General features: G+C 41.0%; 2 protein-coding genes across 2 annotated transcripts; one reads left to right on the top strand and one right to left on the bottom strand.

Moving 5' to 3' along the window:
* Positions 1–21,254: 21,254 nt before the first annotated feature.
* GKN1 (gastrokine 1) lies at positions 21,255–27,329 on the bottom strand. The gene is made up of 6 exons (XM_032291884.1): positions 27,215–27,329; positions 24,562–24,615; positions 24,338–24,475; positions 23,257–23,367; positions 22,179–22,326; positions 21,255–21,516 (listed from the first exon to the last, which is right to left on the bottom strand). The coding sequence occupies exons 1-6, from the start codon at positions 27,224–27,226 to the stop codon at positions 21,422–21,424; spliced, it is 558 nt and encodes a 185-aa protein (XP_032147775.1). The 5' UTR covers positions 27,227–27,329; the 3' UTR covers positions 21,255–21,421.
* A 7,803-nt stretch (positions 27,330–35,132) lies between these two features.
* On the top strand, positions 35,133–42,208 carry GKN2 (gastrokine 2). The gene is made up of 5 exons (XM_032291701.1): positions 35,133–35,156; positions 37,566–37,703; positions 40,207–40,317; positions 40,996–41,152; positions 41,991–42,208. Exons 1-5 carry the CDS (start codon positions 35,133–35,135, stop codon positions 42,071–42,073), a joined length of 513 nt encoding a protein of 170 aa, XP_032147592.1. The 3' UTR covers positions 42,074–42,208.
* The last annotated feature ends 29,881 nt before the right edge of the window (positions 42,209–72,089 follow it).

The raw sequence follows: 72,089 nt of genomic DNA on the forward strand, positions 1-72,089 counted from the left end.
CAACAAAAGCCAAAATAGACAAATGGGACCTAATTAAACTTAACAGGTTCTGCACAGCAAAATAAACAATCATTAGAGTGAATCAGCAACCAACAGAATGGGAAAAAAACTTTTGCAATCTACCCATCAGACAAAGGGCCAATATCCAGAATCTTCAAATAACTAAAGAAGATTTACAGGAAACAAACAAAGAAACCCATTCAAAAGTGGGCAAAGGATATGAACAGACACTTTTCAAAAGAAGACAAATATGCAGCCAACAAATATATGAAAAAATGCTCATCATTGGTCATTAGAGAAATGTAAATCAAAACCACACTGAGATACCATCTCACACCAGTTAGAATGGAGATCATTAAAAAATCTGGAGACAACAGATGCTGGAGAGGATGTGGAGAAATAGGAACACTTTTGCACTGTTGGTGGGAGTGTAAATTAGTTCAACCATTGTGGAAGACAGTGTGGTGATTCCTCAAGGACTTAGAAATAGAAATTCCATTTGACCCAGCAATCCTATTACTGGGTATATACCCAAAGGATTATAAATCGTTCTATCATAAAGGCACATGAACACATATGTTCATTGTGGCACTGTTTACGACAGCAAAGACCTGGAACCAACCCAAATGCCCATCGATGATAGACTGGACAAAAAAAGTGTGGCACATATACACCATGGAATACTATGCAGCCACAAAAAATGATGAGTTCGTGTCCTTTGTAGAGACGCGGGTGAAACTAGAAACTATCATTCTCAGCAAACTGACACAAAAATAGAAAACCAAACACTGCATGTTTTCACTCATAGGCGGGTGATGAACAATGAGAACACATGGACACAGGGAAGAGAACAACACTCACAGGGCTTTGTGGGGAGGTAGAGGGGAGGGAAGCAGGGGACAGCTGGAGGCGGGAAGGAGGGGGAGGGATAACACTGGGAGAAATGCCTGATATTGGCAACGAGGGGGGATATGGAGACAGCAAACCACCATGGCCTGTATGTACTTATGCAACAATCCTGCAGGATGCAGGACGTGCACATGTACCCCAGAGCCCAAATACAATAAAAAAAAGAGCTTAAAAGTATATGTTACAAATCACATAGTGTTAAAAACAAACAATAACTTGAAGGGGAGGCAGTAGATACAATGAGTGTAAAAAGTTAACTGTGAAGTTACAGAATGGCCAATAGTTGGATAGAGTTGGAGGTAGGAAAGAAATAGGTTGAAGGAGCTTTTGTGTTTGCTTGTTTGTGTGATTTTTTTTTTAAGGTGGGGAGTGTTTAAGTAGATATCCTTGGCTGAAAAGGGAACCAAGGAAATGTAAAGGCTGGTGATGAGAAGAGAGAGAGAGAGAAAAAGAGAAAGAGAGAGAGACAGAGAGAGTTGGACTCAGAGTATAGAAGGAGGGGTTAGCGTTGACCAAAGAAATAAATTATTGTATGACAAGAATTCTGTTAAGTGCTCCCATGGATGCCATAGTTCCTTTAATACTCACAACTGTGATTTTGATATTATTATGCTCCTCATTCCATGAATGAAAATCTGACAGTAAATATCTTTGTTAAAAATCCATGTGCCGGTAAGGGATAGAGCTGGAATGCTCCTTTGTCCATGTCACCCATTGAGACAAAGGAAAGCATGTTGACAAGTCTGTAAATGGGAAGGTGAGGAGTTGAACAAGTTTGGAAAGTTTAGGTTTAAACCTGATAATCCTTTTTTTTTTTTTTTTTTTTTTGCAATTTTTTCCATGACTAGAACTTCTAGGAACTAGATTTTATGAATTCGATTCATAACACAGTGCTTGGCTTTGTTATTTCTTTATTCTACTGCAGGATGTTGATTTTTGTATCACCAACTTGCAATTTATCTAGTTCCTTTGAATCCTTTAAATTACTGTATAACCCTCAAGTTTAGGTAAGTGGACGATGGGGCGTCTCCCTTTGATTCATATAAGGGCTGAAGGTCCTTGAATTCAAACAAGGGTTTGCTGCTTTATTTACTGTAAAATTACTTTTGCAGAGTAGATGTATAAAGCAAGTAAACAGAAAAAAATCACTTGAATGAAAGTGTTGTAATTGCATTGGGTTTCCAAGAACATTGTTGGGCTCCTGTGGACATCCTCTATGCTCTGATAGGTGGGGGTGTCATGAAGAACTGAGCCCCACAAGATCCAACAGGGCCTTTTCAGTTGCTCTCAGGCATTCTGCAGAGCTTCATGTGTCTTCCTCAGAGCTTGTAAAATAGGACACATCAGTGCAGAATTCTGGGGAATCAGATTCTCAGATGCCTCTTGAATATGGCATTAAGAACATTTAGGGTCAAATGCAAACATCATCTACTAGTCAAAAGTCTGAGTCAATTCAATTCATCTTAAGTCTGAGTCATTCTGAGTCCCCTTGAATGCAGAGCATTAGGGAAATGAACATGCATCAGAACTCTGAACATCCATCCCCTTTTCAGCCCCTGGAAAGGCTTGAACTTGCATGTGTTCACTCTCAGTGAGTTGCTGCCAAACTAATTCTGTTTACCTCTCACACCATGGACACCTTCCCCACTTTGAAGTAAAAGGGGTTGGAGAGGGAGCTGAGCTAATGCCCAAAGCCTTTTTAAAGGGCTCTAACAGCCCTGAAAAGGGGAGACAGGACCGACACCAATAGGGAGCTCTGTGAGTTTGGGGATGAGAAGATTCTCTGGCCATCAGGGTTCTGCATGGCTTTGGTGGCCAGTGGAAATATTAGCATTGGCCAGCCTTCTGCCTATCTGCTGTTGCAAAATAAACTATCCTAAAACATGATGACTTAAAGCAATGATTTATTGTTTGCCATGGTTCTGAGGGCTGACTGGGGTTCAGCTGGGAAGCTCTTATTAAGGCTCTTCCATGTGACTGCAGTAAGATAGCAGCTGGACTCTGGTCATCTGAAGGATCAACTGGGCTGGATGTTTAAGTGGCCCACACGTATAGCTAACAGCTGATGCTGGCTGTTGGCTGGAAGCTCAGCTGGGGTTGTAAATTTTGACATGTATGTGTGGCCTTCCCATGTGGCTTGGGCTTCTTTCAGCTTGGCCACTGGGTTTTAAAGGAAGTGGTCCTAAAGTGAGCATTCCAATGACTCAGGAAGAGGTGACAAGTCTTCTTATGTCTTAACCTTAGGAGTCTCAGACTGTCAATTCTGCTTCTCTATCTTGGTCAAGGGAAGTCACAAAGTTTAGCTTAGATTTGAAGGAAGAGAATTATACTCTCCTTTTTTATTCATGGAAAAGCATGCCAATAGAGTAAGGGAAGAAATCGATGGAAGCTGTATTTGACTGTCTCCCACAGCCTGAATAGACTTCAGCCAGAGCACTATAGTAATGGGTCTGGAGTGTATGTAATGTAATGACATGAACGGTTATTAAATGCTTAATATGGATCACATATCATTGCATTTTATCTTTTCAACAACCCCATGCAGTAATGGGGCAGATTGAATTTTCAGCTCCAATTCTTTACCATCCCCTAGATCCATGCCCTTTGCCATCTAACTGTTGAGTGCCTTTCACATGAGAAATACCCAAAGGGGTTATTTGCACCTTGACTTTTAGCTTGATCATAAAACATACTTTGGCCCATGGGATAAAAGTAAATGTGATGCAAACAGGGATTTATGTGGTAGACCATGCTGTCTGGTACTTCTGCCTTCTCCACAAGAAGGGCTTCTCCCTCGAGGTACTGTTCCTTCCACCTGGAGCCAAGAATGAGGGACATAGGGCAGACTGGAGCCAGATGGACTTACAGCTTGAAGCAGAGATGCTTAGCCGAGTCCAGCCTCAGTCAGCTAGTTTCCAGCTAGCCGACCATAGATGGGTGCAAAATGCTTGTTATTGAATGCTACTAAGAATTTGTGGTTGATTGTAATAGTTGACAACAGTAGGCATTATCAGTTCCATTTCCCCCTCTGAGTTCCCTGAGCAGTTAATTAACTTAGCTAGAAACCAGTTTTTGAATCCATCTCTGACTAGTCCATCATCCCACACTGTCTGCCACACGGGTATCATAGGCAGGTGTGGTCAAGGCCTTAGGAAGTTCTTAGAGATTGCTGACAATTTTTATCTTGTGGAGGAGGGGTGCTGTATGTTGGGAAAGAGGCTGCTGTACTGAGTGTCACTGCTTCTTGAGTAATTTCCACTGAAGAGATGAACAGCTGAGTAGGGAGGACCCATCTCCATTGCTCAAGCATGAAAGAGAGCATTGTTGATTTGACCGCCTTGTACGATTAGCTAAAGAACTCAAAAGGCCTGGGAGGGCGTTGGTCTCACTGAGATTAGCTCTCGTGTGTTTGTGTGTGTGTGTGTGCGGGTGCCTCAAAGCTCTGGCATTTGATACCCTTGACAATGAGAACAAAGGACTTAGCATTCATCTAAGACTTAGCTTTTGATATTGATGCAAATTAAAGCTCTTTTTTTTCCATAAGTCATATTTGCTTTCCCACTGAATGATATTTGAATAAATGTCTGAGAGGAAAACACTGGAGTCAGAGAGCCAAATCCGAGGACTGGTCCTGGTTTGGCCTGGGTGGTTCTGAGCGAGTCCCTTTGGCTTGCTAAGGCTCAGTTTCTGCACGGCATTGTGGCATCTGCCTTTACCACCTCACGCCATGAGGGGCAGATGACACCCCCAAGGTGGAAAAATGTACACCTTTATCCAACAGGTGGTAGATGAGCAAATCTGCATATTTCTGGAAAATAAATTATTAATTCATATCTAAGACCTAGATAGATAATTTTTAAATTTTTTTTTTTTTGCCTTTCTAATAAAAGAAATGCATGAGGGTCTGCCTCTGTTAGAATCTGGCTGCAGTCTTTCCGGGTCACTGCTAAACATGGCCACTGTTCACTGCAGCCAAGACAGACCAAAGACAGAGATATCAGCAGCTCAACAACCATCCCTCCTGTTCCTCAGCTTTAGGGTCACCACTGCCCTGTCACAAGTGCCAGTCCTACTGGCCACCAGCCAGCCCCTCAAAGCCTCTTGACAAGGCCATGGGTGGGGTCTGCCATGGACTCATCTCCTTCATTAGCCCTTGGCCAAGGCAGCATTTTAAGCCTATATGTTAACTCCTCTCTCTTCCATATTCCCTTTGAATTGAACAAATAATACAAACATAGAGTAAAAATTTGTCCTAACAGTAGAATAGATGAAGGATGCTATTGAAAAGCCAAAATCTAAGAAGTTTTTGTTACATATAGTGTAATGAAGGACCAGTCTGGGGGAAATACCAATCAACTCATGATTCAATAAAACTATACCTGAACAGTACATTAATGGGACTTAGAGCTAAGCCCCAAGGGGGCTGGATGTAAAAGCAGGACAAGGAGAATCTAGATGCAGTCAAACCTCTGATCTGCAAATGATTCATGGTCCATGCCAGCAGGAGAGTAGGTGACTGAAGCAACAGCCCCAGCTTCCATTCGCTCCAGTAACTTGCAAGACTTCAGCAACAGGGTTGTGATGAGAATTGCCATTGTAGGCAAGAAAGGGGCCATTGCCCAAGCCTAACTTCAGCAGCACCACCAAGAACCTGGCAAAGAAAACATTTGGCAAAGTGGGAATGTTTCCAACATTGAGGGTGCCTCTGGCCAGAACTCTGCCACAACACAAATGTTCAGAGAAGGAGAAGACAGAACTGAAGACAGTTGCCCCTGGGCAAGGTCTGACTCTGCCCACAACATTAGGATTTTCAAGAGTAATAGGCATGCAGGCTTTGACGCTTGTTGCAAGCAAGTGAAGCATGCTGATGTAGGGAAGACAACACTGGTGTCAGCTGCTTTAATGGTCGCCTAACTAGATGATACTACTAGTTAGAAGACCAAGTTAACTGTAAGCAGTACAACAGAAAAAGAAAATCTTGTGCCCAGTTGGTACATACCCGCTATGTTAAAGGGCTCTGTCTTGGGGCTTTCTGCATATTACTCACACATAATATGTATTAAGCAAGGTAAAAAATTCAGAAAATTGCAGGGGAATTTTAGTTGTCAAAATTGATGGAGGCGGGAGACACACGACACACCTGAGTTGTTTGAAGGGATGTTCTGCTAACTTTGTTCTATTGTGTTTACAGCTGCACGCCATGAGAACTTAGCCTATGTTCCATCTGATTGTTTGTGATTTTCTGAGGCAAGATATGAACTTGCTTCAAACATAAAGAAATTCACTTTGTAACTTTTTAGTAGGTAAATTTTCAGAAATGCATGTAAGTTTAGGGAAAGCTGTATTTCCTTTGATGAGAACACTATCGGGAATTGTTTGCCGTTTCAGAAAAATCATGTCATCAATGCAACACAGCTCGGGACACTTAAGTTGTTTTTAAGCCAGTTTTTTCATTAATGCCCTCTCTCTGCTCCAGGATCCAAGACAGGATTCCACATTATATTCAGTCCTCAGGGCTCCCTAGTTTTCCCCAATTTGTGACAGATTCTTGGTCTCCTTGTCTTTCATGACCTTAGCAGATTGAATTGGGTTCTCCAATAAGACCTGTCCAAGCCCATCCTCTCATATCCTTGGAAGACCTAGGAAACAGGGTCTTTGTGGATGTAATTAAGTTAAAGATTTGAGGATGAGATCATCTTGGATTTAGAGTAGGCCTTAAATCCAGTGACTGGTGTCCTTATAAGAGAGAGGAGAAGAGGGTTTGAGACAGAGAGAAATGCAGGGGGAAAGGCTGTGCGAAGATGGAGACAGCAATTGGAGTGGTGCTGCCATAAACCAAGTAACACCAGACACCACCAGAAGCTGAAAGAAGCAAGGAGGGACTCCCCCACAATCTCCAGAGGGAGTACAATCTTGCTGATGCCTCAACTTCAGACTTCTGGCTTCCAGAACTAGGAGAAAAGAAATTTCTGTTATTTTAAGCCACGAGTTTGTAGTAATTAGATATGGCAGCCCCGACAAGCAAATACAATAACCTTGACACTTGAAGATTTCTATCAGATCTTTTGTAAAACGTCCCTTGGTTTGTATTGGTCTGAAGTTTTCTCATGATTATACTGGGGTTATGGGTTTGGGGGAAGAATATGAGCAAAGTGAAGGTCACATCACATAAGTGGTCACAAGATATCAACCTGATTTAATATTGATGATGTTCACCTTGATCACTTGCTTAAGGTGGTGTCAGCCAGGTTTCTCCTATTTTTTCCTTTCCATGTTCTGTTTGCTAGAAGCGTGTCACTGAGTCCAACCTATGCTCAAGGGGAGAATTAAACAATCTATTTTGAATCTTGGAGCTGACATATCTTCTTTTTAAATATCCTTGGAATGCTTTCAAAAATTGATCTAGACTTGAGAAAAGCTCTGTAAATTCCAATTGGAGATTCACATGCCACATTCATTAACTATAATGAAATAAAACTATAAAGTAACAATAAAAGAAAAAATGATATAAAAATTCAAAATATAGTCCTATCGTATTTTTTTTGTCATTGAAGAAATAAAACACATAGATATTGGCCTTTTTTTTCCCCATTTATTTATTTTATTGCATTTTAGGTTTTGGGGTACATGTGAAGAACATGCAAAATTGTTGCATAGGAACACATGTGGCAGTGTGATTTGCTGCCTTCCTCCCCATCACCTACATCTGGCATTTCTCCCCCTGCTATCCCTCCCCAGCACCCCACCCCCCACCGTCCCTCCCCTATTTCCCCCCAACTGACCCCAGTGTGTAGTGCTCCCCTCCCTGTGTCCATGTGCTCTCATCATTCAACACCCGCCTATGAGTGAGAACATGCGGTGTTTGATCTTCTGCTCCTCTGTCAGTTTGCTGAGAATGATGGTTTCCAGGTTCATCCATGTCCCTACAAAGGACCCAAACTCATCGTTTTTGATGGCTGCATAATATTCCATGGTGTATATGTGCCACATTTTCCCTATCCAGTCTATCGTCGATGGGCATTTGGGTTGGTTCCAGGTCCTTGCTATTGTAAACAGTGCTGCAATGAACATTCGTGTACACGTGTCCTTATAGTAGAACGATTTGTAATCCTTTGGATATATACCCAGTAATGGGATTGCTGGGTCAAATGGAATTTCTATTTCTAGGTCCTTGAGGAATCGCCACACTGTCTTCCACAATGGTTGCACTAATTTACACTCCCACCAACAGTGCAAAAGTGTTCCTATTTCTCCACATCCTCTCCAGCATCTGTTGTCTCCAGATTTTTTTAATGATCGCCATTCTAACCGGCGTGAGATGGTATCTCAGTGTAGTTTTGATTTGCATTTCTCTGATGACCAGTGATGATGAGCATTTTTTCATATGTTTGTTGGCCTCATGTATGTCTTCTTTTGTAAAGTGTCTGTTCATATCCTTTGCCCACTTTTGAATGGGCTTGTTAGTTTTTTTCTTGTAAATCTGCTTTAGTTCTTTGTAAATTTTGGATATCAGCCCTTTGTCAGATGGGTAAACTGCAAAAATTTTTTCCCAATCTGTTGGTTGCCGATTCACTCTAATGATTGTTTCTTTTGCTGTGCAGAAGCTGTGGAGTTTGATTAGGTCCCATTTGTCTATTCTGGATTTTGTTGTCAATGCTTTTGGTGTTTTGGTCATGAAGTCCTTGCCTACACCTACGTCCTGAATGGTTTTGCCTAGATTTTCTTCTAGGGTTTTTATGGTGTTAGGTCTTATGTTTAAGTCTTTAATCCATCTGGAGTTAATTTTAGTGTAAGGTGTCAGGAAGGGGTCCAGTTTCTGCTTTCTGCACATGGCTAGCCAGCTTTCCCAACACCATTTATTGAACAGGGAATCCTTTCCCCATTGCTTGTTTTTGTCTGGTTTGTCAAAGATCAGATGGTTGTAGATATGTTGTGTTGCCTCCGAGACCTCTGTTCTGTTCCATTGGTCTATATCTCTGTTTTGGTACCAGTACCATGCTGTTTGATTACTGTAGCCTTGTAGTATAGCTTGAAGTCTGGTAGTGTGATGCCCCCCGCTCTGTTCTTTTTGCTTAGAATTGACTTGGCTATGCGGGCTCTCTTTTGGTTCCATATGAAGTTTAAGGTGGTTTTTTCCAGTTCTGCGAAGAAGGTCATTGGTAGCTTGATGGGGATAGCATTGAATCTGTAAATTACTTTGGGCAGTATGGCCATTTTCACGATATTGATTCTTCCTAACCATGAACATGGAATGTTTCTCCAACTTTTTGTGTCCTCTCTTATTTCGTTGAGCAGTGGCTTGTAGTTCTCCTTGAAGAGGTCCTTTACATTCCTTGTTAGTTGTATTCCTAGGTATTTTATTCTCTTTGTGGCAATTGTGAATGGAAGTTTGTTCTTGATTTGGCTCTCTTTAAGTCTGCTATTGGTGTATAGGAATGCATGTGATTTTTGCACATTGATTTTGTATCCTGAGACTTTGCTGAACTTGCTTATCAGTTTCAGGAGGTTTGGGGCTGAGACGATGGGGTCTTCTAGATATACAATCATGTCGTCTGCAAATAGAGACAATTTGACTTCCTCCTTTCCTATTTGAATGCCCTTTATTTCTCTTTCTTGCCTGATTGCTCTGGCTAGAACTTCTAATACTATATTGAATAGCAGTGGTGAGAGTGGGCATCCTTGTCTGGTGCCACATTTCAAGGGGAATGCTTCCAGTTTTTGCCCATTCAGTATGATATTGGCTGTTGGTTTGTCATAAATAGCTTTTATTATTTTGAGATACGTTCCATTGATACCTAGCTTATTGAGTGTTTTTAGCATAAAGGGCTGTTGAATTTTGTCAAAGGCCTTCTCTGCGTCTATTGAGATAATCATGTGGTTTTTGTCTTTGGTTCTGTTTATGTGATGAATTACCTTTATAGATTTGTGTATGTTGTACCAGCCTTGCATCCCCAGGATGAAGCCTACTTGATCATGGTGGATAAGCTTTTTGATGTGCTGTTGCAATCGGCTTGTCAGTATTTTATTGAAGATTTTTGCATCTATGTTCATCATAGATATTGGCCTGTAGTTTTCTTTTCTTGTTGAGTCTCTGCCGGGTTTTGGAATCAGGATGATGTTGGTCTCATAAAATGATTTGGGAAGAATTCCCTCTTTTTGTATTGTTTGGAATAGTTTCAGAAGAAATGGTACCAGCTCCTCTTTGTATGTCTGGTAGAATTCAGCTGTGAACCCATCTGGACCTGGGCCTTTTTTGGGTGGTAAGCTCTTAATTGCTGCCTCAACTTCAGACCTTGTTATGGGTCTGTTCAGGGTTTCGGCTTCTTCCTGGTTTAGGCTTGGCAGGAGGCAAGTGTCCAGGAATTTATCCATTTCTTCCAGGTTTATTAGTTTGTGTGCATAGAGTTGTTTGTAATAATCTCTGATGATGGTTTGAATTTCTGTGGAATCTGTGGTGATATCCCCTTTATCGTTTTTTATTGCATCAATTTGGTTATTCTCTCTTTTCTTTTTTATTAATCTGGCTAGTGGTCTATTTTGTTGATCTTTTCAAAAAACCAGCTCCTGGATTTATTGATTTTTTGAAGGTTTTTTTTTGTCTCTATCTCCATCAGTTCTGCTGTGATCTTAGCTATTTCTTGTCTTCTGCTAGACTTTGAGTTTTTTTGATCTTGCTCCTCTAACTCTTTCAGTTTTGACGATAGGGTGTCAATTTTTGATCTCTCCTTGCTTCTCATGTGGGCACTTATTGCTATATATTTTCCTCTAGAGACTGCTTTAAATGTGTCCCAGAGATTCTGGTATGTTGTGTCTTCATTCTCGTTGGTTTCGAAGAACATCTTTATTTCTGCCTTCATTTCATTGTTTATCCAGTCAACATTCAAGAGCAAGTTGTTCAGTTTCCATGAAGCTGTGCGATTCTGAGTTAGTTTTTGAATTCTGAGTTCTAACTTGATTGCACTGTTGTCTGAGAGACTGTTTGTTACGATTTCCATTCTTTTGCATTTGCTGAGGAGTGATTTCCTCCCAATTATGTGGTCAATTTTAGAGTAGGTGTGATGTGGTGCTGAGAAGAATGTATATTCTGTGGCTTTGGGGTGGAGAGTTCTGTAAATGTCTATTAGGTTTGCTTGGTCCAGGTCTGAGTTCAAGTCCTGGATATCCTTGTTAATTTTCTGTCTGGTTGATCTGTCTAATGTTGACAATGGGGTGTTAAAGTCTCCCACTATTATTGTGTGGGAGTCTATGTCTCTTTGTAAGTCATTAAGAACTTGCCTTATGTATCTGGGTGCTCCTGTATTGGGTGCATATATATTTAGGATCGTTAGCTCTTCTTGTTGCATTGATCCTTTTACCATTATGTAATGTCCCTGTTTGTCTCTTATGATCTTTGTTGCTTTAAAGTCTAATTTATCAGAGATGAGAATTGCAACTCCTGCTTTTTTTTGCTCTCCATTTGCTTGGTAAATCTTCCTCCATCCCTTTATTTTGAGCCTTTGTGTATCCTTGCATGTGAGATGGGTTTCCTGGATACAGCACACCGATGGGTTTTGTCTTTTTATCCAATTTGCCAGTCTGTGTCTTTTGATTGGGGCATTTAGTCCATTTACATTTAGGGTTAATATTGTTATCTGTGAATTTGATACTGCCATTTTCGTGCTAGCTGGCTGTTTTGCCCTTTAGTTGAGCTGGTACTTGTTGTTCCTTTATATGTGTAGAGCCTCTTTCAGGAGCTGTTGTAGAGCTGGCCTGGTGGTGACGAAATCTCTGAGTACTTGCATGTTCCCAAAGGATTTTATTTTTCCTTCACTTATGAAGCTTAGTTTGGCTGGATAGGAGATTCTGGGTTGAAAGTTCTTTTCTTTAAGGATGTTGAATATTGGCCCCCATTCTCTTCTGGCTTGTAGGGTTTCTGCTGAGAGATCTGCTGTGAGTCTGATGGGCTTCCCTTTATGGGTAACCCGACCTTTCTCTCTGGCTGCCCTTAGTATTTTCTCCTTCATTTCGACCCTGGTGAATCTGACGATTATGTGCCTTGGGGTTGCTCTTCTTGACGAATATCTTTGTGGTGTTCTCTGTATTTCCTGGACTTGAATGTTTGCCTGCCTTGCTAGGTTGGGGAAGTTTTCCTGGATAATATCCTGAAGAGTATTTTCCAGCTTGGATTCATTCTCTTCGTCGCATTCGGGTACGCCTATCAAACGTAGATTAGGTCTTTTCACATAGTCCCACATTTCTTGGAGACTTTGTTCATTCCTTTTTACCCTTTTTTCTCCAGTCTTGCCTTCCCGTTTTATTTCATTGAGTTGATCTTCGACCTCTGATATCCTTTCTTCTGCTTGGTCCATTCGGCTGTTGATACTTGTGCATGCTTCACGAAGTTCTCGTGTTGCGTTTTTCAGCTCCATCAATTCACTTATATTCCTTTCTATTTTGTCCATTCTTGTTAGCATTTCGTCAAATCTTTTTTCAAGGTTCTTAGTTTCTTTGCATTTGGTTAGAACATGTTCTTTAAGTTCACAGAAGTTTCTTACTACCCACCTTCTGAAGTCTGATTCTGTCATTTCATCACACTCGTTCTCCATCCAACCTTGTTCCCTTGCTGGTGAGAAGTTGTGATCCCTTTTAGGAGGAGAGGTGTTCTGGTTTCGGGTGTTTTCATCCTTTTTGCGCTGGTTTCTTCCCATCTTTAACGATTTATCCACCTGTTGACTTTGTGGTGCTGGCTTTCAGATTGGGTCTCAAATCTTTCAGATTGACGTTCTGTTTGTTGATGATGAGGTTATTTCTGTTTCTTGGTTTTCCTTCTTACAGTCTGGCCCCCCTGCTGTAGGTCTGCTGAGGTTCACTCCAGGCCCTGCTTGCCTGGGGTTCACCTGCAGCAGCTGCTGAACAGCAAGGGTTGTTACCAGTTTTCTTCTTCTGCTGTCTTTGTCCCAGAAGGATACCCCCCTAGTGTCAATCTGATCTCTCTTTTATGAGGTGTCTTTTTGGATATATAGGGGTCAGGGAGCTGCTTGAGGAGACGGTCTCTTCTTTATAGGAGCTCAAATGGTGAGCTGTGAGCTCTGTTGTTGTTCACTCAGAGCTGCTGGGCAGGTACTTTTAGGTCTGCTGCAGCAGAACTCATAAACTGCTTTTTGTTCCCAGGTGCTCTGTCCCAGGGATTTAGGGCTTTATTTATGAGTTTCCATTATGCTGCCGCCTTCTTTTTTTTTTTTTTTTCCCTTCAGACCTGCCCAGCCCAGCAAGGAGGCAGCCTAGTCACTGTCGGCCTATAGCAGCTTTGCTGAGCTGCTGTGGGCTCCGCCCTGCTGCGAAGTGAACTTCCCTGCAGTCCTGTTTATATGGGTGTAGTTAGAACTGCTTTGGTTATGGTGGCCCGCCTCTGTTGGGGCGGAGTCTCTGCTGTGGCGGGTTGCCTTGGCAACGGTGGGCCGCCTCAGCAATGGCGGGTTGCCTTGGCAACGGTGGGCTGCCTTGGTAATGGCGGACACCCCTCCCCCACAGAGCTGGACCGTCCCGGGTTCAGCTGCGCTTGCTGTGAAACTCTCAGTCCAGAGTTTCTGGTTGCTGTTCTTTTGTGGGGGTGGGGCCAGCCGAGCCTGATCGCCTGGCTCCCTGCCTCAGAGCCTTTTTTAAGTTGGTGTTCTAGTCGCCTGTTGAAGAGGCGCCGGGGTCTGTTTGTTGTCCCCTGCGGCCACTCACTGCGCTGGCTTAAACAGCGGCACTGAGGTTTGTGGCCCTTTTTTTTCTTTTTTTTGCCCTGGAATCTACTGTCCTGGTTCTCTGCTCAATCCCCTTTTTGAACCAGCGTATGGGCGACTTCCCGTGGCTCCAATCGCCAGCCTAAAGGGCCCCCGGACCGGTGTATTTTGTAAGGAGAACCGCGGCTCTGGGGCGCCTACAAAGCAGCCGCGCGGGGCAAAGCAGCGGGGCTGGCCGGCACAGACGTGCTGGCCGAAACAGCCGCGCTGGCGACCGTGGAGCTCCTCTGCCTGGGAATTTCCTAGTCTGTGGGCAATAAAAACACGGCGTCCACTCACCCTCTGCGCTTTCACTGGGAGCTGCAATCCTGAGCTGTTCCTAAACGGCCATCTTGGATCGTCCCCCGATATTGGCCTTTTAAATAAATAATAATGATGTCAAGAATATATGTCAAAAATTAAGAAATGAAGTCAGTTGTACACAGATTAAATTAATGATGGTAAATGGTTTTATTATTTAATATAAAAAGCATGATAAATTAAGCTTAAGGAGAATAAGAATTTTAAAGATTTGTAAATAATATTTAAAAAACATACACTGATGAATTATAAAACAGAAAAATGAGAGAATCGATAAGCAAACCCTAGAACCACTTATTTGGTTTGGAGCAGATACCAGTGTTAAGATGACACACACTTGGTTGCAGAAGTCACCTGGCTGAACTATTGCAGCTTGGTCAGGAATCTGCATCAGAGCCAAACCTTGGCAATGCAGTGTTCAACTTTAACCTTGTGTCTGATAATCACAAGTTTCAGGAGGGGCAGCTTTGTTCTGATTCAATTGTGGGCTATAAGAGCAAGCAAACAGCTCTCTTTCAAGCATCCAGATTTCAGCATCAGAACCAGACCTTCTGTTTAGGGGATGGCAGCAGCTGCAATTCAGCTTGTTCTGGCAGCCATTGCGGAGTCTTCCAGGCTCAGTGAGACATGTGTTTTCACGTAGAACTGAGAGTGACCAGGAAGGCCCTTCAGACACAGATATACTCCAATATGGTCGGCAAAGCCCTGTGGAGTCTAGAATCTGGAAAATCTTGGCAAGTGAGTTTCGAGTGTATTACCAGGGAGCTATCATTTGCACCCCAACTGTAAGGCAGGATACTCCAGTTAACTAGAAATAATGTATTAGGAGCTGAAACCCATTTTCTGATTAAGTTAAATGTTTTATCTCGCATTATGAAACTGAACTTTTATTAATGCTGAAATCATAGGAAAGAACATTTTAAAAAAATGAGCAAAGTTCTAGCTTCCTAGTTCATTTAAAATAATCCATTTGAATATAAACATTTAAAAGTTTATCTTAATTTCTTTTTTTTCCAAGTTAAGGTAATCTAACAAATATTAGATAAGTTAGATAAAATAAGTCTTTCAATGTATCTATGACAAGCTGATTGTCAGAATTCTGTACAGAGGTGAAAAAAATGAAAATGTAAGTTGAGGGTATCTGCTGTCACTTTGTATTTTCTTTGTACTTAATGTTTTAGCCAATACAATTAGGCCAAAAAAAGTGAGAGAGAGAAAAAAGAAAGAAAGGAAAGAAGGAAGGAAGAAAGAAAGAGAGAGAGAAAGGGAGAGAGAGACAGAAAGGAAGAAAAAAAGAACATACCGTACATACTGTAAAAGGGAAGTACATGATCAAATTTGTAGACATTATTATCTCCACAAGAGTACCTTTACTTTGGAAACCAGTTGCATGTCCAAGAGTCACCAGACCACCCTACCCTCTGACCAGCTGGCTACAAATTCAGCCCAGCTTGAATATGTGGGTAGATATTATTTAAATGTAAGGTCTGGCATATTTTCTCTTATGCCTTAATTTTTTTTTTTTTTTTTGAGACAGAATCTTGCTCTGTCTCCCAAGTTGAAATTCAGTGGCTCGATCTCCATTCAATGCAACCTCCACCTCCTGGGTTCAAGCAATTCTTCTGCCTCAGCCTCCCAAGTAGCTGGGATTACAGGCACTTGCCACCACACCTGGCTAACTTTTGTATTTTTAGTAGAGACGGGTTTTCACCGTGTTCGTCGGTTTGGTCTTGAACTCCTGACCTCAAGTGGTCCACCTGCCTCAACCTCCCAAAGTGCTAGGATTACAGGCGGGAGCCACCGCACCTGGCCTCTTATGCCTTAATTTGATTGTGCTGATATTCTTGATAGGTCATTTCTAAACTTTTGAATATTTGGGAAATGTAACACTCAGTTAATGAATCTATATGTCTATCAATATAAAAGTTCTTTAGAAAAATTGACTTATAGATTAAAATTTATTAGTGAATGTTCTGGAAGGATCCAATTGCTGGATGTTTGTTTTAAATCATCTAGTTACGTCAGATAAGCTCTTAGATAAGGCTTTGCCCATTATTACAGTATCTACAATTGGGCAGAGACCAGAAAGACACTGTAATAATAGGCAAGGGCTTATCTAAAATATTTTTTGTTAACGTTGCTCTCTGAGAGTCAGGCCTCTAATAGGATATTATCTGCTCCTCTCTGGTGTCTCTTGGGGTCACAAAGTCAGGAACACTTCTGATGACCCTGCAAGCCAGCCAGCTCTGTGTATGCTCTGCATCTCCCGATCCCAATAGGCCAAGTGCAGAAGGTGAGCTGTGGCCTGGTGTTAGTTACTCAGGTCATCCTCAAGGCCAAACAAAACTGCAAATGAAAAGCTGTTGGAAAGCTGTGCACAGCAGGCTTCCCAGTAGTGATTTAGAATCTTGCGGAGAGCAGGGTTTGGCCCTGGCACAGCTCAGGAACAGTGACCTCTCTCTGTAGCTCTCTTGCACCCTGGTGCTGAATGAACTCATTTTCACTTACACCACCCTTCTGGGGATACGGGTCAAAGGCTGAACGTTTGGAACCACTAAACATTGAGTTGAGCCAGCAATGAGAGGCCTCTGCCTCATGTTGGAATGAAAAAGCAGTTTCTTTCCATCTGCACAGGTCTATTCTCTCATTGTGTTCATAACATGATCTTACTTGCCTTTTATATTTAGAGTTTTAATTTTTTAGTAAGGTGTGAGGTAGAGGTCTATTTCATTTTTTGGTTTGTTTTTATTCCATTTGGCTAATTGTTTTAATACCTTTGATTAAAAAGCCCATGTTTCACCCACTGAACCTAGAGTGCAACCTATGTCCTATTCCAGTCGTCTATAGATGTGAGAATTTATTTCTGGGCTTTCCATTTTGTTCCACTGATGAATTTGAATATCCTAATACACGTATCACATCATCTTAATTACCACGTCTCTATCATAATTATGATAGGTCAAGTTCATTCACTTCATTGTTCTGCAGCAGTAACTTGGCTATTTTTGGTCTTTTCAAGAAGAGTCTGAAATTTTATTCTACTTGAAACCTATCGTTTCATGGATGATGACAAAAGACAGGAGGCTTCTGGATCAGAGACAAAGGACTTTATCATGTCACAGCAAGCAGTATGAACATGAGCATGATTGTGTCAGTGCTCCTTGCATATGAGTCTCATAAAAGTGACTCATGTAGACCCAGATTGATGCTTGCATACATAGTGGATTAGATTACTGAGAGAAACCCTGAGCTTTGGGTACTCAAATCATTTATAATAGACAGCATGCTTGCTCTTTCCTCTAAAGAAAGACACTATCTCTATCTTCCAAAGCTATTTGCCATACAAAAAATCTTTGCAAAAATTAGTTGAGAAAAAAGGCCAGTCAGTGCTTCTACTCACAAGATAGGTAGAAGTACCAACAAATCATGAACTGTTTCCCAGCTGGCCTGTGATCTTCCATGTATATTCTAAATTTAGTTTGTTACTTACCACAAACACACACACACACACACACACACACACACACACACACACACAAACACATGCACACACACGCACACACATGCAATATGTTGAAAATATGTTTTCAATTTGCCTTGAATCTATAGATTGGAGAAGAGCTGACATTCTTGTAACATGAAATTAGTTCTTGTAATACATTCTTGTAATATTAAATCTTTTAATTCTTGGCTATGGTATATCTCTACATTTATTTAGTTTTACCTTAACATCTCAATAAAGTTGCCGTAGAAGTCTAGCACTTCTTTTGCTAGTTATTACTTAGCAAAATGATATCTTATCTCTGCTCAAATTCCTGCAATGTCTTTCTATTTTACTCAGAGTAACACCCAAGGGGGCTTTTCATGATCTAGTTTTCCATTACTCCTCTGCCCTCATCTCCTATTGCTCTCTGCTTTGCTCATTCTGCTTCAGCCTCATTGCCTTCCTTGCTGTATTTTTAATGTACCAGACACACTTCTGTCTTAGGCCTTAGCACTGGCTGTTTCCTCTACTCATGATTCTTTTCTCTCTGAAATATTGGCATGGCTAACAACTTCATCTCAGTCTTTGTTCAAATGTCACCCTCTCATGATGCATGTCCCAAACACCCTGTTAAAAATTGCAAACTGCCTCTTACCTCCTGTCACTCTTGATTCCTCTTACTCTGCTCAGTACTTTTTTTCTTAATATGTATTACTTTCTATGCTACTATGTTACAGTATAAATTACTATTCTACCAAATATCCTACTATTAATTAATTATATTTGTCATTATTTCTGTCTCCTCTAACTAAAATGTTAGCTGTAAGAGGCAGGGATCTTTGCATTTTTATATATTGATGGATTTCTATAGTGGAATAGTGCTAAGGATATAGCACTATTAAGGTGTTTAAGAAATATTATTAAATAGCTTTTCCTAGGTATGTCATATTTTTTGCAATTATAAATTTTAATTATGTTTTATTATTTAAAATATACTTTTATTTTAAAATAAATATATATTATTTAAATATACTTAAATAAACTTATTTGATTTTAAGTTTTAATTATAAAAAATTAAAATTTCTGTGTTTGCTGCTGATGCATAAAAGTATAATTCATATTTGGTAGTCATTTTGGTACTTAGGAATCTCTAAATTCTCTGACTCCCATAATTTAAATTTTTGCACAGAAAATCATGTCATGTGGGCAGAATGATGGCTTTTTTCCTCTTTCTAATCTTTATATCTTTTAATTTATTTTTCTTGCTTCACTAACTTTCAGTACAATGTTTCTAGAAATTGTGATGGCAGGCATCTTGTTTTTCATTTTTTTTAAATAGGAATGCTTTTATTGTTTTATGTGATACTTGCAGTAGATTTTTTGGAGGGGGTGATCTTTGTTTAATGAAGTTTCTTCTGATTCCTAATTTTCTAATAATTACTTCTTTTAAGAATGAATATTCAAATTTACTATGTATTTTTTTGTTACTATTGAGACATATCACAAACTTGTTGTCTTTGAATGCAGCAAATTACATTATTTCCTAAACCAAATCAACCTGAATTGCTTTGAAACATCCAGCCTAATCATGCTACCTTATCTTTTGTATTCATTGCCCAATTGATTTGCAATTATTTTGTTAAGAAATTTTGCATCTATATTTATGACAGAGATCACTCTTTAATTTCACTTTTTCATATAATCCATGTCAGGTTTTGAAATCAAGTTAATAATATTCTTATGAAACGGGTTGGGAGTACTCCTGGTTTTGTTTCCCCCCTACACATTCGAATAATTTGTATAAGCTTAGAATAATTTGTAGCTTCAATATTTGTTAGATTGCCTGTAAAAACCATCTTGGTCTGAAGTTTTCTCTTGTGAAGTTTATAAACTTTTGACCCTATTCTTTTTCTACTATTTTATATTGGTTTTCAATTTTATTAATTTCCGAATTGTCAGTATTATTTCTTTCCTCATATGTATTTTGTATACTTTATGCTTTTCTCCCATTTGTGAAATTGAAGGCCTAACTCAATGTTCAGCCTTTCTTCTTCTATAAAATAAAGATTTAAGGCTACCAGTTTTTCACTACACATTGCTATTGCTACTACTCATAAGGTTTTATATGCAATGCTTTAATTATTGCACAGTTCTAAATGTGTTTTACTTTTTTTCATGAATTTTTAAAGCCCTTGTGGTATTTAGAATTAGTATACCTTATTTCAAAACAAATGGGGTAATTTGGTTTTATTTAGAGAAAAATATTTATCTTAATTAAAATTAGGTCAGAAAAATTTCTTCTTTTATGAGACCAAACATTTGAAATTTTTTTGAGATTTTATTTATGTTTCAGCAAGTGACCAATATTTATAAATGTTTCATACATGCTTAATAGGATATATATTCTGCAGTGTTCTGCATATGTTCATTAACATAAGCTTGTTAATTGTGTGAAACATTTTTTATATCTGTAACTGCTTCATTTATAGGTTATTGAAAGATACGTATTAAAATCTTCAACTAAGATAATGGAATTGTTAAATTCTCCTGCAATTCTTATAATTTTTCTTTTTTATATTTTGGTAGGTATGCATAATATATAATTTTTATATATTCCTAGTGAATTTAATTTTTTATCCTGAAATAGGGGCTAGACAATTCTTCTGAGAAACATGGGATTTACCAGTTCCCAAAAGTCAGGTACATGACATTGTATCCAGTTTATGAGTCACAATTTTATTTCTTTCTTACTCACTGTAGGGAAGTATTTAAGACCATGAACTTTGATGAGTTTTTGACAAGTTTTTACCTTTCATGTCTTCAGAATATTTTGAAATTTCTACTAACCTCATAGCACACTTCATGTGAACAGTAATGAAATAACATCAGTATGAGGAAAAACATAACAGTTCCCTCCCAATAAAAAATGGTAAATATTAACATTTTTTTCAAATGGTGGGAATTGATGTCTTTAGTGTTATTTGTTAGGATTATTTGTGGCTATTTTACCTGAAGATATGGGAGTGGATCAGATATTCCTCATGGCATTGGGGATTTTAAAAAGATATGGGAGCAACTTTTAAAAATTAACAGTTTTGTATTATAATACACAATATTTGGAGTCTCTGTTTTCTCTGAGACTTTTCATTCTCCTGGCCATCAGTTAATGGAAGTTGTGAACTTTGAGCCAAACAGGATCAAGGAAAATGGAATAGAGATTCAACATGAGGTATTACCTCTTGAACTGGAAAGTCATGTAAACATGGGAGATGAGGCTGAAAATTTGGTTCAGCCATTCTCTACTATGAGCACAAAAAGAGCCATCTGCAAGATGCTAAAAAGAAGGAAGTAAATTTAGAGATGAAGAGAGAAGAGGTAATGTGTGGCTTCAGGGAGAGAAGCAGACTTGGGTCTTGGTGTCAGTAGAGTTCCTGGTTATAGTCTTTTTGATACCCAGCTGCTTTTCTTGCCCTCAGATTGTTTGAGATATGCTTATATCCTTGTAACAAACCACCCTTTCTGGCTTCTGAGACTCTGAGTGAATTTCTGTCCTTGCTGGTCTGAAACGCTACTGTGCACAACAACTATAGAGCAGCCTTCAGAGCAGTCGGAGAGTCTTGAAACCATTCCCAGAGTTGTGGTTAGTAGAGTCTGAAGCACCTGAAGGGGTTCTTTACAGGAGACAGGTCTTGAATATAGGCTAATACTGAGTCTAACGCACTTCAACAACTTGCCACCACCACATTGCACTTTTGATCCTGTGCATTCCAAGTCATAAGAAATCATAAGAAATGTGAGTATACACTGAATTCAGTGCTAAATGCTTTTATTGAAACTTAAAGAAACCAAACATACCTAGCAGAAACAATTTTCAGAATGACATGATAAAAACCACTAGAGCCCATATTTTTCTGCATAGCTTATTCAGATGACTAAATCCGTAGTGGATTTAAACAATTGTTTAGTTCTCCACCGTTTTTCCACAGAAGGAAATGTTCACAATCCATAGTACATTGGTTTCAAAGCACTTTCCTGAGTAAAAAAACAGGCTTTCCCCTAATAGAAAGAAAAGAAGAAGCCTATATTAATGTCTATTCAAGAACTGTTTTCTTGCAGGGGGTTGAGGGAGTAGGGGTTTCCAAACTAGCTATGCACTAATGTTAAGATTTATCTATCTGTTATGATGAAATCAATCAATTCGGAGACCTGGAAAATTGCTGTTAAGTTAGGTCACTAGGTAGACACTTGTTTTTGTGCAGCTGTTCTTTGAATGTCCAGAAATGGATTGTTTGAGCTATAGAAAGTTAATAGATTCTATTAGCATTTTCCTTTGATTTAGCCATTCATACATTCTTTTGAGTATGACTTGAGTTTACTCTTGATTCACACTTGAAAGGCAGCATTCCATAATATTTAAGAGTGCAGAATCCAGAGCCAAAATGTTTGGAATTGAACCAGGCAAGGACCTCTCTCTGTACCTCTTTGTTTCCTCATCCATAAGTAAGAATAAAATAGAACCTATAAGGTTTCTGTGAAGAAGCAATTGAGTTAACACACTTAAAGCACATAGAACACTGCCTGGCACAGAGCAAGCACTGCACAAATGTTGGCCTTGATGACCATCCCTGAATCACTGGTGTCCACTACAGACACATGCAAGAATAGTCTGACAATTCTACCGGCACTAACTTGGGGTGCACAGTAGGGATGCTACTGACCTTGCATCTCTTCAGCCATGTATGTTGGAATCCCACGGCACATGTTTGCAATGTTTTTTCCTAACTTCCTCAGGTCATCGACTTTGTCTGGGTTGATTGAGTACATCAGGCTCTTGGGAGGTGCTCCTCCTGGTCCCTTACCCTGAAGCTGAATGTGGGAAAGACAGGCAGAAAGGAAGAATGAGAGAGAATGAATGCCAAACCCAGTGGTTTGTTGACTTGAGGGGTATACAAGCCCAACAGTGAGTACTGCTCAGCTAAATTTTTCCATAAGATGAAGGAGAGCCATTTCTAGCTTATTCTATATATCTTAAAATTTCTAAGTGTTCTAAGAGATTTAGCTGGTTTGAAACCTCACCTTCTCATAAAAACAGAAGTCTTAGGCTAAATTTATTCTGAAACTTGGACCTCATTTGGTCATCATAGATTCCTTGGATTAGATGATGTAATAATCATCTTCTGAGAATGTAGTTTATTTATTTTCTCTACCTTGTCAATGAAAGGTACCCATTTATCAGTTATAGGAATATGAACTCAGGCAAACATTTTAAAGCATTTAAAGCATTATAGACTCCTTCTTTTCACTTACCTGGATTAGTATGGCCAGACAAAATATATAATACCCAGTCACATTTGAATTTCAGATAAACAATGGATCCTTTTTCTGTTCCAAACATTGCATAGGATATATTATAATAAAAAGGCCTGCTGCTTACCTGAAATTCAAACTTAACTGGATATCTTCTATTTTTATTTGCTAAATCTAATAACCCTAACTAACTCTGTAGAAAAATGTCCTTGGCAAAGTACTGAGGGCTCCTATTGGTGTGACCAGAGCTTTGCTCCTCTAACAGTCAAGGTTTCAAATGTTCTGCTCATCAGCTCTAGAGATAGGTGAGTCACAGCATTTGATGTGGCAGAAGCTGCCTTCCCTCAGGCAATCACCAATAACTTCCCCCTTCGTGCTGCACACTACAACATACTGTGGTCAGGAGGGAATGACTGTGATCTTCTCATTATTTTCTGACGATCATAAAACCTCTCCTCTCACCAAAAATCAAAAGCCTTTTATTTTTACCTTCTTTTCCTTGACCAGTGCATCAAGGGATTGAATGGAGGGCACGACCTCCTTGTTCATTTTGTGCACAATGCATGCCTTCTTGTGAAAGAGTCTGGTTGCAGCAAAGCCCTGTTAAAGAGATGGTAAATAGTGAGGCATGTGTTCTCCAAGGAGTTTTTCTTATCAGAAGTCAGTTCCACCAGCAGAGAGAAATGGAATTCCAAGATCATGATGAGCTGGGATAAGAGCACTGGTTGTAGACCTGCTTGGCAATCACATCTATTGCTGACATTTATGAGGACTGACTGCAAGTTCTCTGAGGGCAGAGACTGAACATCTAACTTGTTTGCTTTATTTTCAGGTTCTAGTGTGATAAGAACCCCTCTACATAAATCTGTTTTACTGAAATAGACTTTAAAAGCTATCACGTTTTAGTCTCCTTTGATCTTCACATTTCAAGGAGACAGCTAAGACAAAAATTAGTTTTCCAATTGACCAGATAAAATGGAAACAATAAGAGTTTGCTATTTAAAAGTATAATTTGTTAAATACATATCTGGTAATTGCGGAGTTGGGTCTTCTAACTAGTGCCAAGTATTTCTTTCTTTGCTTCTCATTTTCTTTATTCCTTTCTTTCCTTCCTCCCTTAATATTGTCATTTACATTTCCTTTGGTCCTTTTGAGTTTTGGATGAAATGTCAATTTCAATCTCTTTAGAAGGAGGTCCTAAAGCCTCCTTTGAAAACAAAATGAGATAGGCTAGGCTTTGGAAGCAGTAAAATTGTGCAAGTCTTTCAGCATTATTGAGGGTTTCTGCAAGCAGGCAAAAGGAGGTTCGTATTTGTTGTGTATACTCTCAATCCTTTGAACATAGTGTTTATTGGTTTGAAATTTAACTGATCATGCAACACTTATTAACAGTAGTTATCTCTAGGGAACAAAATTGGATGAGTAAAATAGGCATCTTTATTTATAACTGTATGCTTATGTGTAATTAGAATTTATTTTTAATTTTTTTATGGTCAGCATGCACATTTTTTGTTAAAAAAAGAAATCTAATTTAAAATAATAGGGTAAAACTTGCATATTGACTACCTACACTTTCATAATCCCACATGGAATTCCAGGAGTCCCAGCCGTTGTTGTTGTCAATGTTGGCCACGTTGTGTTCATTGTTGACACTCACTGACTGCTGCCCACTTCCAGCACTGTTGTTGTCATCACTGACGTTGATATTCTGAAGTTTATACGGGATCGAGAGTGATTTAATACCATGTTTCTTTGCAAGTGCATTTTGGTAGCAAACTTGAAAAAGTGACTTACGTAGTCAGCAAGGGCAGGAGCTAAGAAGACTCCGAGAAGTCCAGCGAAGACGATCTGAAATCACAAATAACACTGGTCTCCTGTTACATGGCAAAATGATGTCTTCTTTTGTCTTCCTCTGTCCAAGCTTATAATAAATAGTCACTAAGTTTTCTAATGTGTTGAGTTCTAGTTCAATGTGTTTTCTTCTTCTCTTGCCTTGCATTTTTTAACCATAAAAAGTTTTAATGATAATGTGAAATTGCTGATTAATTATAAGTAATTATATTAATGTGATATATAGTTTTAGAATTTTTAGCGAAGGTCTTATGAAAAACTGGAAACATTGATGAAGAAGGGAAGTTGAGAACCAGGAAAGCTGCTTTCATCTCACTGCCATCCAGTACTGAGGAAAAAAAATGTAATTTTCAAGTAGTGATAAATCAAATTATTAAATCCCCTTTTAAATAAAACCCAGAATGTACCATCTTGTTTCCTCTCAGTTTAATAAATGGCATCCTAAAGATGACTTTGCTAAGATAATACTTCTGGAAATGTCAGAATAGAGTTTAAAAATTTTTAAGATTCATCAAAATATTAACTTTATAATGAAACATTCACTTGGCAAATGAATTCCTATAAATTATCATTGGTAAGAATGCATTTTGTTGAATTTTTCATGATTTTTCTATTTCTGATAAACTCAGCTATATTTAATGCCAGAGTATCCTACCTTGAGTAGATATTTGGATTATTAAAATCTAGTAAAAGAAGAAAGTTATACTTCCTGCCAGTATTAAGAGATGGGAGTAGAGATACACTTTAAAGTTATTGAAAATATGTGCATTCTTCTAAATATTAACAAAAATGATTTGGGGTAACTGACACGGCTTGGTTATTCAGCTTAAATCTGTACTGCAGCCTGTGTTACACAGGTTGTTGATGCTCACCTGCCATTCGTTTCTAATCGTTTTATAAGGTTTCAAATTCTCTCTTTAGTGAAATTCAGAAATTTGCCTGGCACATATTTTGACTTCCTAAGAAGCATATATTTGTATCAGTGTTGAATTTTGGTCAGTGCCCCAATATAAGAAAGTTACTGTTTTAAAATAAAGCAAACTGTCTTTTTTTTCTTGAAAAAAAAAAAAAAAAAAGGAGTAAGTTTTACAATGAGTAGTATAGAATAAATGAATACTTTGGTTTGAAATGGCTGTAAGTTCTAAAAATCACATCTGAAAATGATTTCAGTTAATTTTCCTATTTAACATGAGATGCTTTCTTCCTAATAGAAATAATATTTTTATTTGAGAAAAAGCCAACTTTCTAAAGCAATGGATTAGTAGGCAGATTGGATGCCGATGATGGGAAAGCAAGGATAGAGTGTCTGGCTGGCAAGAGTGATCAGGAGAGACGGTGTCACTAGCAGTGTCCCAGGATACTTGTTTTAATCATGTATCACAGGCTCCATGATATTGGTTGTCAGAGCAGGAGCTTTATGCAGAGTGCCTCATTCTGGGTATCTAGTCTCATTTCCTTTGCCTGGGACAAAATAGTTTTGAGAACTGCTCTAGAGGTTCAAGGTAATTTAAAAAAATATTTTTAAATTTTTCTCCCAATAGCTTAAAAAGTAGTTAAAAATTAGTCTCCTAAAAAGTCAGAGGTAGAAGAAATTTTAGAGACCAACTAGTACAGTGCAATCATTTTACAGATAAGGTAACTGAGCTTTGGGGGTTAAGTGAATTGGCCAAACTTATACCTCTTGTTCACAGCAGAACTAGGAGAGAAATCAGATCTAACCTGTTTCTGGAGCTCCCTCTGACCCTTTTAAACTTTGCTGATATGAAGAAGACCTAGTTCTAGATAATTATCTTAAGATGCCCCACACTACTAGTTCCTTTGGCAGGGTTTCTCAGTCCACCTCCTCCTACGCTCTCAGGCTTCTGCCTAGAGCCACAGGAGAGATGCTGTGGTAGCTTCATGCGTTAGATGCTTTCTTAAATAAATGGCCACGCTAGAGCCCAAGGCAAATCTTTCTTCCTTGGAGACCCATTTTACTGTAACAAATGTGACAAGAAGTCTCATTCACCTGCTTACTTTGATAATAAGCTTTTTATCTTGCCTGAACATGTTGAATAATTTTGGTAAAAGGAGGAATTCAAGAATGAGGATTATCAGGCGCTTTCTTGGGCTCAGGGACTGCTTACCCTGCATGGAGACCTGAGTCAGGTGATGTGAAAAGTCATTTTGTTAAGTATAAGTCAGTGTAAGATGCTCAGACAGCTGTCTAGTCTCAGCACGATTATCTTTCTCTATAGAGATGCTTATGAAGGCCATGATTACATAAATAGAAAATATATTTTTTCTTTATTTCTTCTTAAATAAACCACAGAATATATGTGCAGAATGTGCAGGTTTGTTACATAGGTATACATGTGCAGTGGTGGTTTGCTGCACCTGTTGACCCATCCTCTAAGATCCCTCCCCTCACCTCCCACTCCCCAACAGGACCTGGTGTGTATTATTCATTCCCCTCTCTGTGTCCATGTGTTTGAAGACAGAATTTTGTTAAACAAATTTTCCATTACGGTGCCATAAGAAGCAGACCTCCTAAATCTCAGAATATTGACAGTCTCCAGTTATATGGCAATAAATTCAAAAGGAAAAATCTACTCACTGTGAACTTCATCTTGTCTTCACAAAAGCAGTGGAGCAGAGGAGAAGGTAAGTGTGGACCTGAATGAGAAGCTGTCTCATATTTGTACTTAACAAGCTTGACTCAAAGGTGTTATCAGGTGGGGTGTTACCAGGTGGGGTCAAAGGCTTATCTTCCTCCATTTCTCCTATCTGTGACATGTCTCAATGTACCAGGAAACCTTTCAGAATATCTGGCTGCTGAGCAAGCAACTTTTCATGTGGAGTTAACCTGAGTCATCCCTTGTTGAAGCTGAAGGTATTAAAACAAAATCAATATGATTTATGATAACTTCTCACCCAAGCGAAGCTGTGGGTGTATTTTACACATTAACATTCTCAGACTCAGAAAAAGAGTAATCCCTAAAACCAAACAAAACTACAGATGAAAAACCGTGTGTATACCAGGCCTTCCAGACAGCAGCTCCTGCAGGAATGTGGAAATGGTTTCCCCTTCTTAACTTTTATCTAAGCCACAGCAATGGTTTTGCTTAGGCTAAGCATGTTCTGTGAACAACCCCCACCAAACCGATCTCTTTTCTACAATGTTGAGCTCTCTTAATGATAGCACCATACATCTGATACAGCCCTTTCTTGTCAGCCTCACATCCAGTTAGTTACTGTCATTTTATCTCTGAAATGCCTCCCAACTCTGACCTTGCCCACAGCTCCCCTCATCTGGACTTTCACAACAGTTGTGAAATTGATCACTCTGGTCACCAGTTTCTTATATTCCAGTGCATTTTCTTCATTAACCCTAAAGTTGTCTTTCTGAAGTACATAGATAGACATGACTCCATCATGCTTGGAAATTTCACTGGCAGCCTACAGAAAGTTCAAATTCATTGGAATGGCAGCCAGGGTCTTTTGTCATAAGGTTTCCAAAAGCTGCCACTTCATGCCGTGTATCTATATTCCAGCTCCACCAGAATTCTCACCATTCCTGGAGAAGTCAAAGTGTGTATGCCTCCATGCCTTTGTACATGCTGTTGTTTTATTGCAGAGGGCCACCCCCTAGCCTTTCTCTTGGTAAACTCCTGTTCATCGTTCAAGGCTCAGCTCAGATATTGCTGCCTCCATCACATCTCCCCCATCTGCTAGATAGAACTTTCCTACTGTTTGTTTTTTTCTTCTGGAAACTATAAAAGAAATCTCTTTTTATTTGCTTCTAGATAATTTAGTTTTCAGAAGTTACATTAAAATAATAAAAAATATTTTCACCAAAAACAGAGAATAGAAACTGTCACTTGGATAAACAAGTAAATGCTCAAAACAGTTTTAGAGGTGAGTTAGTTTTAATTTTTTTCCTGCTACTTCCTATAAGATGAAGCTACTAAATCCAATTTGCTGAAGAGGAAAACTGTATTTCATTAACTACCAATCTATAAATTTTCCCTTTGGAAACTTCGTGCCTATAATTTTCCTCTTGTGTGTGGATTGAAACTACAAGATGGAGTCACATGATTATAAAGCTTGATTTGCTATCAACATCTTTTCAAAAATATTGGTAAGAGGGGATTAGAACAGCTGCAGTAAGATATTACTGGTGTTTTTTAATGTGTCCACTGATTTCTTTCAAATTCACTCTTTATCCACAAAAGGTAATAAGCCTGGGGTAAGGGGAAGACGTGCGAAGAGGTCTTCATCTGCTTTAGGAAACTTTATGTCACTGAGAAGTCGGTGAGTGGGCAGCATGGCCTCTATGTTTAAACTCAGCCACAGGTAGTCATCTTGGTATACAGGTGCAGTGCCCAGCACACATTTTTCACATCATACCAAGGACAAGGGCTTGAAGTTCTGCAGTGGACCTGTGAAATGATGGCCTGTAACATGTTCCATGACAGATAGACACATACATACACTTGCATAGATAGATACATACATACACATACATAGATACATAGGTAGAGTTCTGGGTCCAATAATCCACCACTTAGAGACTGACAACTCACATTCACACATCAAATGGGCTAAGAAATCTATAGGGGAGAAATATATATCATACTGTTTTATCCAGATTCTTCTCATCTTAGTTGACTACAAAACATGATTGCTTTTCCTTTTTTAAAAATTTGTTTGTCCTAACATCTAGTAACATCTCTGGGGACATCTGACTTAATGAAACAATTGTGCCACCTCTAAGGATGCACCCTGGATTTGAAAACCCATTTGGGAAGCTACTGGATGAAGCTAGGAGCCAAGAGGCCTAGTTTCTATTTTCCCTTCTTTCAATGAGTCATTTTTTTTTCCCTTTAGGCCTTAGGTTTCCTGTGAAGAGAAACCTAAAAGAGAAGAAATTCCTCCTTTATACAATATTGTTGCTTCAGTGGCTCTACAACCAGAGGAACCTCTTTTTCTGTACTTTGTGTGGTGTTGGGGGTTGGGGGAGAGGGAGTGTGGGGGTCGGGGTGGGGGTCAACCTTCACTTCAATCCTGGTCTCATCCAAGGCCAAAATGAAGCATGAGCAAGTCTCTTGCCCTGAGAACTTTTATGTTTCATTCTTCTCGTGGGAGGAAGACAGAACATGTCAATGTTTAGAATCTAAAATATGCAGACACATACATGGTGCTCAGTAGGCACCTTATAAAATTTGACTTGCATAAAGGAGATGTTAAGCTACAGGTTAAAAAGTACGTTATATTTATTCATTTCTGGTTTTGGTGCCAGCCTGAGAGAGGCAGCCCTACACTGGCTGTGATGACACACGAAGGGAGTCTCAGTTGATGGTGTGACCTCTGTGCCTTGGGGTTAGTGTAGAACAAACCAGCCCATGGGTAAATAGAGCCTGCCCTGCCTACAGAGATTGATGCTGGGCCGTGCCAAGAAAGAAGCCCCTATCGTCATTTTATCTCACAATGCACACACACCCAAGGCTTCATTCTACTCCACACCCTGTCGTGTCGTGCTCAGTGGAAACTCCCTCCGTGTGGAGCAGATGTTGATGCTTCCCATGTGCATTATGCTCATGTGTGCAACTGGAGGGCGGTCTGCAAAGGACTAAACTGCTCATTAAAACATGTCAATCAGATCCCAAATGGTTGGAACCAAAGTGCTTTGTCACAGAAATCAGAGTTTGTAAATTCCTTCTTGTTCTCTGACTGGAAGGAAATGTTTGCCTATAGAGCATATTTTGATCATTAAATATTCTAACTCAAGATTCTGTCTCTGTATGGACCTGTTAATGGGCTGATCTTGTGGTCATTAATACCTGTGAAGCCCTTAGTAACCTTGGCTTCCTTTTCATTCTTGCTCCATTTTCTGTTAGTTAGGACTCAACTGGCCTTAGTCCATTTGCCTGCAAATGATAATTTATTTATTTGAGTGTGGAAGTCCCTTGATGCAGAGACTCTATTTCAGTCTCCTTGCCTTTACTGTTGTCTTTCTGAGCAAACTGCACACTAGACTGATTGTCCTTTTGATGGCCCCAAATCAAGTGGTTCATTGTGGGGTCTGAATACACTTCACTCTGGAGAAATTTCTGCCACTCCCTGGCCTCGGTTTCCCAGCCCGCAGCAAAGACTTTCATGATGGTTCTGGTGACTACAGCCTTGGTGCTTGCAGCAGTGACACATTCTTATCAAAGCCTCCGTATGTACTTATGGCCAGGAATGACACATCTAAAACATAGCCATAGAAACATATAAAATAACATTTTAATAGTTATTGCCAGAGGAGCTTCTAGTTCCAGAAAATCCAAACTTAATACATAATTATTTTTATATAGGGAAGAAATTCTTTTCAAATTACAGCAGAGTGGAGGGAGCACTTTGCTAAGGCATCACTGAACAGATATTTTTGTTGTTTCCTCTGGGACTCTTGCCTTCCAAAATACATATAACTCTGACTTTCTGTGGCTGCTTGTATGTCTGTTCAATTGCATTTGCCAAACCTTCTGGATCTCCTCAGAGGCAGACAGTGATATATTATGCTTAAGATTAGTTGTTACCTGGAGTGGTAGAGTGATGTAAATAGGGTTTGGAAAAATTTTGCTAAAAGAAGATCTCCTGAGTAATTGCATCAAGAGTCTAAAACACATGAAAGTAAAGATAAAGAAAATGTTGACCAATAACTTCATTTTTATCATTGTGAAGAATAATCAAGCCTGGTTAAGCACATCTGTTCTGAAAAAGATTTAAAGTAAGCCCATATGAGGAATAGAAATCACAAAGTGATAGCAACGTGTTGCTTTATAATTACTTCTTGGCTAATCCAGAAATAATAACACTATACCTTGTTCAGTGTTCATATTGAAGTGGTTTAGAGATAATGGTGTAAAAGCACTCGTACTGATGGTGTGTTCATTAAATAACAGCAGTCAGCCCGGGAAAGGACTAAACTGCTCATTGAAAGATGAGAATCAGATCCAAAGTGGTTGGAACCAAAGCGCTAGTGCTGGCAGAGCCACGTCTAGAGTCGGGGCCTTGCGAGGACCCTGGGGCCACCACGCGGTGGCTTCCCTGGCAGAAGAGGCCAAAGGAAAGGACTTGCCCTAAGGCCAGTGAACAATGAAGCAGTTTTGTGAAGCATGGAGTTTTCTGTAGAGCGACTGGTCAGAATTGGTTTCCTTTTCTGCATCTTACATAGAACATAATACAAACATCTGCAATCTTTCCACTTCTGAAAGAAGACATCTTCAGATGGTGACATTGGATCCTCAGGGGTGCCTCAGGGAATTTTGAGTTTCCATGTTTATTCAATTATGCTCTCTCCCTACCTACATTCCCAGCGTCTAATTCCTGGAAATGCTTAATAAAGTGTATTTATCAGGATTCATTCTGGAGTGTGCTTTTGCTTCAGAGGTCCCACTGGATTTGAATAAAAGCCAACTCCTCTCATCCAGGCCAGGAAAGTTCATTTGCTTGCTCAGAAATGGGTCACTGGGCCAACAACCCCCTACTCATTTTCTCATGTTGCCCATTAAAAGCAATGCAGCATGCTGCAGCTAATGCCATGTCCCAATTAAACACAACTGCTACAGAAGATTTAAAGATGTAAAACAACCAATGCTCACACTCCAGGATCCTGATATCTATAGGAAAGGCAGGGCTGGCTTTGTCGATATGTGTACTAGTGCAGTCGCAGAGGGCCCACACTTGGAAGAGAGCCCTACACTTGGGTTTAGTGCTTCCCAGTTGCAATCTTGAAAATCCTAATATTTTTATTTTTGAATTTGTGTTTTCTAAATGGAGCTAATGGGACAATGGAGCATCTCTTTCATCCTTTGCGTTCTTCCTGCTTGGAGCCTTGGTTCACACGTGGTCCTGCTTGCCTACCTCCCTGGATGGGCTCTTGATCACCACTCCTCTACTTCTCTCTACTGGTGGTACACGGCTGCAAATATGGAAAGAGTTAAGGTCAGACACATACACCCAGATGCTGAGTTGCAGGGGCCACTTACTTTGCAAAAATCCCTATGCCAAAGGGAGTGTGTGACAATAAATAGCCAATAAAAACACCATCACAAGTTGAGAGAAAGAGAGAACCTATGGATCAAAGAAAAAGGCTTTTTTCCTCTGCTCTTTGAACAAGAGTTCCCACATTTTCATTTTGCATTGAGCATTCTAAATTGCATAGCTAGTCCTGATGGGAGGCAAGACACACACATAGTATAGACACACCAAAGGAAGATGAGAAGTGAGTGAGGTTCTGAGAGGCTTTGAGCTATCCAAGGTCACATGCAGGTAAGAATGGAGTGATGAATTCACATAACCCTAGAGCCTGCACTCTTTCCTTTATGCCAAATGAGCAGTAGAGACAGACATTCAAAAGAGTGTGCCATCTCTTAGCTGGAGTGGTTACAGAGGCTTCATGCAGCAGATAGGCCTTGGCTGAATCCTGTGGGATAGACTGACATAGACAGAGAGGATCAGACCACTCCAGCCTAGAGGAGCAGCAGAGCCAGGTGGTGTGAACTGGAGGTTCAGTAATTGTGAGGAGACTGTCTTATGGCATTCTTAACACTCTCGGCTTAACTTTTAAGGTTGCTAACTATCTCGTTCATTTACAATTAGATAGAGAAAAATTGACTCGGCATTATCCAACCACCAAAAACCTACAATTTGCTGCACACTGAGATCAAGATATTACAGGGATTTAATCTTCACCAATTGCCACTTGAAACTCCCCTTTCTCTTTGGCCCAATACTTCCCTGGATGTCTGAAGGTTCTTTTCTCTTTTCCACACCCACATGTTTCAACACCACTGAGCTCCTCCCAGTAAATTAATATTTTAAGTGGTGGCCATGGGTGTTTCTCTAAAAACATAGTCACTTAACCTTTTTTATAATTGATACACCTTTCAATTTGATTTACTATTTTCAGAAAGGCACATCAAGCACATATAAAGTGTAAATAAGTATATACATTTTAGAAATGTAAATACACTTTATTATTTAGAATTTCATGACTTACCTTGAAATAGAATGCACATAGAGATGATATATGATGGAATCTCTGGATATCTATTAGGCTGTGAGTTTCTTCCTTTCTTTTCACTCTTTCTTTCTTTCTTCCTATTTCTTTCTTCCTTTCTATTCCTTTCTTCCTATTTCTTTCTTTCTCTTTTTTCTCTCTCTTTCTTTTCTCTCTCTTTCTCTCTTTCCTTCTTTCTTTCTCCATTCTTTATTTTCTTTCTTTCTCTTTTTCTCTTTCTTTCCTTTCTTTCTTCTTTCCATCTTTCCTTCTTCATTCTTATTGCCCAGGCTGGAGTGCAATGACGTGATCTTGGCTCACTGCAACCTCTGCCTCCCGAGTTCAAGCAGTTCTCCTGCCTCAGCCTCCTGAGTAGCTGGGACTACAGGTGAGCACCACCACACCTAGCTATTTTTTTTGTATTTTTAGTAGAGTTGGGGTTTTATCATGTGGTCCAGGCTTGTCTCAAATTCCTGACCTCAGGTGATCTGCCTGTCTTGGCCTTCCAAAGTGCTGGGATTACAGGCATAAGCCACTGCACCTGGCTGCAATTTACTATTTTTTGTTTGTTTGTTTTTTTAATGTCCTCTCATGAGTTTTTGATTATACCCCGACACTAGCTAGCCATTTCTAATTGTCATGTTAAAAAATATTACACAAATGAAACTTTATTCTCTTTCTCTTTTTTTAGTCTGAAAATCTTAACACCCTGCAAGATAACTAGAGCTCTCTAACTTGCAGTTTTGTGCAGTTTTGGGTGAAACTTAATGTAAAAATTTGGTTAACCCTGGTAATTGGGGAGAGTGCTTTCTGAGCCTTGTTCCTCATGGATTTCTGGAAATTGACACTAATTTAAAGGGAAGAACAAAGAAAGTTCTAGGCTGTTTGTTCTCAAAGTAGGCCTCCCCAGCAGATATGACTGGATATGAACCCAGTCTCATATCTGTTTCCTCTGTGGAAGAATTTAGCCAGCAGAACAGTGATGAAAAGACATTGAGTGGGGGCCCAACTCAGGCCTTAAGGAAGCATTCTTGCTTTAGGAGGAGATGCTAGGAATTTGTCCTTATAGAGCTAGAAAATGTGTGCATAGAACAAGCATCTTGCAATATTTTTAAAGGGTGGAAATTAAAATCTCAAAGGCAGCATAGTGCAGATAGCAGGAAATATTTACAGAGTGACCAAGGGGTGAATTTTCATTACTGACTAATGAACTTCATTGATATCAGGTATGTGGTTGGATCTCAGTTCTGATAAAGGAGTTTGCTGGGGTGTGTCAGAGATATAGACATATGGTTTTTTTCCAAAGTGATCATTTGGAAAAGAGATGGCCACATCTTGAAGCCTATATAAAGAATAGCAGCTGGACGGGGCAGCTTTACACACTTCAGCACCATCTTCCTTCAGGCAGAATGAAAATCCTTGTGAGTATTTGTTTCTGCTTCTTGATACTCTTGTGGTGACTACAGGAAATGTTTGTATCTAATATGACATGGATTTCGGAGGTCTTAGACAGGTACTGTGCATGCTTCTAAGCTTATGTGATTGAATTAATGATATCTTTGGCAGAAATAGATGTTTAATAAGTCTTACTTTTTTGTCCTTTGTCTGTTTTGAGGTGTTCACTAAAAAAACACAAAGAAATATCTGCAGAACTTTGATTTGGAGGATGTTTAGTAATAATCCCTTAATATGAGCTTCGTAGGGAATGTGGGCTATTTAAAACAACTACATTTGCGATCTAACAGAGAAGTGGTAATTTAAAAATAATATCATAATAGTAGTAATACTACCCCTTATTTCTCGAATGCATACTAAGCCTTACACTAAGCATTTCACATGAATAATTTCATCTATTCATTGCAACAACCCTATGAGCTGAGTAGTATTCTCTCCATTTTACAGACAAAGAGACTGAGAGGCAGAGGAATGTGATTTTCCCAAGCCCATAAATGTGGGATTTAGAATGTAATTTATCCATCTTAATCCCCACTTACAGGCACAATCATGGCAAATTTAAGCAGCCACAGTCTTCAATGGCCTTCCATTACGACTAAATTCTCCCTTAGAACAGAACATTCCTTCTATGGCCACTCTACTCCTCCATCTGATACCAGCCTCCATAGTTCCACACTACAGTGCCCCATGGACAGTGGGCTGTGTTCTGACCTAGAATGGAACTCGCTCCCCCAATCTCTGTCCTTTATTCTCATTCAGCTGTTAAGGGGAAAGCAAAATGTTAAGTACCTCTTTCTAAAATGTTTAAGACTGTCAGCTTAAAGAGTTTAACAGCTCCCTCTCTTGGGGCTCTCTTGATTTTCCAAATTGAGACCCAAACTTGAAGCACAAAATTATTATATAACCATGGTGTATTAACCACGATGTTGCATGGGAGATCATTTTGGGGTGCAGGACACTCCCCAAGCTCTCTCTAATCATACCCTTAAGGTGGTTTAGTCCTTGAACTACTTGTTCAAACCACTATGTTAGACTCATTTAATAGGATATACAGGAGTATCATATGCTGCTAGAGCTGGTCTGTGGTAAGAGAAGATGTATCAGGGTGGGATGGAAAGGGAAATAGAAAAGTCCCACTGACAGTTCTTAAAAATATCCCCCTTCCCCAAGACTCCTTTCGTCAGTAGTCTTCAATGAAAGTACAGTAAACCATGTACTGATGTAGTTTTCAGTGATAGTACAGTTCACTGATGTTCAGAAGAGAAGGTACAAAACCTGGGTTAGCATGTTGAAGCAGACTCTTACATAACTACAGCAAAACATCAGAACTGCCTCAGTGTCAGCCTCACGACCTGTGGGCCCAGCACTTGTAGGACGGTATCACTAAGGCATGGGTTGTAGGAGAATATGACAGTTTTGCTTGATGTCAGCCTCAAAAGTTAATTGTGCTCTCAAGCATTCTATTTTCATAGTTTTCCTTAGGAACCTATTGTGTCTTTGTCACCCATGATTCATTTTAAATCTGTATTACCCTCTCAGTCTTAAGGGATTAAAGTGTTGTTTTTTTTTTAATTATTTTTTTTTAACGAGAGGACACAATTTGACCACTGTTACCCAAAGCCAATATGAATCATACCTGGGTATTTCCATAGTAAAATGAGTCCTTCACTGCTCACCTGCTCCAAGTTTCTCCTACTATCTAGATGGTTATAATGCTAGAAAGAGTTGGGAATTAGGTGGCAAATATAGAGCTGTGTGTCTGGCAAATAGAATGAACTCAACAAATGCCTGTTAACTGAGCGAATGTGTGTGCTTCACACTTCGGAAAGGGAGTGCTGACCATCTGTGGCCACTCAGTCTCTTGGTGTACATTTTCTGAGATATCTGTGCTTTTCCTGTCCAGTGTTCCCTCCTGCCCCCACCCTAATGACTACCCTAGAATGGATGTGGTGGGTCTGTTTTTCAGGTGGCATTTCTGGTGGTGCTGACCATCTTTGGGATACAGTCTCATGGATATGAGGTCAGTTGGTTCGGTTGGTTCCTTATGGGCTTTATCTTTTGGAGATGTTGGGAGAGAAAAGGGAAGGTACAAGAGAGCTTGAAAGACAGTAGAGAGGCCATGTGCCTTATTTGGGTTGGAATCTCAGAAATTACCAATAGTGGAAACAATGAGCTTGGCTGTTCCTCTCCAACCACAATACTTTGCAAATGTAAGCCATTGCTTTAAAATGTGGTCAGTCTCATTTTTCCTGTGATGTCACTGCTTCTTCTGTATATAATATAGTAAGCTATGAGAAAAAGCTTTGCAGTCTTATGGCATCACAAGCTTTCGGACTGGGATCCCAGTCGAGAGTTTTAGTTTCTAATCCCTGGGTTATAGCAGGTAGAGGCTTTATTTTGTCAGAAGATTTGCCTTTCAAATGTATAAGATTTATGGAAAAACATTTTGTCTTCCCTTTCAATCTAGGTTTATAACATCGTCAGCCCAAACAACAATGGTGGCAATCTTCAAGAGACAGTGACAATTGACAATGAAAAAAATATCGCCATTGTTAACATCCATGCAGGATCATGCTCATCTACCACAATTTTTGACTATAAACATGTAAGCAGCAAATGAATTTTTGTGTTCTTCAGGACTAGTTTTCTAAAGCGCAGAGGGATCTATATATATATTGGACATATACACTTGAATTCTTAGATTTAACCTTGTAATTCTTTAAGAATTTCCTCACTTTCATTTTTTTCTTTTAATAATCAAGCAATTGGTTAAAAAATTTTTGAAGAAAAACATATGACAGGAAACATATGCATTTGCTTGACCTTCTCAGGTAGAAATTGGAAGAGTGATGCTATTATCCCACTTACAGGCTCAGAAAGAGAAGAGTAACCAAAGCCCAAAGCAAAGCCCAGCATGCAGACCTCATACACATTTGTTGAGTGAATAAATGAATGAATAGGGCTTCTAACACAGAACATCATGCGATAAAGAACAATCGGTTGGGCATGATGGCACACGCTTGTAATCCCAGCACGTTGGGAGGCTGAGGCAGGAGGATCATTTGAGCCTAGAAATTGGAGACTGGCTGGGCAATATGGCAAAACCCCATGTCTACTAAAAATACAAAAATTAACTAGGTGTGGTGGTGCATGCCTGTGGTCCCACCTACTCGGCAGGCTGAGGTGGGAGGATTGCTAGAGCTCAGAAAGTCAAGGCTGCAGTGAACTGACATTGCACCACTACACTCTAGCCTGGGTGACAGAACAAGATCCTGAGTCAAAAAAAAAAAAAAGAAAAAAAAAAAGAAAAAAGAATAAAAAGAACAATCACAATCACAAAGTAATCACAACATAGCAGAAATCTAGAGCAACGATACACATTTAATTATGTACATAGAATAGACAATAAATCATACTTTTTCTGTAAGAAAGAAAGTCTGCTAACTAAAAGCACTAAACTATTTTCAAGTGTTAGATACTGGCATTAAGAATAAGTCACAAAAACTGGCTCAGAAAACTTATCTTTCATCCTTTATTTATTCATTTGTTTTCCATTTGTTCCACCAATGAATTGTGAACCTGCTTCTACCTAGGTTCAGAGCTATGCACTATGGCTAGACTCTCACTAGACTTTTGAACATGCTTTTCTGTCCCTTTTCCTCTAGAAATATCTTTACATTCCTTTTCCCCATTGGTGTTGACAGTTCAATGCCACATTAGAAAGTATACAGTCATTAGAAGATGTGGTTTAAAAGGAAGTGGCACTGAAATTGTTTTTAAGTAACCTTCATGGAAATCTCAAAAGTGTCCTTAAAAAATAAGAGTGGCAAGGATTTGCTTTAAGCTTCTTCCATTGTCACCAGGTTCAGTCTATTTTTGAATTTTAGGAACTGACAATTTGTGAGAATTGAAAAACAGGAAACAGAATGATTTCTATTAGATACAACCTTCTAGAATGTATCATTACTTGGAACTCTGTAGAGACAATTTTCATTCCAGGTGAAGACTCAGTGGCCTTAGGTCCCTTCTGGCCCCAGGGTCTTTACCCTCCATTGCTCTTTTAATACCACCTTACTCCAACCCATCCCTATCCAGCCAGCGTGGGTTTGAGGTAAAGCGATGGAAAAAACTGGAGAGGAAGAGAAGATGGTAAATGAGGGGAGGATAGTTGAGACGTGTGTGTGTGTCGGGGAGGGCATGAGTGTGGTTATGAGTATGCTTATGAGAGTTTCTAAAGCAGCACTGTCTAACAGAACTTTCTGCAGTGGTGGAAGTGTTCTAGATTTGCATGTCCAGTAGGGAAGCCCCCAGCCCCTTGTGGTTACTGAGTACTCAAAATGTGTAACAGAAGAAGTGCATTTTAAATTTTATCTAATTTAAATTTAAATTTGGATAGCAACATATAGCTATTAACTATCATATTGAACAGCACAGTGCTAAAGAATATTGTATTTACCCTGAACTGGGGAGGAGACAGAATAAAATTAGTGGAAAGAGGCCTGGTGCAGTAGCTCATGCCTGTAATCTTAGCACATTGGGAGCCCGAGGTGGGTGGATCACTTGAGGTCAGGAGTTCCAGAACAGCCTGGCTAACATGGTGAAACTCCATCTCTACTAAAAATACAGAATTAGCTGGGTGTGGTGGTGCACACCTGTAATCCCAGCTACTTGGGAGGCTGAAGCAGGAGAATTGCTTGAATCTGGGAGGTGGAGGCTTCAGTGAGCCGAGATTGCACCACTGCACTCCAGCCTGGGCAACAGAGTGAGACCTCTGGCTCAAAAAAAAAAAAAAAATTAATGGAAAGAGATAGAGAACTGCTTGTTCTCAATCTTTCAAACCTCAAACTACAGACTCTCGTTCTATAACATGAAAAGGAGAATACAGTCATGGGTTTGCACAATTTCAAAGGGGTAGAAATGACAAGTGAAAAAATGAAAATGTGTAAAATAAGTCAAGTAGATAAAATTGATTGCAGATTGGAAAGCAATTCCATCATATATTCACTGTGCATGTTCAAGTCTTTCCTCCGAGGTTTAGGCATCTTCCTCACCAAGTTCAGATCTCAGGGAACTGGGGAAGATCAGTAACTGTACTCTTGCTGCCTCAGGGCTACATTGCATCCAGGGTGCTCTCCCGAAGAGCCTGCTTCATCCTGAAGATGGACCGTCAGAACACCCCTCCTCTGAACAATCTCCAACGGTACATCTACGAGAGACAGGTAATTCTGGGGCACTCTTGAGTATTCTCTGTTCTTAAACCAGGCAATACTGGTGTTTATGGAGAAATGAAGAGGGTGAGAGAGAAGATCATACTATCATACCTTACCATAAATATGATACTCAAATTACTAAAGTTATTAAAGTGTTTTCACTTTTATTTTATTATTTCTTAAGAGCAGGAGTACATTTCAGCTTGATTTCCACCACATAGTCCTAAATACAAGAACTTATAATAAATTCCATATAACAAGAACTGACCAACTTCTCTTATCAGATCAGGGCTATGGGAAATAGTAATTGAAAGACTAATAAGAGAAATTGTAATATTCAATGACACAAAGATGCAAAGAATAATACAGTATAGTGAACATATACAAACACGGCACTATGGCTAGAGACCCAAGGTCTAAGTCTCCCTCTACAACTTCTCATATGTGCCACTTTTGAAGTGGAACTTACCTTCTTTGGGCTTCATTGCCACCAGAGGTAAAATAACACTGGTAATTACTAATGAGACTACTTCACAGATAGAATACTCAAAAAGAGATGATGCCTTGAGATCCCTAACTTCTTTCTGTTTAATAATCTGAATGAGAAAAATAGTCACAATTTAGAATAAGGTATGCCAAATATTGTCAATTTATTTTATGTTGTTCTTCTCCATTATACTGATCTAGGCTCTGAACAACATGTTCTCCAACAAATACACCTGGGTCAAGTACAACCCTCTGGAGTCTCTGATCACAGATGTGGATTGGTTCCTGTTTGGGTCACCCATTGAGAAACTCTGCAAACATATCCCCTTGTATAAGGGTGAAGTGGTTGAAAAAACACGTGAGTACCAATAAGTCATTCATTCACAAAATGTTTTCTGAAAGCTACTGTATGCTAGGTGCTCTGTTAGGTGCCGTGTGAAACACAAATAAATGGGTACTGTACTCAGTTCAGTTTGCTTTAGGAATTACTTACGTACCATGTGTGTAAATTGTGCTAAATGTTAGGAATACAGAAATAAATTCAACTGTCTCCAAGGAATACATAGTCTAGTGAAGAAGCTGACAAGTAAAAAAAGGGATGGAATAAAAGAGTCCTGGGTGCCAGTGAAAAACGACTGGATTCTTGTATACTTTTATATGTAAGAATTTCAAGTAGCACAAAGTCTTCTGGGCCCTTAGAACATCTTTTGAAGATAGTAAGAAGGAAGTCACTAAGAAATGCTCTCAGGATTTAGAATAGAATTGTTACAGGAAAGAAAAGGCACTTACAACAGGGAATAAAAACCCTGATTCATCTGGGTAACATATGCCACTGCAGATATTACTGTCATTTTTATACAAAATTTCTAAATGTGGCAGAGCAGAGTGAAAGAGGTCGGGCCAACTGATGATGATGAATACAACAAAGGAAATTTCTCAGAGTATTGGAAGGTAGATAAAGAAGAATTCATATTTATTGTATATCTACTGCCCAGAAAAAATTTTAAATACTCATTCATAAAGTAGATATCTATGTAGGTATGCCATTGACACAGAATGGCATAATATCACTGGGATTGAGCCAACCAGTGCTTTGAAAAATTGTCAGTTTTATTTAAGCAAATGTATTATTATTCTAATAATTCCAATAATATATTTCTTAATGCTCTTTCTTTGAAAAATTTTCCCCTTTCCAGATAATGTTGGTGCTGGAGGCTGTGCAAAGGCTGGGCTCCTGGGCATCTTGGGAATTTCAATCTGTGCAGATTTTCGTGTTTAGGATAATCAGCCCTCTTGTTTTATCTTTTCAAAGAAATACATCCTTGGTTTACACTCAAAAGTCAACCAAATTCTTTCCCAATGCCCCAACTTATTTTGAAATTCAGTCGGAAAACATAAATGTTGTATTTACAGATATTTTTTGTGTTTGTTGTTGTTTGTAAGCAGCAAAGGGAATCCAAGCAATGTCTATGTCAGTATATAGAAGAAAAAAAATTCCCAGGATTTCAAATACGGCGCATAATGTGTGAAAATTCCTAGATGATACCACTGGGTCACATGCGGACTCATCAGCTGGGGTCAAATTTCCATCTCTGCATCTGCCCTCTGGACCAGCTTCCCATCTAATCATCCAAATATATGGGAGCAACCTGGAAAGAGCAGAGGCTCACTGGTGGTGGCCTTGACCTGGCCAGGGGAGGGACATGGGACACCATTATCAAACAACTTGAATGCTCAGGTGAAGGAAACTCTCTCTCCTGAAAAAGTGCCCAGCTTTTAGGGACATTCTTATGAGTTAAAATGTCTTTTAACTCACCAAAGCAGGAGACTCAACCTGAATGAACATTGTTATATTGTCCTGGAGTGAGGAGGGAGAAAGGAGCACCTGACATCCAGGCCAAGATGGGCCATACTGAAGATCATAACAGAAGTGAAAACCTAACTAGAAATGCCAAGTCAATACATAGCAGAAAAGCTACTTCCAATATTTCAAATAAATTGTACATTGTGTACAAATCTCAGATCGTGAAGCTGGGTCACATGCAAAAGGTGGGCTGAATGCAAATTCAGAGCAAAGAGGAATTCTTTAACAACAATTTATTCTCTTGCCACAGACCTCTGGGATCCTAGCTGCAGAGGACTTCCCGTCTCCCCGGCTGAACTGACATTAGACTCTCTCTAGAGATTAGATGGAGAAAGTGCTTCAGCAGGCACGGAGCTGGAGGCTTTGTCTGTGAGACAGCTCCAGGGGAGCCTGGCCACTGCCCGGGGAGAGCATTCATCCCCCAGGGCTCCCTGTTCTCCCTCTGAGAGGTTCTGGCCCCAATAACCCACAGAATGGGAGAAGAAGGGCTTCCCCGTAGGATTAGGGCACATCTGTCCCGCAGGCCCACCTGCCTGCCAGCCTCTCCCAGGGGTCCTGCCAGACCACCCCATAGGAGAGTGTACACCGTGCAGCCGAGGGTCCCCAGGAGGGAGCTGTGAGCAGATCCGGACGTCCCAGGGCTAAGGTCTGTGGCTCCAGAGTGCGGAACTGGGCCCGCTGCTTGAGCAGGAGAGGAGCCCATACTCTCAGAAAACTGTCAGAGAGGGGTGAGTCGCACAGGTTCGTGGGCTGCTGTGGAACCTGGGCGTGCCTCCCTCCACAGGGCTGGTCCGGTAAGGGTGGGGCCTGTCTCCCTGCTGGACCTCTGCCTGAAGGAGCCCCACGACCCGAAATACCTAACAACAACAACAAAGTCGCAGCCACAGTGCCAGTGATCAGAGGTCACTCCTCCCAAGACCCAGGAGGGGACCTGGTGAGGCGGGTCACCTCTCTCCCCCTTGCACTACAGAGCACGGCTTCAAAGGCCCGGATACCCAAAGGAGCCGGGTGGCAGAATGAGAGCATAGCTTCCGCCCATTGCTCTCACGCGCCATCTACTGGATTTCAGCCCCAACTACAACACGAAAAACTAGTTTTCCTTCCGGTGAGGCCCAGGACTAGAATTCAACAAACTCTGTTTAGAGCCTTAGCCCTCTGAAAACTTCAGAAACGAAGCCAACTGACTATATTAGTTTACACCACAGTTAAAGGAACATCAACCCTCCCAGATTAGAAAGAATCAGTGCAAGAACTGTGGCAATTCAAAGAGCCAGAGTGTCCCATTATCTCTAAACGAGTCCGCTAGCTTTCCAGCAATGGCTCTTAACCAAGCTGACTGAAATGACGGGCATGGAATGCAGAAACTGGATGGCAAGGAAGCTTATGGAGACCCAGGAGAAAGTTGAAATCCAATCCAAGGAAGTCAAGCAACCCAGTGAAATGATTTAAGAGCTGAAAGGTGAAATAGCAATTTTATAAAAGACCCAAACTGAGCTTGTTGAGTTGAAAAAAGAATTGCATAATACAATCAGAAGTATTAACAGCAGAATAGATCAAGTTGAGGAAAGAATCTCAGAGCTCAAAGCCTGGTTCTTTGAATCAACTTAGTAAAAAATAAAGAAAAAAGAGTTTTAAGAAAATGAACACAACCTACTAGAAATATGAGATTATGTAAAGAGACCAAATCTACGACTAATTGTCATCTCTGAGAGAAGGAGAGAGAATAAGCAACTTGGAAAATGTATTTGGGACATAGCCCACAAAAATTTTTCTAATCTCTCTAGAGAGGTTGACATGTAAATTCAAGAAATACAGAAGACCTTGTCCAGATAATATGCAAGATGACCATCCCCAAGGCACATAGTCATCAGATTCACCATGGTCAATGCAAAAGAAAAAATCTTAAAGGTGGCCAAGGAGAAGGTTCAAGTCACATTCAGAACACTCTCATTAGGCTGGCAGTGAACCTCTCAGTAGAAACCTTACAAGCCAGAAGAGATGGCAAGGGTAGGGTCTATTTTTCTCACCCTTAAAGAAAAGAAATTCCAACCAAGAGTCTCATACACTGTCAAACTAAGCTTCCTAAGTGAGGGAGAAATAAAACCCTTCTCAGACAAGCAAATGCTAAAGGAATTTATTTCAACTAGTCCAACCTAACAAGAGGTCCTAAGGGAGTGCTGAATATGAACTCAAAGGAATAAAACCTGGGACCATAAATACTCACTTAAACACATGGCCCACAAACACTATAGGCAAATTACACAATAAGTCTACATAACAACACAATGACAGTATCAAAATCTCACACATCAATACTAACCCTGAGTGTAAAGGGGCTAAATGCCCCACTTAAAAGACATACAATGGCAAGCTTGATAAAAAGACAAGACCCAGTCATCCTCTGTCTTCAAGAGCTCCATATCACATGTAATGACATCCACAGACTCAAAGTAAAAAGTTGGAGAAAGATTTACTGTGCAAATAGAAAACATAAAAGAGCAGGAGTCGCTAGTTTTATATCAGACAAAACAGACTTTAAACAATTAAGAAGGACAAAGAAGAGTATTACCTGGACTGCAAAAGACTTATTGGGAGAAAAGAAGGGCATTACATAATGACAAAGGGTACAGTCCAACAAGAAGGCACAACTATTCTAAATATATACACACCCCACTTTGGAGCACCGAGATTCGTAAAACAAGTTCTTGTCCTACAAAAAGGCTTAGACAGCCACACAATAATAGTGGGAAACTTTCACACCCTACTTACAGATCACTGAGACAGAAAACTAACAAAGAAACTCTGGACTTAAACTTGATACTTGACTAATTGGACCTAATAGATATCCACAGAAAACTTCAACCAACAAAGACAGAATATACATTCTTCTCATATGCACATGGAACATATACCAAGATCAACCACATTCTAGGTAAGAAATCAAGTCTCAATAAATTAAAAAAAATTAAAATAATATAGCTTAATATCAGACACAATGCAATTAAAAAGAAATATCAAGAAGGTCTCTCAAAACTACATAAATACGTGGAAATTAAACAACTTACTTCTAAATTACTCTAGCATGAACATCAAAATTCAGGCAGAAATAAAAAATTATTTGAAATTAATAAAATGGAAACATACCTTACCAAAATCTCTGGGGTACAGCTAAAGCAGTGTTAAGAGGTAAGTTTATTGCACTAAACTCCTTAATCAAGAAGTTTGGAAGACCTCAAATTAGCAGTCAAACTTTGCATCTAAAAGAGATAGAGAGAAAAGAACAAACCAAACCCAAACCTAGCAGAAGAAAAGAAATCACTAAAATTAGAGAAGAACTGAATGAAATTGAGATTCAAAATTCTTACAAAATATCACATGAAACCAAGAGTTGTTTCTTTGAAAGAATAAATAAAATTGATAGACCCACCTAGCTAGATGAACAAAAAAGAAAGAGAAGATCCAAATAAACACACTCAGAAATGGCAAAGGTGATGTTACAACTGATCCCATAGAAATACTGATCCTCAAAGACTGCTATGAGCAACTCTACACACACAAATTAGAACATATAGAGAAAACGGATAAATTCTTGGGAGGGCAACGTCTCCCAAGATTGAGTAGCTGCAAAAATCCTCAACAAAATATTAACAAACCAAGTTCAGCACACATCAAAAAGTGAATACATCATGATCAAGTAGGCTTCATTCCAGATGCACAATCAGAAATGACAAAGGTGATGTTACAACTGATCTCACAGAAATAGTGATCCCCAGAGACTATGAGCAACTCTAACACACAAATTAGAAAATATAGAGGAAATGGATAAATTCCTGGAAGCATACAGTCTCCCAAGATGGAATAGATGCAAAAATCCTCAACAAAATATTAACAAACCAAATCCAGCAGCACATCAAAAAGTTAATATATCATGATCAAGCAGGCTTCATTTCAGGAACGCAAGGCTGATTCAACATAGACAAATCAATAAATGTGATTCACCACATAAACAGAATTGAAAGCAAAACCCACATAGTTATCTCAACAAAGGCAGAAAAAAACTATCAATAAAAATTCAACATCTATCAAAGGAACATACCTCAAAATAATAAGAACCATGTAAGACAAATCCACATCAAATATCATACTGAATGGGCAAAAGCTTGAGCCTTTCCTCTTGAGAACAGGAGAAGGCAAGATACCTACTCTCACCATTCCTATTCAAGATAGTACTATAAGTATTAGAGAGAAATCAGGCAAGAGAAAGAAATAAAAGGCATCCAAATAGGAAAAGTAGTCAAACTATCTCTCTTTGCTGATGATATATTTCTATACCAAGAAAATCCTAAAGACCCTGTCAAAAGATCCTAAAACTGATGAATGACTTTAGTAATGCTTCAGGATACAAAATTAATGTAGAAAAATTAGTAGCATTTCTATTCACCAACGGTGTCCAGGCTGAGAGTAAAATCAAGAACACAAACTCATTTAAATAGCCACAAAGAAAATGAAATATCTAGTAATACAGCTTTCATTAAGGAGGTGAAAGATCTGTACAGGCTTAAGGAAATCATAGATGACACAAACAAATGGAAAAAATTCATGATCATGGATTGGAAAAATTAATATTGCTAAAATGGCCATACCGCCCAAAGCAATATACAGATTCAATGCTATTCTTATCAAACTGCCAATGTTATTCTTCACAGAATTAGAAAAAAACTATTCTAAAATTAATATAGAACCAAAAAAAGCCCAAACAGCCAAAGCAATCCTAAGCAAACAAAACAAAACAAAACAAATGAACAAACAAACAAAAAACAAAGCTGAAGACATCACGCTACTAGACTTCAAACTACACTATAAAGCTAACAAACTACACTGTAAAGTAACCAAAACAGCATGTTACTGGTACAAAAACAGACACATAAACCAATGGAGCAAATTACAGAACCCAGAAATTAAGCCACACACCTACAGCCATCTGATCTCCAACAAGGCTGACAAAAACTAGCAAAGGGGTAAGGATTTCCTTCAATAAATGGTGCTGGGATAACTGGCTAGGCACATGCAGAAGATTGAAGCTGGACCCCTACCTCTCACCACATACAAAAATTAACTCAAAATGGATCAAAGACCTCAAAAACCTCAAGCTAAAAAAATTCTAGAAGACAACATAGGAAATACACCATCAGCCTTGGCAACACCAGTTTTGGCATAGAATTTTTGGCTAAATCCCCAAAAGTGATTGCAACAAAAACAAAAGTAGACAAGTGGGATCTAATTAAAGAGCTCCTGTACAGTAAAAGAAACTATTAAGACAGTAAACAGACAACCTACAGAATAAGAGAAGATATTCTCAAACTATGCATCTGAGGAAGGCATAATATCTGTCCAGAATCTATAAGGACCTTAAACAAATCAACAAGTGACAAACAAATAACATCATTAAAAAACAGGCAAAGGAGATCAACTGATACTTCCTAAAAGACATACAAGTGGCCAATAAACATATGAAAAAATTCTCAGCATCACTAATCATCAGAGAAATACCAATAAAACCGCTATGAGATACCATCTCACACTAGTCAAATGGCTATCATCAAAAAGTAAAAAAACTCACAGATGCTGGTGAGGCTATGGAGAAAGGGGAACACTTATACGCTGTTGGTGGGAATGTAAATTAGTTCAGCCACTGGAAATTAGTCTGGGGAATTCTTAAAAACTTAAAACACAGCTACCATTTCACCCAGCAATTTCATTACGGAGTATATACCCAATGGAAGATAAATTATTCTACCAAAAAGCAAATATGCACTCATATGTTCATTGCTGCACTATTTACAATAATAAAGACATGAAATCAACCAGGTGCCCATCAATGGTAGATTGGATAATGAAAATGTGGTACATATATACCACAGAATACTACACAGCCATGAAAAGGAATGAAATCATGTCCTTTGCACAGCATGGATGAAGTTGGGGGCCATAATCCTAAATGAATTAATGCAGAAAGAGCAAACCATGTTGTCTCAGTCTCCTGGATCCCAACACCCCTCCAGGCCTTCCATGTGTGCCCCTAGACCACACCACCCACGTTCACACTCCTATTCCACAACTGAGTCCAATGGCCAGCTTGTTGATACTTCCTTAATTCTCAGCCAGAGCAAGCCCTTGGATGGCCCAGCGGGTATTGCTGCTTCAGATGAGGCCTTGTGGGCATTTCCCAGCACCATTTTCTCTCTGGGTCCTGTAAGCTCCCCAAATGCAGGAGGTCATGGGGTACACCTGTGTGCTCAGCAACATCCAGCGTTGTGTTTGCTGCTTCATCTAGGTGTCCTGTTGCTCCCATTGCCCCTTACAGGGCACCAAGCCTTCCCCAAAGGGAGGCAGCAACCTGTGGTCTGAAGTTGATCTGCCGTTTCAGATCTCTCCAGGGATAGCCTAGACTTCAACTTGCTTTTTAGGGTGTTAGAGCCCTCATCCCTTAGTGTCCAGGGACTTAAAGTTTGGAGTAATCCCAGCCCTGCCAAACAGTAGAGGTGCTGGTGGGGAGTGTCTGCTGGCTGTTCATGAACCTCTGGTGTCCTCGGTCTCTCCATTGGACATGGCAGCATCTCTAAGTTACAGATTGCAATGTGCTGCCCTGCATGGTTGAACCACTTCTGACATCTGCTAGGCATCCTGTCCCATGTGTCCTGTCCTCCCTTTGATGCCAGTGAGTCACAATGACCTAGGCTTTTTCACAGCAGTAATACCTAGGAAGTGCCCATGAAGCCCGTTAGTCCTGGCCCCTCGCTCTGCATGGGTTTTCTGGGGAGGCAGCCGCTAAGTGGGTCAGTTCATGAGAACCTGCATTTATGAAGCTCTGGACTGTGTAGGCATCATCCTGAGGTGAAGACAAGTGAGAGGCCCAGTGCTTAGAGGAGCTACGACAGGGAGAGTGCCTTCCACCTTGAGGCCACCCCAGACCTGGAAGAGCTGCAGGCCCTGGCTCTGCAAAAGCACCTTTGAGGTGGGTAAGACTGTCTCACAAATGGGCAGCTCCTGGAAAGGATGCACAACCAATGTGTGTGCCCATTGCCTGCTCTGAGTCACCATTGGTCCCTCTGTGTTCCTTTTCACATTCGTGCATTTAAAATATACTGATATTTGTATTAAAAAAAAAAAAAAAAAAAAAGCTAGCCTGAAGGAGCAGCCTAGCCCAGGATATGAGTGTGCCAATGGAACTTTCGCAGGAAGCTGGGTGAGATGCGTAGATGAGATTATTTCCCATACAATTGTGCTTCTCACAGTAAATGACATGTTACATGTCACGCAAACTCCTTTGCTCATCTGAGGTAGAATTAAATACAGTTTGTTCATTCAGAGCTCCCAGGATTAGAATGCATGGACCCAAACAAATACTTTATTATACAAATATCTTTTTGGATAAACTGACTCAATGAATGAATTCAAGCATTTGTTAACTCAAACATAATAAATATAAACTGGTGAATTAATAAAATATTGAGACTTCTAGTTTCTAATAATGATGAAGTAGTTTATATCAGATTAACCTTCCTGCCGTAACAATTGTAAACCTGGAAAAAAATATAAATAATAGTCATTTGTAGACAAAAATATTTGAATATCCCAAACAGGCAGAAACCAAAGAGGATACGTGCTTTAAAAGAAATGCTTATTCATCTATTGCTAGTAAGAGTTGTCTAATATTATGTGGCAGAACAGCCCATTGATTACCCAATCTCTATTCCCCACCTCCCTCTTTCCTTCTAACACAGCTCCAATTTGTTTAAGTAGCAAGAATAACAACAACAAAGACCCCTTAATTTTAGAAAATGTATTCCTTTAGTTCCAGGGAATTAATCATGATTGGTGTGAATCAGTAGCTTTCAACTGGGGTGTGATTTTTCTCCCCACCCCTGGAGACATCTAGTGGTGTTTGGAGACATTTTTGGTTGTTATAGCTGGAGGGTATGCTACTGGGATCTAATGGGCAGACACCAGAGACGTTGCCAAACATCCTACAATACCCAGGGCACTGCCCCACAGCAAAGAATGTTCTGGCTTCAAATGCTTACAATGCTAAGGCTGAGAAAGCCTGGGCTAAATCAGCCTTGGTTTCTTTTAAGAAAATAAAGCAATATTATTTCCTTAGCCAGTGATTGGCCAGTGGGTGGCCATATGATCTCGGTTCCTGCCAATGAGTTGTAAATAGAAATTTGCTAAGTGGGGCTTTCAGGAAAGATTTCTCTTTCCTGATAAGGAAGAAGAGACTCAGCTGGCATGTGACTCTGCCCTTTGTGTGTTCCTATCATCCTTCCCTCGATGAGGATATGAGGCTGGGGTCAAGAGATAATTGGCCATTTTAGGACCATGAGGCAACAATACTAGAGAAGGAAGATTCAGGAAAGAAAGAAAGAGCCAGAACGGCTGACTGCATTATTCCAGAGCTGTACCAGCTTGGACTGCCTTCCTCTGTACTCACATGATCTGGATCAGTCTTTACCTGCTTAGGCCACTGGGACTTAGTTCTTTTTTTTCACCGCTGAAAGCATTCCTTACAGATACTCCTGAAAGAGGCTGTATAACTCCAATGAGCACACATGCCTCCAGACCCGGACCCACCTCAGCACTGGTGACTCCACTTCCTTTACTCCTAAAGCCCCTTTGAAAGTTCCAGGCTCACCACATTCCTGTACTCATGTGGCAGAAACCCAATACCGGGGCTACTCCTGGGATAACTTCAAGCAAATGTCACTTGAAGCTCACTGCCCAGGTCTGTTTGGCCTGCCATTCCTTCTTATCAGTCCAGACACTGTCCCTAATTCTCCCTGGGCTCTTGGGGAAATGTCTGATTTCGCAGCAACTCTGATGCAAAGGACTCCGCACACATTCAGGAATGGAATCAAGGGCTTCTTGGGGTTTAGGGTCTAGGTGTATCCCATTTTAAGGTGGTAAGCCCATTTCCTCAGCATGCTTTTAACCACTAGGTAAGATTCCCTGGCTGCAGCATGGCCCTTCCAGCTCATGCAGTAGTGTATAACCCCAAGAAGGGATATCCCAAGAATTCTCCCCTCACTGCCTGTAATGATGCAGCTTACCCCTCAATCTTCCTCTGAAAAGTTACTGTTGCTACACCTGTAAGGGCATAGTCTTAGTACACAATGCCTGGTCAATGGACAATCATCCTGTCTTCTTGTTCATGACCTTTGGTAGCTTCTCTTTTCTCCTGTTTGACCCAAGCTAATCGCAATAGGGAGAATCCTGGGGCTACCTGCCAACCCCTTACAGTCTGAAGTTGATCCCTACCTCAAGAGACCTGCCAGAGTGTGTTTGGTTTTTGCTGAGAGCTCCCTAGCATATTCCATTATGCTGAGGAGAAATTAAGGGATAATTCCATTTCCACTCCCTTGGGGTTAAGGGGGAGGGTTGGGTATTGCCTGGGAGTGGCATGAGAAAACCTTCTGGGGCATTGGAAATATTCTACATCTTCCTCTGGTTGATGACGACATTGGATGTATATATGTAAACATTCATTGAGCTGTGTACTTAAAATCTGCACTTTATTGCATAGTTCAATAAAAATGTTAATACATTTTAAAAATGTAAAACACAAAATAAAAAGGAGGCCCACCCAGTCTTCAGCAGTCTCAAGATACACCCAAGTTGGCCATGGCTAGAGCTCAACAGCGCTGAAAGGCTCAGGTTCCAGCTGCCTAGTGCCTGGAGCCTGCACAGAAGACCCAGTGCTGTGGTCTTCCTTCAGGGATGGGGAGGATGTGAGCCCATGGATAGCTACAGCTCTACCTGCTGTGGATGGCTGGGCTACTGCCTGTGTGTAAAGCATCAGCCAAACTAACTCAACCCATTGGAGGGGCTCAACACGAATAACTACTGACATATGGGTTCACTTATGGGGAGGATCTCTCTGCCCCAAGCAGACAGCAGGACAAGGAGAAGCAGCACATCCTGGGCAGGATAAGGGGCACTGCCTTGGGAAGGAAACAAGAGCACAGAGTGAGCAGGGGGCCAGAAAATGAACACTGGGCAGCTGCCACCCAGGGTTGGTGAACCAGCTTGCCCATACCCATGGTTCTGAGCTTGGGCACAGCTGGCTCTTTCCTGGGCTGCAGAGAAGCAGGAGGGGCAAGGAGAATTAGAAGTGACACCATCTGGGGTGGAAAGCACTAGTGAAGGATTTAAGATGTTCCCCCCTAAAGGGAAGTCTGTCAGTGGAGTGCCTTTCTCAAAACAAGGAGGCCAGGAAATTTGACCTCTGTTTTAGATCTCCTCTCCTTTCTGCATTGGGTCCAGAGGGCTCATACTCCTTAAGCTCCCCAAGGCTCCCCAGATCAGTGGCAGAGACAGAAGTGTAGGCCCAAAAGGCAGCACTCCCGTGAGAGGCAGCAGGTGGAGATGGCTCAGCTGAGGGTTCCCTGGCATCTTCTCAGCTCTAAGAGACAGCATTGAGTATGTCAACCTATGTCAATGACAGGGGCTGACCCAAGGGAGGAAGAAAAGAAAAGAGATGATTTTCCTGCTTGGAAGATGACTGGGCTCATTCTTAGCTACTTTTAGGCACTCCCAGAGAGACTCAAAAATTATTTCAATGCACTCAGCAAGAAGCTTAAGCTCCTTAATCACAGGTGGAACATGCAATCTGTTATTAGTGTTCATATGATCCTCCTATAAACAGAAGGCTTGTGGCCTTAATAAACACGGAATATATTTGGGTCAGGGACACCGATTTGATATTCAAATATGGCAAATTTCACTGAGTGCTGAATTAGATATATTCTGACGATAAATGTTAACAATGGCTATCAGCGGGATGGCAACATCTTGAATGCTATTTTTTGCCATCACAACCCCAACTCCCAAAGGAACTAAATTCTTGTGCATGGAAGATTCTTTATAAGGACCCAAATCTACCTTGACAAGTCCTCTAAGGTCTAGAGGACTGTCTGGCTTTTTCTCAAGAGGGAGCTATCATAGCCCAGCCAATGACAGCCAAGTGTGACGATGCACATCGGGAGGGCAGCAGGCCTTGAACCTGGCATTTCTGGAAGGAAACCAGTCCCAGCAGGAAAGCAAGTATCTGCAGGGAAGTTACAGATGGAGATAAGCATGCTGTGAGGGTGAGGGGGACTTGAAGTCCCCTGGAAGTAACAGGTGTGCTATAATAATTGGATGATGTGAGCCGGGCCGGGTGGCTCACGCCTGTAATCCCACCACTTTGGGAGGCCAAGGTGGGCTGATTATGCGGTCAAGAGATCGAGACCATCCTGGCCAACATGGTGAAACCCCGTCTCTACTAAATATACAAAAAATTAGCTGGCGTTGGTGGCGTGCGCCTGTAGGCCCAGCTACTCGGGAGGCTGAGGCAGGAGAATCACTTGAACCTGGGAGGTGGAGGTTGCAGTTAGCCAAGATCACGCCACTGCACTCCAGCCTGGCTCCTGATGACAGAGCAAGACTCTGTCTCAAAAAAAAAAAAATAATAATAATAATTGGATGACGTCTGGAGGTAATGGGAAATTCAGGAATAGCTGAAGCTCAGAAGCCCAGAAGATGGAGATTGGCATCAGAGCGGGCAGTGGGTAGCAGGCCCCCACCATCACAGAGGGGTCAGGAGTGGGGATCTAGCAACTGTAACAGGGACTTAGGCACATACGACAAGACAGGGACTGCTTCCCAGAGCTCAGGTTGAAGGTGGAGGATGGGTGTCAGGGATAAGGTGGCTACGGGATGCACTGACAATCATGGTGATTTGACTCTGGGGATTCACTGGGCTTAGCGTTGGGGGCTAGACCCTGCCTCATGGTGCTCTCAGGGCCTTGGGGTGACCGAGCCTTGGTATATTGCATGTAAGATTTCCACATAGAAGGTGGCTGTGTACATATCTCCACTTGCTTTGCCCTCAACACGTCGTATGTGACCAACTCCAACTCCAGAGGCTCAGAGCCTCTGGCCTGCCCAACCACATCCTGTGTGCACCCTGGTAGAAGTTCATCTTGGGCCTTTCTGATGCAGTCGCCTTTCATTCCTGGCTCCAGGCAGCCAGTCACTGCTCCACCTCCTCGGCGGAACTGACTCCTAGCAGTGCGGTCATCCCCCAGAGCCCTCCTGCTGCATACACACACGCACTATGCAACACCTCACCCAGTCCTGCTCTATTTTATAGTCCCCCAAACTCCAGCGTGACCTTCTGTGGACATCTGCGTGTGTGTCCCCAACACTCTTTCCCCATTTATTCTTGTTCCTGAGGTGAGAGGAGCCAGGGATGTCTGTGGTTTGGATAGGCGTGGCTTGGCCCCTCCCAGGTATAGGAATGGACTGTTAAAAAACAAAGTCCAATTTCAACAAGAGAGAAAGAAAAAGAAAGATTTAAAAAGCCTGGGCAACAAGTTGCTCTGCTTTTGGTAGAGCAACTTGGTCTCTACCAAAAAAATTTTTTAAATTAGCCTGGCATGGTGGCTCAGACCTATAGTCGTAGCTACTTGGGGGGCCGAGAGAGGAGGATCACTTGAGCCCAGGAGTCCGAGGCTGCATTGAGTATGATCACACCATTGTACTCCAGCCTGGGTGACACAGCAAGACCCCGTCTCCAAAAAATAAAAATAAATAAATAAAAGGAGTGCTGAAAATCCATGGCCCTTATTCATTTACAACGGAGAGAAATGCCTGGAAGTTACCACTAAAGGGCTTAGGCCAGTTCCAAAGGGAGGTTCACCTGGCTCTCTCTCAGGGATTTTCATGATACAGACTGGGCCACCACAGAGAACAGGCTTCCTTGGAATCTGGAGATTATTAGAAGACTGAGATATAGCCTCAGACCCAACAGCTAAGTCTGTGCTATGGATAGTGTCTTTGTTTATTTTTGATTTGTTTGATTGCTTTTTCTTTTTTTTGGCTAAAATTCCCAAGAAATTTCTCAAAAAGAGACTCTAGAAAGAAGCCCCTAGAGATGGGGTGTCCTGGGAGAGGGGTGCCAGTTCCTTTGTACCATGCCGCTGTGGGAGGTCCTGGGCTGCATGCGGCAGGGAATGCCGAGAGAGGACAGGGCAGCCAGGGAGGACTCATTTGCTAGGCCAGTGAGGCAAGAAACTTTATTGTTCTAACCCAGAGGGAGAAAGTGGACTCACTTTTTCAGATTACAGAGCCAGGTATTGGGACAAAAGGCAGAAGGTAAGGGACTAAAAGGAGCAGCTTCTCACGGGCAGAGGGAGGGCCGGGTCCTAGCACTGGCCTCAGGCCAGGTGAGTCCACACGCTACACAGTCAGCCTGGAGGTTCAGAGCCCAGAGATCTCGCCGCAGATGGAGAGTCCCATAAAGGACAGAAGCTGGACTTCAAAACAAGAATCAGGATCAACTGCGAGGGCAGTACCTTTAAAAAGAAAGAGAAGGATTTTATTTTTTAAAAATAGCACTTTCAGACCCCCAAACAGAGCGGCTATATTATGAGTTGTAACTAACACCATTGTGGTGCTCAGGACAGCTCTTCTAGCAAAAGACTGGGACTAAAATGAAAGATCCTACTATCCCCTTCCCCTGCAATCATTGGCCTCACATCTCCTTTTTCTATTTCTTTAAGTGATCCTTAAGCATCCTTCTGAATTCCAGCGTCTCAAGTTCTCCCTGTTTTCCTGCTGGATCCTCCTGTCATAACAAGAAACCTTGTTCATTGGGTTAACTTATATTAAGATGCAATTGACTGGCAGCAGCCTAATGGGAAGCGGTTACTATCTGGACTAGCAAGCAGCTCTTTAAGTCTTGTCTAGTAGATTTCCAAGCTGGTTACCACTGATCCCCCAACACATCCCTAGTAGGAGTGCCAGCCACTGAGATTTTCCTTCTCCAGAGTGGTCTGTAACTATTAGAGTTTTGTCTTCCAACCCCTGAGCAGCTTGCAGAAGAGGAAAACTGGGGATCCCAAAGCAATCACACTGTAATGATGGGATGTTGGGCACTGTGTTGCTTGGCAGGGGGTGATGAGGCTTTGGGTTGAGCGAGGATATCTATTCATCCACTCTCAAGACCCACTGATGAGAGTTTCACGATACAGGCTGGGTCACCATAGAGCACAGGCTTCCCTGGAATCTAGAGATTTTCAGGAGACTGAGATATAGCCTCAGACCCAACAGCTAAGTCTATGCTATGGATAATGTCTTTGTTTATTTTTGATTTGTTTGATTGATTTTTTTTTTTTGGCCAAAATTCTCAAGAAATTTCTTAAGAGATACCCCAGAAAGAAGTACTTGACCTCCTGATAAAGCTAAGTTAACTCAGGTCCCCATTCTCAACAAGTCCCACTATCAGGAAATCATCTCCTCCACCAAAGGGGGAATACATCCTAGGCCCCATTATTTTTATATCCAGTAAAAAATAAATAGAACAAACCCAACATCTGGTATTAGAATTTGTCAATGACCTAAAATTCATACTGTGCCTTTTAACTCACCCATAGTCTTGGGTTTCTAGTTAAATTGCTAACACACCTTCTTTATGCTGCCAGGCAAAGTAAGTGGGGACATCTCTGCACATGTCCTTGATGGGCATTCCATACTGCGCTAAGTTCTTGACCCGGTTGGGTAAAACAGTGTAGGTCAGGCCGCGAGTAGATGGGTAATGCTTAAAAGCCTGGAAGGAGTGGCACATCAAAATGATGAGACAGCATTTGGGGGTGGCACAGCAGGCAGGACAAAAAGGATCCCAAGACCCTGGCCCATGAGTGAGTGGAGGCAGTGCAGGGGTTGATAAGACTAACCAGAATAGCTCTGAACCCAAACACATCCTTGAGTTGGTTCTCTAACTGCAATATCCTGTCTGGCCACAAGGTGATGACATTACTCCAGAAAAATCTGCCTGTGTGTTCAGGTGGTGACTTCTTGCCCATTCCCTCTACCCTTTTAAACTTCGTAATTCATCAGTCTTCAATACTTTCTCACATCTAATGAGACTATAGAATGCTTGAATTTTTTTGTGGCATGATATTATGTTTTTGCTTGTTAAATCGGATGGGATTCTTTCAGCTTCTCTCTTCAAAAAATTGATAAATTGCCATGTTTTTACATGACCTGAAGTCTATCTTGTTCCCCCGGGAGAGTCAGCACCTCCTGCCATGGATATCAGTGTCAGCCAAATGTCCTGTGCAGGCTGTGTAAGCAAACGACAGCAGATTTCAATAACGTGCCCAGGACCACCTGCTGGTTTTTCGCTTACTGGACTACCTTTGTCATTCAGGAAGCTGAGGGGAAGAGCACTTCAGCAGTCCTGGCTTGTTTTCAGCTGAAGAGAATACGTGTGCATATGTTTAGGGGTCAAGCAGAGGAGGAAAGAAAGTAGGGGAATGTGAATATTCTATCAATTCACTCTAACGTTTACATTCAACAATTTAAATTCACTAACATGTAGCTCAAACCCTTCTGGAATTCATCAACATGAGATTACTGCACAGGACTTTTATTTGATTAAATTATGATTTGACTTGAATGAGCCATTGACTGCATCTGGAGTCCTTGGTATGATGGTGGAATTTCATGGGCATTAAGAACAAGCATGACCCAAGACTTTGTCCTAGGAGGTTGGAGGCAGAGTTGGAAAACATCAAACTAAAAGGGTACCACAGTGAGCTGGTCTCACTTACCTGTTTGTCCAGGGCCTTGCTAATGTCGTCCAGACTTGGGAAGACTGCTTGGTCCATCTTGGCCAGGACACAGGCCATCTTGCTAAACAGCTTAGCCGCCAAGAGGGCCTTAAAGTAACACAGCAGAAACAGGTCATTCATGGAGTCACAATACTAATGGACACCCACTGTCCATCAGTGTGCTGCTTTTCTGACTGTGATGCACAGCACCCAGCAGAGTGCCACTATGGGCACCAGAAAAAGGTAGCATCAGGACTGGTAACGCGTGCAGAGCCCTGCTACTTCCAGGGCTTTGTGGCACTGCCCCCTGATGTGTGTGAGGAAAGGAATCTCTCAGGGCATTTTGCATACAATGAATGGACAGGTGGGAGGGGAGGGACAGGGAGTTAGATCTAATAACAAGGCTGACTTGCAGATTCTGTTCTGCAACTGTCACAGTCCTCAGTGGGCTCCATGATCCTCTGTTTTTTCATTTGAAAGCAGAAATAATAATAGCCCCTCTCCACGGAGTTGCTGTGAGGATGAGAGGAGATACTAACTACTTGTGAGAGCTTGTGAGAGCACTGTGAAAATTACAGAGTGCTCTCTGAATGTACGAGGTTGTCAGGAACCTTGGGCCAGGCCTTCTGGACTCAGATTCTAGCGCTGGATCTGCCACTGACCATCCCCTTCCATAATTTATTTGATTAAATTATGATTTGACTTGAATGAGCCACTGACTGCACCTGGAGTCCTTGGTATGACAGTGGAATTTCATGGGCCCACGAGTCTCTAGGCCTGTCATCTGGCCCCTCACAGCCTGGAGCAGAGCAGCAGTTCTCCAGCTGTGTCTGACTGAGTCCAAGGTTCGCCTGCATCTCCCTCCTCCAGCAAGAGTAGTTCCGGCTTCTTCTGCTCCATGTCACAGGCTACTGTGGAATATTTTTCTTTGAAGAAAAGTCTCCATGGCATAGAGCAGGGTTGAAAATTACTAGCCTGTGTAGACTGTGTGCCCTCTAATAGGATTCAGGGGACATTTCCTTGAGGAAATCAGGAGTGAGTCGGGTGAATATGAGGAACGTGGTCAGGGAAGGGAGCACAGCAGGTACAGGTGGGAGCAGAGAGAAAGCCTGTGCCTGAGATGTCTGTCCTGAGATGTCTGTCCTTCTGAGATGTCCAGAGTGTCTGGAGGGAATGCCATGGATGTGGGGGGGGGTGGGGCCAGATGGGAGAGAGCCTTGCAAGACAGAACAAGGAGTGTGGGCTTCTGCTTCACGTAACCCTTCAGAGTCCTGCCTGGTAGGAATGGCAGCTATGGATGCTATTTTGCAGATGAGGAAACTGAGACACACAAAGGCTAAGTGATGTCCCTGTGGTTATAGTGCTTCAGAGAGCCAGGCCACACACACAGGTGGAGCCTTCTAGATATTGTGTCTTTCTGCTAGCTATTACTATTGAAAGTGATGGGCAAGTTGTAGTCAGATTTCCAAAAAATAAAAATATATCATTCTTCTTCTTTGGAAATTAACGTTAAAATCTGGAGTCAAGACAAAATAACCTCTACAGCACATACCAGTTACAAGACATGGGAGCTTCTGAGATCGGAGGACTTTGGTGGCCGTGTGACGTCAACACCTCACAGGAACATAGGGGAGGTAGGGTCCCTGCAGACCAGCTGGAATTCTCCCTATATTTTCTGGCTCAAAAAGAAGTCACTGCAATTGCAACAAAGCTGTTCCCTTACCTACCGATGTACATGTTCATCCAGGACCTAAACCTAGCGAAGGCAAATGTCTTCTTTTCTCTGGAAAAACATAAGGCTACGTTTTGGACCAGACATGGCTTTCTTTCACATTGTAATAAACGTGCTTCTCATCTTACATTCTTGTAGTCCAGGATTCCGTCCCATTCACTGAAAACATTGTTGTCTCGGATGCTGACCATACCTTGGAAGGTGCTGACATGGATACTTTGAGTCCCAACAGATCCATCCAGAGGATGGTTGTCACTGATGTTCTGGAGAAAACCAAGCAACAGTGAGAAAAGTTGAAAGTTCAGAGTTCCTACTTTGCCCATGCCTTGCAGGTTTTAGGGGTACCTGCAGGAAATTTGAGGCGATTGCCCTTAATTAACACCTTTTAAAATCCTTCTGCTAAAGGAGGACTAGACAGGTTGGGCTCTCTCCATCCTCACTTACCATCATGGACAGAGATGGGGATAGGATGAAGACCACAAGGATGGAAGATACAACCTGAAATGGAAACAAATATCAGGGCACTTTCGCCTTAGCTTCAGGTGAGCTCAGAGTCCAGAGCCCTAAGCCCTGCTGGGACTGGAACCTTCTTTAAATGATCTCTAACTCTCATCATTTTCATGACATGGGGGACCCAGTGTATGAGGAGACTGTCACTCAGTATGGCTGATATGCTGGCTACTCAGGACATAAAGCTTTATATAGTTCAGTCAAGGATACCTTTTGCTTCACTCTACAGGTATTGCTAATGACTGGGCTAAATATTAGGCAACCCGACTGACCACTTGATGTGCACATGGGGAAGGACCACCTGAGGCCAAATCGTAAAATAAGTGATGATAACTCCAGTTCTCAGTCTTCTTTTTCTGCATCTTCCTCTCTCTTTCCAAGCATTCGAGACTCCCTCTCTGCCCTCTCTGGAAACTGATATCCTCCTGATTTCCTTTCCTCTAGATTTTTCACCTTGCCTGAGAATAAAAGACCATGAACCACTTATTTGCACTTTATTTTGAAATAGATCGTGCTAATTAAATGTGATTAATTATTGAAATATTTGCAGTTAATCATTTCTTCTCAGTGTGGCCTACCTCAGTTGTTGAGGAAATTTTAAGCATTAAGAGTTTAGTTATGACTTCCTTTGGGAGAGACTCTTTGTTTAGATGTTCCAAAACAGAGAGGCTATGTTTTTTCAAATTAATATTTGAAAATTCCAAATTCTATTTGAATTTAATTTGAAGAGTCCATGGGGAAAAGTAACTTCTCCCTGGCTACTTTGGGTCTGAGAACACAATCACTACGTTTGAAATTAGAAAATATACTTACAAGGTGTTTCATGGTGTCTCACCCCACGCAACAGCATGCATAGGAGAATTTTCTATGTCCCACTTATTTTCTAAATCTGGCTTATATAGTCCTATGCGTTTCAACTGTTGCTGTGATAAGGGGCTCTGGGGTAGGTTCCTATCATCTGGACACCATTCAGGGAGGAAAAAAGGCAAGCTTATGCAATCACAGTTATCGCTTTTCTTTAACCAAGGTAAACATTGGTTCCAAGGTAAACACGGCACATGAGCAAGTCTTTGTGGGCCGGCATGCCCATGACCGTAGCAACTGAAGGGAGCATTGTGAACACTGATCTCACAAAATAGTTCTGATATAAAAATCAATGAGCTCATTGTTTCTACTTCTCAATTCCCTAAAAGTTTTAACTAACAGTGTGGGTGATTGAAACAAACCTCATGAAACCAAAAACCTGAACTACACAATTAGAATGACTGAAAAGCAATCTGGTCCAGCTGTTCATCCAAACCAAAAACCATGTGGTTGGCCTTGCGCGGCCCTCTGTCTACTCATCTAGCTGACCTCATTGCACCTCTTCAAGCATCCGCCCTGGTGGACTTGCCTGCTATCCAGATATTTTGCTCCTGCTTCATGGTTTGTTTCTCTCCTCTGGCCTCCCATTTCAGGGCACATTTTTTCCATAAAGGACACTTTGACCTGAGACATGGGAAAATATTGCCTTTCTATGATAAGTCAAGCAACAGGTCAGGCCTTTTCATACATTATCTTTTTTTTTCCCTTAACTTCTGACTGGTGGTGGCCCACCTACCTGGATCAAATTCCAGAAGGCCAGAGCCAAACGGGTATTTCTTCTGAGAGCATGTGCTCTGGATGGGCAAGCCCGGGCACTGGAATGGCCCAAGGAGGAAAGACAGGCAGCTCAGTCCTTACAGTGCTTAATAAAAATTGGCCACAAGAACATCAAGTAGTTGTATTTTGGGGGCTATAGGTCACCCAGAGCTCAGATAATATCATACTCATATCTCTTTTGCTCTCAGTACTTCAAAACACCATGCACAGACCACAAGCTCAATAGTTACTGAATTATTAAAGACATTGTTAAAGAAGTTGGAGGCCGTGTGTGGTGGTTCACACCTGTAATCCCAGCACTTTGGGAGGCTAAGAGTGGATCACCTGAAGTCAGGAGGTTGAGACCAGCCTGGCCAACGTGGTGAAACACCATCTCTACTTAAAATACAAAAAAAAAAAAAAAGTCGTCGAAACCATCACAGTTCCTTGCCTGTACCTTACCCTGGCTACTTGTATTTTTTACTGTGTTATATCTATTTGTACAGTTGTCTGATCAGGGTGTTAAATTGTACATTTATGTCACTTGACTATCAACTTTGTGAGGTTAGAGACTTTGTTTTGTTCTCTGCTGTAGTTCTAGTGTCTAATATTTAAAACAGTACCTGACACAGAGTAGGTTTTTAAAAATATCTACGTTAAGTGAATAAATGAACAGATTGCACTGATGGTATACTATTCATCTCTGAATCTCCTGAAGTACTTAGCAGTGTCTGGTACATAGTCAGTGCACAGTAAATATTTATTGAATTTAATGGCAAATAATGGAATCACGTATGTAATGACAATATGAATGAGGAAGACAATTAAAATATGAACAGCATAGCATGTACAAAGAAAAATGGCCCTCTTTATAAACTCCAGTTATGGGTCAATTGCAAGGTTGGCAAAGAGACATCACAAATATTTTTGTTCTTGGATTTGAGGGTAGGAGGTGAAGAAAAAGGAAAACAAAAGTCAGGTGTCTGCAAAGTTGTTTGCCATTTATCTTGCATCCTGGAAGCTTTGGCAAGAACAAGACTCTTTTGCCGGATCTCTGGTTCTCCTTGGTGTTTGCTAAACATGCTTTGATATTCTGCTTAATGTACTTATTGCCTGCTGTAAACCAGAAACTTCCTCATCCTTATTTCTTACTTTCTAGTTTCATTCTGAAAGGCAGACTTCTATATTTATCCCTGTAATGATACTGCTATTTCCCTAGTCTTTCCACGTTTGTAGAGCTCAGTGGGCTCGGTGCTCCTGTTATCTCTTCTTCTGGCTTCGTTTCCCTGGATGTTTCTGTGCCTTTTCTTTCATCCTTAATATTTTCTCTAAAGCGGGAACCTCTGAGTAGGCACAGTATTTTAGCACATATTATCTTGTTGCATCTCGTATCTATCCTGAGCTATTTATTGTTTTCTCCAGGTGCACCCAAACTCAATGGCTTGATTTACCCCACTTCCTGAAGTTCATTCTAGGTACATTGGTAGCCAGGGTTCCCAGTCCATCCTATCTTGTTAGGCAGCTGACATAGTCTTTTACAAAGCTGAATTATCTTATTTCTATTTTTTAAATTCAATTAAAAACTTCAAACAGCCTGATCATTTTTTTTTTTCCTCTCCAAATGAAAAGTGGCCAGCCTTTGGCTCTCTTGCTTGCATGAATGCATCCAAATAGTGTTATACCCAAGTCAAGGTTTTGGTAACATTTCAGTGATCTGGCTAACTTTCAGGAATGTGCTGATCAGCAATCTGATTGGAGCAGGATCTTGGAAGCTCTGACTCATGAGAGGACACACCCGTGCCTATTGTCTTATTGGAGTACCTTCTGGGCCCTGAGGGTTGTCACCTTGGTAAAGTTGCCATTTCAGAAAAGCGGGGGACGTAGCCCTGGGCTTGGACAGTAGGACAGGCCTAGGAGCTGTTGAGGAAGCTGTGTGCTAGTATGTAATAACCCGTGAAAGAAAACTGGGAGAAGTCCCCTTCCCTAGTTCCCTTACAACATCCACATTATGCTATTATGAGTTAGATGTCTTGTTATCAGAGAGAAATACTCCCATTTCTTAGGAGAGTCATGCCTCAAATAAACTTGGGGTTTCCATAAAATCGTTGCTAGATACAGGTTCTCATTATAACACATGGGCATGAAGCAAGCTCTGCATATACTCAGTCATGATCTACTCATTCCCCCGACAGATGCTATTCACATGCAATATTTCCCATGCTTTCTATCATGTTTTCCCAAGGCTGCATCCTGAATTCCACTTTTGGTGATCAAATTTAGGCTGAGTGGATGATGCATTAATTCCTGATTATCTCTATGCAAGGGAGAATAGGGTGTGGTCACTAGCTTTCCAGATGATGTCTAAGGATACTTGCTTCCAGGAATTCATATCCTTGTATAGGTCCCAGTCACTCTGAATAGGGTTGACGTGTGCAATAAATGGGATATTGTAAAAATAATGGTATGAAACTTTCTAGGTTAATTCATAAAAGACATTGTGACTTCTGCCTTGTACACTCATGGATCACTCACTTTGAAGGAACCATCTGCCATGTTTTAAGATGCTCAAGTAGGCTCATGGAGAGAGATCTATGTAGCAAGAAACTGAGGCCTTCTGCCAAGAGCAATATGAGGAGCCATCTTGGAAGCAGATCCGCCAGCCCTAGTCAAGCCTTCAGAGGACTGCCGCCATGGGCAACATCTTTACTAAAACCTAATGAGCTACTCTCGCCAGAACCACTCAGCTAAGCCCTCCTGGATTCCTGACTCTCAAAAACTGTGTAATGTAATACATGTTAATTCGGTTCATGTTTTGGATAATTCATTATGCCATAAGAGACAGGTCATTTTTTAAAAAATTGAGGTTAAATTCATATAGAATGAAATTAACTATTTTGAAGTGACAATTTATTGGCATTTAGCACAGCCAAAAAGTTGTGCAACCATCACTTGTGTCTAGCTCTAAAACATTTTCATCACAACAAAAGGAAACTTGATATCCATTAAGCAGTGACTTTCACTCTCCCTTCCCCTAGACTTTGGTATGCATCGATCGGCTTCTTGTCTGTATGGATTTACCTATTCTGTATATTTTATACAAGTAGAATCCTTCTGTGTCTGGACTTTTGTTACTTAACATAGTGTGTCTGCAAGGTTCATTCACATGACAATATCAGTACTTCATTCCATTTTATCACTGAACACTATTGTTTGTATGCATATGTCATAGTTTGTCTGCCCATCGATCTGTTGATGGACATTTGGGTTGCTTCTACTTTTTGGCTATTGTGATAGTGCTGCTATGAATATGTGTGTACATGCACGTGTTTGGGTACTTGCTTTCAATTCTTTTCGGTATACACACACCCAGGAAAGTGGAATTTCTGGGTCCTATTGGTAATTTTATGTTTAGCTTTTTGAGGAACCATCAAACCATCCTCATCAAAACTTATTTTTTTGATTATCTCCATCCTAGTGGGGTAGGATGTTGCCCCATTGTGGTTTTGATTCGCATTTTCCTAATGAAGGAGTAAGTTATTTAAAATTTATTCCAATTTTATGCTGTCAAGACAAAAATTTGGTCCATAGGAGAAATGATATGTTGAAGTGTGCCAGTCATTAACTCATTAATTAACTCACTTCTTGAACAAACATTCCTTGAGCATCTTCTACAGAATAGGTCCTAGGGGGCGTGGAGTTCTCAAAGTTGAATAAAACAAAGTCTTTTCCCCTAAAGAGGTTTCTGTCAACTAGTGGAGGTGAGATGTTTATCATAGCATAGGATTGTCATCTATTTCAATTGTAAGCAGTTTTGAAAGGGACATGAGGAAGTGTTAGAGGACTTAACCTCATATCACAGAAAGCAGATTTAAGACTTATCTGGGATCCAGAAGCCAAGCTTCTGAGAGTTCGTGAACCAACATTGCCAACTTCATGATTTTGTCCAGGGCTAAACTCTCCCAGGCTGAATAAGTGAGCACTTGCTGTGGCTCCCACCAACTCCTCTTCACCTGTCAGCACATTTGGGGTCCCTGGGGTTGGCCTGGCCTTCCCTCTCCTGGAGGACAGCCCAGTTGGCAATACACCTGCATTGCTTGTATCCTAGGTTTAGGATTTGGGAGTTCGTAGGAGAGAGGATTGGGGTTTTCTTGGCCTGTCAACTCTCAAATTCAAACCCTGAGCCTGGACTTTGAATCGGGCTTCATTCATTTTGCCCCTGGTATCAACAAGTCTTTGCCTATGCCAAGAATGACCCCTACCTGTTCTTGCGCTGCAATATTTCTTTCCATTCCTTCAGCTGAGACAGATTGGGAAGTGTAACATCTTCTCAGATTCAACTTGGACTTGGCATTTTACTGGATTATGTTGGTTGTCACCAGGCCTTAATTTGTTCTCTCTCTTCTGGCTAGAGTCTAGAAGTCCTACACAACCTACCCTATATCTTTTATGACATTATCTTCTCTTGTTTGCTTTTTTGCCTTTCCGATGGATTCAATTCATTTAATTTTAACAAATATATCCAAGTATCTACAATGTGCCAGACACTAGAATAGTATTGAGGAGACAGAAATGAACACGTTAGACGTGGTCTGTGACCTAATACTGCTGACAGCCTATTAGGGAGTATGGCATCCATTCATTTAATTGGTCATTTACCCAACAAATGTTTATTGAGTTCTTACTGTGTGCTAGGTGGAATTCTGCATGTTAGGAATACAATGGTGAGCTGTATAGATTTAATCCTTCATGTCAAGGAATTCTTAGTTTGTGGAGGAGATAAGAACTTAGTACATAAACATGTCTGTTATCTATCCCTCCTCCATATCTTTACTTCCGTCCACATGCAGCTTAAATTCTCTGTCCAATCACCATCTTGTATTATATCACTCTCTTGAATATACCCTCCAGTTCCTTGCCCCATTCTTGGTTCAGTGAACTCTTTTAATTAAGCCACATCTTTGCCTACTTGGTGGCTATGCTGAGTGGTCTAACTTTAAAGTCACATTCACTTACCTCTAGGGTGGCCTTCAAGCTCACAGGAAATTGTACTGTATTTTTCAAGTCCAAACACACTGTTATTCTGCCAGACAACTATTGCAGGTCTTTATGTCTCCCCAAATTTCTACTATCTCTCGTATCCTCATTCTCAGATGACAGTCTTGTGTGGTTTGTGGCATTTAGCTTGATTCCTGACTTTTCAACATCTTTCTTGTATCGCAGGGGGCAGAAGTCTCAAAACTTTACTTTCCAAACTGTTGTTAGCTGCTTTCCAGTTAGCACCTGCCAAGGAGGCCCTGACACAGATTAGAAAGCAGGAGGAGGGGAGAAGCCATTCTTATTCTGGATTTGACAATGGCAGCTGCCTGCAGGCAACTGCAGGTCCCAGCCACACCAGCATTTACAGCACTTACTGAGGAGGTGGCTCTTGCTCAGCATTGGCAGCAGCTCAGCCTGCAAGTCACTGGTCTCCTTATAGGTCCCCTCTCTCCCATTGTCTTTTTCAGTGCTTCCAACCTTTGTACTCAGTTCCTTCCATTAATATTCTCTCTGCTTGAGATGTTTCATGTTTTCCAAATTGATCACTGATTGATAAAACTTGTTCCTTATTTCATTGAGAATATGGAAGCTATCTGAAAGAAAACTTCCACATCCTTCCCCCACCATGCCTACCGACCTTCCAGCATCTGTGTGTGTAAACTATAGCTTCTCTCCTATTTCTTAGGACTGGCTGTCTGTGCTGCTAGCTCAGTTTCCATCTCTGCTTTGATCCCAGACCCTATTCCTTCTCATTTGTTCATGTATCTCTATCCCCATCAGTTTTTCTTCCTTGCATTGCCTATTTTTGCTTCTTTTCCAGATCACTCCTGTGAGCAAAAATATATCCTGTTTTGCCTCCCACATTCAAACAAAATAAAAAGACAATAATAACAGAAATAAAACAGTAGAAAAATCCTTTCTTTTCTGTACATCCCACCCTAAGTACTACCCTCTTTTCTATTCTTCCATTAACAGCAGAATCCTTGGAAGAGAGGTTCATACTGTCTCCTCCTGGTTTTCCTTGAACCTACTCCAATCAAGCTTAAGCTCAAATATTCCACTGAAACTGCCCTAAATACATCTAATGACCTCCACAACACTAAATGCGATGGTCAATTCTCAGCCCCACTCTTCCTTGACAAACCAGCAGTCTTTGACACAGCTGAGTCCCCTCCAACTCCTCAATGGGCCTCCAGGACACCACACGTGCATGGCTTTATCTATCCTTCTGACCACTCCTTCTGCTTTCCATCTTCCAAACCCCAAATGAAGGAGTGTCCTCAACCTTAACTTCTGGGTCTTTCCTCTTTTCTGTCTCTATTTAGCTCATTTCATGATTGTATTCAGTGTCATGGTTTTAAACATAATCTCTACTCTGACAACTTCGCCCAGGTTTCTTTCTTGAGCTCTAGACTTATATGTATAACTCTCTGCTTGATGTTTAATGATCTAAAAATCAGCCTGTTATTTCCACTATCTCTTCCCCCCACGCCCCCATAAACCTGCTGCCTCACAGTCTTTCTTATGTCCGTGAATGGAACCACCACGACATTGGAACCATCTTGACTCTCTTTCCCACCCGATTTGGTTTGGCCCCACTCAAATCTCACATTGAATAGTAATAAGGGCAGGACCAGGTGGAGATTATGGAATCATGGGGGCAGTTTCCCCCATACTATTCTCATGATAGTGAAAAGTCTCATGAGATCTGGTAGTTTTATAAATGGGAGTTCCCCTGCACAAGCCCCCTTGCCTGTTACCATGTAAGATGTCCCTTTGTTCTTCCTTCTTCTTCAGCCATGATTGTGAGGCCTCTCCAGCCGTGTGAAACTGTAGGTCAGTTAAACCTCTTTCCTTTATAAATTACCCCTACTCTGGCATGTCTTTATTAGCAGCATGAGAACAGATTAATACACCATCCATATCCACTGTATCAGGAAATCTTCCCAGCCCTACCCTCAAAATATACACAGGATAAAATAACTTCTCATCAACTCTACTGCTTCTACCCTTGTTTAATCCACCCCACCTCTTACCCAGAATATTTTGAAAGTCTCTTAACAGGTGTTTGCCAGGGTGCCCTTTTTAAATCGTAAGGCAGATCATGTCACTGCCCTGATTGAAACCCAGCTTAGCTTCCCATCTCACTCAGCATAAAAGCCACATGAGCCACGTGGCTTACCAGGTCCCACACCCACAAAGTCAGTCCTCCACTTCCTCTGCCTTCACCTCCTGCTACTTCTCCTCTGCACCCTCAGCTCCTGTCATCCTGGCTTCTTTGATGTTCTTTACCCGGCTTTTGGATTTCTGTTCCATCAGTCTGGAACATTTCCCCTCAGGAATTCTTTTCCTTGTTCCCTACTTTTCTTTTTCTTTTTTTTTTTTTTAGGTCTTTAGAAAAATGTAACCTCAATTAGGCCTCCTCTGGGGACCCTATTGAAAATTGCAAACTGCATCCTTAACTCTGACGTCTCCATCCCTGCTCCCTGCTTTGTTTTTCTCTCTCACACCCATTGTCACCTAACATACTGTGTGTTTTACCTATGGATTCATTTGCTTATACTCTTGCCTTTCACTGGAATGTAAGCTTCCGAAGTCGTCTACTCAGCTTCCTGCTTCCCAGCCCATAACACCATGCAGAGCCCGGAGGAGAAATTCAGTAAATAATTGTGAATGAAGGAACAAATAACTAAAAGGTGCCTCAAGCAAAAGAAGAGTGTCCTGAGAGAATAGCAGTCAGGACCCACTTTAGATATGGTGGGCTTGGAGGAGGTGGGAGGAGTCAGTCCTCTGGGAAGTGGCTTTTAGGATAAGACCTTGCAGAAACATGGGTGTGGCAAATTAGGGGTGTGGGCTGGGGAATAAAAAGTAGCTTGATCCACTGCTTTGGTTTGCTGGGCAATGAGAGGTTTCCCAGGATATGGGATTTTCAATGCTAAAAGGAAAGTGCCAGGCAAACCAGGGTGAATTGGCGACTTTAAGGGAAGGGGAAGAGAGTGGCCCTGGTGGAAGGTGACACAAGTTCAAGGGCTCTGCCGGAAAAGCCTTAGGGGCCAGGCTAGGCAGAGCCCTGTAGGGTGGGGCAGCCATGTTTTCTATCGCCTGTGCAATGCGAGGCCACCAGAGGGTTTTTGTAGAAGCCTTTCTAGCTCTCCTGTGGAGAATGGCCTGGAGCCTGGTAAGAGGGAAGTGTGGAAGTGGGGGGAGCCATTTTCTCCAGGGGAGGAAGGTCGTGAAAGATAGTTTGGCTTCTGTGGAGGACCTAGTCACATTCACCCTAGGGGCTTGGAAGGGCTGAGGTTGAGTTATTGTTTCCTTGTCTCTGGGAGCCGAGAAGAGTGAGCAGACTCTGAATCTACCTAATATAATTTTGTTTAATACCAGCACTTACTGCAAATTGCAAAGTAGGTGAGATTGGAGTGGTTTTTTGATAAGGAGAGAGCTTGTTAAGGGGAATTTCTGAGCCATTTTCTATATCAACTCAATAGAGGTGTTAATCCTCAATCTGGATAACAGAATAATTCAACTACTGACTTTGGCTTTAATCTCCACTGCAGATTAACCAACTGTCAAGGACCTCATCTGCCAGCAGACAGGCCTCGATGATGAAGAATCTCGGACACCCATGGCAGGGACCGTGGACACTCCAGGCCTGATTCCTCCCCGTGGAAGGCACGGGAGCAGTGCTGGTGAACTGGATGGCTCTGGGTAGTTGATTGCTGGCTGCCATCAAACCCAAATAGGGCAGGAAGAAATCTGTTTTGTGCCATATGACAGAGTGAGATTTCTGAGCTCTGACTCTTTAGACAAAAATTGTGATCTAGAAAGAGACTGGCCTGCAGAGGCGCATCATCAAAACAGTTCCGTTCTTCTGAAAGTAAATTTTAAACAGAATGGCAACATTATCAAACATCTTGAAAACTGAGTTGACTTTAGTCCTCTTACATGCTATGATTATTTTTGCATAACCTTTCCTGTTATTTTCCTATGCAAAATTATGTTAACATAATTTCTGTAAATGAAAGTGTGTTATTATTTCTTTTGTTATTATGTATTTCAATTACTCATTTACATTCTGTTATAAAATGTTATTTTTTCTGATTATACACTTAACTTTGCAGAGAACATCTTTGTGTGAAAACAATGTTATTGTTTTAATTGTTTCCTTAACATAAACTCTTAGAAGTAGATCTAAGTCAAACTTTTGTACACAGTGTGATACATATATATCATCACTGCCACATTGTTTTCTAAAGTGTTAAATTTATCTTCTCCTCATAGTATATGAGTATATACATTTTGCAGTAACAACAATTTCTTTTATTTTCCAGTTTTGTAATTTAGTAGGTATGACATCACATCTCATCTTTGTTTCAACTTTATTTCCTTAATTACTGATGAGATCAAATATTTTTTCATAAAATCTCTTTCTTTCTTCTTTCTTTATTTCTTCCTTTCCTATCAGGTGCAATTTGCAATTCTTGTATAAGCCCCATCTCCTTTCCAATGGGTATACCAGCAATATTACCTAGTAGGATTATTGAAAGCATTGACTACTCAGAACAATGCTGGCGGATAGTCATGGACTTGAGTTTGGATGTCATCAACTGCCTGGCTTTGAATGCTGGCTCTGACATTTGAATGCTAACGAGGCATAGAAAGGTCCTTTTGCCAAAAGCAAGTGGGATTGGACATATCCCTGTGGCTGTCTTTGAAAAGTGCCATCTGTCACATTAATCATTTCTTTTCAAAAATAGAGACACCGTCTCACTGTGTTGCTCAGCCTGGTCTCAAACTCCTGGGCTCAAACAATCCTCTCACTTTGGCCTCCCAAACTGCTGGGATTACAGATGTGAGTCACTGTCCCCAGCAATCATTT

This window comes from Sapajus apella, unplaced genomic scaffold (genome assembly GCF_009761245.1).
Source record: "Sapajus apella isolate SASKATOON/1434 unplaced genomic scaffold, GSC_monkey_1.0 scaffold26, whole genome shotgun sequence".
In the NCBI taxonomy this organism is placed as follows: domain Eukaryota; kingdom Metazoa; phylum Chordata; class Mammalia; order Primates; family Cebidae; genus Sapajus; species Sapajus apella.

What these genes read in the sequence shown, in the direction of transcription:
- GKN1 (XM_032291884.1), bottom strand. An exon ending in CACTGGTCAAGGAAAAGAAG is followed by an intron (nt 22,327 to 23,256) that starts GTAAAAATAAAA and finishes TCCCACATTCAG; the next exon opens with CTTCAGGGTAAGGGACCAGG. An exon ending in CATGGCTGAAGAGATGCAAG is followed by an intron (nt 21,517 to 22,178) that starts GTCAGTAGCATC and finishes TCTTTCTATTAG; the next exon opens with GGGAAAGCCTGTTTTTTTAC.
- GKN2 (XM_032291701.1), top strand. Translation starts at nt 35,133, where the DNA reads ATGGATTTCGGAGGTCTTAGACAG. An exon ending in CAATTTTTGACTATAAACAT is followed by an intron (nt 37,704 to 40,206) that starts GTAAGCAGCAAA and finishes TTGCTGCCTCAG; the next exon opens with GGCTACATTGCATCCAGGGT. An exon ending in TGAAGTGGTTGAAAAAACAC is followed by an intron (nt 41,153 to 41,990) that starts GTGAGTACCAAT and finishes TCCCCTTTCCAG; the next exon opens with ATAATGTTGGTGCTGGAGGC.